At 33.5% G+C, this 70,693-nt stretch overlaps 11 protein-coding genes across 13 annotated transcripts; 2 read left to right on the top strand and 9 right to left on the bottom strand.

Moving 5' to 3' along the window:
* The first annotated feature begins 755 nt into the window (after nt 1–755).
* LOC122604084 (nuclear pore complex protein NUP1) lies at nt 756–7,940 on the top strand. Of its 3 annotated transcripts, XM_043776999.1 has the most exons (8): nt 756–1,062; nt 2,774–2,897; nt 3,098–3,308; nt 3,768–4,058; nt 4,142–4,213; nt 4,306–5,567; nt 5,997–6,334; nt 6,467–7,940. In XM_043776999.1, exons 1-8 carry the CDS (start codon nt 825–827, stop codon nt 7,624–7,626), a joined length of 3,696 nt encoding a protein of 1,231 aa, XP_043632934.1. In that variant the 5' UTR covers nt 756–824; the 3' UTR covers nt 7,627–7,940. The 3 variants fall into 3 exon arrangements, with proteins under 3 accessions (XP_043632934.1, XP_043632929.1, XP_043632922.1); XM_043776994.1 differs by having other exon boundaries at nt 3,783–4,058; nt 5,997–7,940; XM_043776987.1 differs by having other exon boundaries at nt 5,997–7,940.
* Nucleotides 7,941–10,550: 2,610 nt separating this feature from the next.
* On the bottom strand, nt 10,551–14,366 carry LOC122581947 (7-methylguanosine phosphate-specific 5'-nucleotidase A). Its single transcript, XM_043754281.1, has 10 exons — nt 14,239–14,366; nt 13,991–14,150; nt 13,269–13,329; nt 13,040–13,172; nt 12,792–12,915; nt 11,979–12,035; nt 11,785–11,881; nt 11,480–11,687; nt 11,296–11,356; nt 10,551–10,999 (listed from the first exon to the last, which is right to left on the bottom strand). The coding sequence occupies exons 1-10, from the start codon at nt 14,313–14,315 to the stop codon at nt 10,934–10,936; spliced, it is 1,044 nt and encodes a 347-aa protein (XP_043610216.1). The 5' UTR covers nt 14,316–14,366; the 3' UTR covers nt 10,551–10,933.
* Nucleotides 14,367–15,464: 1,098 nt separating this feature from the next.
* Nucleotides 15,465–17,237, bottom strand: LOC122590517 (dnaJ homolog subfamily C member 18-like). The gene is made up of 3 exons (XM_043762717.1): nt 16,961–17,237; nt 15,720–15,925; nt 15,465–15,542 (listed from the first exon to the last, which is right to left on the bottom strand). The coding sequence occupies exons 1-3, from the start codon at nt 17,235–17,237 to the stop codon at nt 15,465–15,467; spliced, it is 561 nt and encodes a 186-aa protein (XP_043618652.1).
* Nucleotides 17,238–19,542: 2,305 nt separating this feature from the next.
* LOC122606667 (exocyst complex component EXO70A1-like) lies at nt 19,543–27,528 on the top strand. The gene is made up of 12 exons (XM_043779510.1): nt 19,543–19,906; nt 22,361–22,456; nt 22,716–22,921; nt 23,197–23,430; nt 23,824–23,962; nt 24,388–24,600; nt 25,621–25,826; nt 25,927–26,127; nt 26,218–26,317; nt 26,401–26,510; nt 26,601–26,747; nt 27,061–27,528. Exons 1-12 carry the CDS (start codon nt 19,739–19,741, stop codon nt 27,176–27,178), a joined length of 1,938 nt encoding a protein of 645 aa, XP_043635445.1. The 5' UTR covers nt 19,543–19,738; the 3' UTR covers nt 27,179–27,528.
* A 10,237-nt stretch (nt 27,529–37,765) lies between these two features.
* On the bottom strand, nt 37,766–38,512 carry LOC122590506 (ATP-dependent DNA helicase pif1-like). The gene has a single exon (XM_043762709.1). It carries the CDS (start codon nt 38,510–38,512, stop codon nt 37,766–37,768), a length of 747 nt encoding a protein of 248 aa, XP_043618644.1.
* A 57-nt stretch (nt 38,513–38,569) lies between these two features.
* Nucleotides 38,570–39,631, bottom strand: LOC122590494. The gene has a single exon (XM_043762699.1). The coding sequence runs from the start codon at nt 39,629–39,631 to the stop codon at nt 38,570–38,572; it is 1,062 nt and encodes a 353-aa protein (XP_043618634.1).
* An 83-nt stretch (nt 39,632–39,714) lies between these two features.
* Nucleotides 39,715–41,812, bottom strand: LOC122590484. Its single transcript, XM_043762689.1, has 4 exons — nt 41,461–41,812; nt 41,326–41,385; nt 40,460–41,236; nt 39,715–40,238 (listed from the first exon to the last, which is right to left on the bottom strand). Exons 1-4 carry the CDS (start codon nt 41,810–41,812, stop codon nt 39,715–39,717), a joined length of 1,713 nt encoding a protein of 570 aa, XP_043618624.1.
* Nucleotides 41,813–47,442: 5,630 nt separating this feature from the next.
* Nucleotides 47,443–50,565, bottom strand: LOC122585437 (protein SMAX1-LIKE 3-like). Its single transcript, XM_043757570.1, has 3 exons — nt 49,349–50,565; nt 49,012–49,201; nt 47,443–48,557 (listed from the first exon to the last, which is right to left on the bottom strand). Exons 1-3 carry the CDS (start codon nt 50,554–50,556, stop codon nt 47,532–47,534), a joined length of 2,424 nt encoding a protein of 807 aa, XP_043613505.1. The 5' UTR covers nt 50,557–50,565; the 3' UTR covers nt 47,443–47,531.
* Nucleotides 50,566–60,477: 9,912 nt separating this feature from the next.
* Nucleotides 60,478–62,582, bottom strand: LOC122590473 (pentatricopeptide repeat-containing protein At5g04780, mitochondrial). Its single transcript, XM_043762679.1, has one exon. It carries the CDS (start codon nt 62,580–62,582, stop codon nt 60,786–60,788), a length of 1,797 nt encoding a protein of 598 aa, XP_043618614.1. The 3' UTR covers nt 60,478–60,785.
* Nucleotides 62,583–64,143: 1,561 nt separating this feature from the next.
* On the bottom strand, nt 64,144–65,126 carry LOC122585929 (germin-like protein 9-3). Its single transcript, XM_043758045.1, has one exon. It carries the CDS (start codon nt 64,892–64,894, stop codon nt 64,277–64,279), a length of 618 nt encoding a protein of 205 aa, XP_043613980.1. The 5' UTR covers nt 64,895–65,126; the 3' UTR covers nt 64,144–64,276.
* A 962-nt stretch (nt 65,127–66,088) lies between these two features.
* On the bottom strand, nt 66,089–67,813 carry LOC122585022 (uncharacterized protein At2g27730, mitochondrial). The gene is made up of 3 exons (XM_043757121.1): nt 67,613–67,813; nt 67,449–67,532; nt 66,089–66,291 (listed from the first exon to the last, which is right to left on the bottom strand). The coding sequence occupies exons 1-3, from the start codon at nt 67,748–67,750 to the stop codon at nt 66,283–66,285; spliced, it is 231 nt and encodes a 76-aa protein (XP_043613056.1). The 5' UTR covers nt 67,751–67,813; the 3' UTR covers nt 66,089–66,282.
* Between the last annotated feature and the right edge of the window lie 2,880 nt (nt 67,814–70,693).

Here is a 70,693-nt window from a genome sequence, read left to right as displayed (position 1 = left end):
TCTTTAATTTCGTAATTATAGGCTAAAATTGTTGTTTGTGTTCGTCTTAAATTTAAATATAACAAACTACAATTTTTTTATTTAACTAAAGTTGAAAAAAAAGGGTTAACAACATTAATTATTTTATGTTTACTTTTTAGGTATTTTAATTTTATTTCGTATTTATTTAATATACTTGAATTCTAATTTTTTAGCTTTGATTAATATATTTCGAGACTACCCGTATTAATATAATATAATAATAGAAAACTTGAGATTTTATATTAATGTGATTTTAATAAATAGTTAACAGTGATTTGAACAGAAAAATAATTAATTTTTGAGCTAATCGGATAGTAAAAGAAAAGAATTAAATCTTGAAAAATGGTTAAAATTTTTTGATTTATATAACGAACTATCGTATTTGCATATTAACACTTTGTTCCTCTCTCTCAACATGAAAGTATATTTTTTTTTTATGATAAATCCTCCTAATAGATCAACCTAATTATCGTCATAATCATATCACATGAAAAAATTAAAAAAGTGATATTATTAGGCTAAAATTTTAAAAGAATCGGTCATTTTCTCATTCTCCAACAACAAATATTTGTCTGCTAAAATAAGTAACACAAAAAACAATATTGAATGGTAATAGATTTTTTTTGTGTTTGTTTTTTTAATGTATCTCTACGATTTCCAATAACTTAAAAAAAATAACCAAAAAAAGTCCATAAGCCTCAAAAAATAAATAAATAAATAAACCCTAAATTTTCCACCTCCTTAGATTTTCCCCCTTCTTTCCTCAACATCAACCTTTTCTCTCTCTTTTTCTCCGGCAGCAAATGGCGACGGCGGGCGACGGAAATCCACCTTATCAATCAACGGGAGCCGGCGGCAAGGTCCGCAAGAATCAATCTCGACGAAACTTCAAAACGACACCGTATGATCGTCCAATTATTAATAATAAAAAAATCCAAAACCCTAGCTTGATAACAAAAATTGTGAATCCAGCTTCTAGACTTATATATGCTGGTGCTAATAAGCTTTTTGGCGCTTTCCGTAACCGCCTTCTTCCTTCAGGTTCAACTTTTTTTAATTCAAATTTGATGAATTTTCGTAATTTATTTGCCACGTCAGCTTGTTTAGGGTTTTATATATTTATTTTCTTAATTGCTGCATTATCTTTTGAAAAAATAGGTTCTTTTTTTGTTTGAATTTGGAAAATTGTTTATTTTACTGAAATTTTGATTTGGTTAGGAGTTAATTATGTATTTATGTATGTACATGTGTACCTATATATTATTATAGGTTGTTCTCTTTAGAAATTAGGCTTGTTTGTTATCGATCCCGAGTATTTCCGAGCCGGATGTGCTAATTACTAATTAATGTTAGTTTAGTTTGTAATGTGGGGAAAAACAGAAACTTTTGGTAAAGGGGAGGTTTATTAGTTTTGTAGTTAAAAGTTGGTCTATAGATATATAGGTGGATTTTCGGGTTTCATTTGGTTAAAGAATTAGTCTTTCGTTGGTTGTTGCCTCATTATGTATGTATTTGATTGATTAGGATGTTCCTTCTTTAAAAAGGTGTTTTTTTTTGTTATAATAGACACCTTTCAGTGAAGACTCGTAAAGCTCTTGGCTCTTGCATTGTTGGATGTACAAATATTACTGTATACTATTTTACAGCTTTAGTCTATCATATCATGTAGGCATGTAGCTTAGATGATTATACAAGATATTTTAGGATGGAACACTAAAGTAGGCAGAAGTTGTGGAATATCTGCTATCAATTATGTTTATGAGATCAATGTTAACGGGAAGTGATGTTGATTGAAGCCAAGTAATTGTGACATTGACATGTGCTAGAGCATACTTCCATTCTAATAGCAAATTATAACATGACACGAAGCTAAGTATGTAAACGTTATTGTATATGTGGGACAGTAGACTTTTCATAGCTACATTTTCCGAGGTGCTTAGAAACTATTTCTGCTGTCGTGGATGAAATAATTTAGTTAAATGGCGCCGTCTTGATGTGATTCCCTGCCTGGCCAAGTTGTTTTAAATAAAGTTCTTGTGTCATATCGATGAAATGTATCTAAAAAAGTTTAATTCTTCGCTAACGGGTCCCAAGGTGCTTTAAAGGATACTGCTGTCCGTGCTGTGGAAGTTTGTACTTTTAAACTTTGAGCTGTGTTACATCAGATATTTTTCATCTTATTAAATTCTTCAAATTTTGTTAGTTAGATAGGGCAAAAGCCTTAAAGTTGGGGTATGTGTGCCTTTGGACATTAGAACATGCAGAGATTGCTTACAGATGCAATAATATGATATTATTGTAAATTAAGAAGGATAATATATGACACTTCTGCTAGCCGTAAACAGAAACAAGCTTGAGTAAAATTTTGAAATTTTTAAATGATCTAGTTTTTGGTCTAACCATTGTGTCAGACTACATTTATCAGTAAATTAAGCATGAATCATTGTCTTCATTCTTCATACTTGCTTATGAATTTAAGCATATTCATTTATATCAGGCCAGGTAAATTATCAGTAGAAAATAATAATTAAGATATTATTGTGTTACCGTAGTTGCACGTCATAGATCTGCATCGGTAAACTATTCTTATACAAGTGATAAGCGGTAATAGAGGATGACTAAATTTTGCTGTAAATGTTTTTGTTTGAGTGGAAGCTATGGTATTTATTATAGATGTCCTTTGTATTAATCACTTCACTTAAATTTTTGCTTTTCACTTTACATAACCATACAAAAGCTTTTATTTGACCAGAGATAAATGAAGAACCCAAGAATGTTCTTCAGGCGTCAGAGAAAAGTGAGAATTCTGCAAGCATTGCTGCTGCCACTGGGATATCAGAACTTGAACAAATGCTGCAACAAAAAACCTTTACTAGGTTGGTCTTTTTTTACTACACCCCTAATAGTTATGGTTTGTATTCTAACTGGTGAGTTCTATCTTTAGTTTATACCACATTGTGGAGCTTGAGGGCTACATTCATATATTAATAATCTGAAAAGTGTCTTGACTAAAAGCTTGCTTTTAAGATAAAATAGTCTGAACCTTTGCCATTGCTCATGTTATATACTGCTACAGAACCGAAATCCAACGGTTGACAGCATTATTGCATTCAAGGACCACTGAGTTACCTTCTGATGATGTCGTTGAAAGAGATGGAGCAAAGCCTCATAGTTCACCGTCTCGTATTCTGAGGCTTGAGGCATCAACAAGCGGCTCACAAAAGAGGCATGTTGACGAGAGAGATAACTTTTATGCTGGTATTTCAACACCAGCTGTTACTTCAAAAGTGAGCAACAATTATAAAACATATTCCGGTTTGTGTTACCAGTTTGTTTCTAATTTTGTTAGAGGTGACAATTTTAACCGTTAAACTTATGAATGAAGTTGTTAGCTTAAAAGTAATGTGTCAAATGGTTTAAAACTGACCCAAAATGTGTTTTTAGTGCATGAAACTTCAGCCATTATTATATACCAAAGTTAGATGGTTATAGAGTTAATTTTTGCTTTATTTTCATATTTGTCACATAGTATCTATAATATGTCCAAATTATGGACGGAAAATATTTCGCTTTGGCCCCAATTATACCATGTTTGGCACATATGAAAATTTGACAGTTTTGACATGGTACACAAAATGCCATACCCATCTGTTTCAGTCTAATTTTAAGCAAACATTATATCAGCACATGTCAGTTTGGTTATGTCAAGCCATCTGTGGTTTTTACTTGTTATACACACATTGTAGTTATACTGTCTTCAGGCTCTTGAAGACGAAATGGCTTCACCTGCTGAGCTGGCAAAAGCTTACATGGGTTCCAGGCCGATAGCATCATCAGCAATGAAACAAGATATGAAGTTCCTTACGGATGCAAGTGGCCTTCCAAAAACACCAATTTCATCATTTGCTTCAAAGACTACTATGAATGGTTTTAAGGGTCTTGAAAATGGTTTTGTGACACCAAGATCTCGAGGGAGATCAGCAATGTACAGCATGGCACGCGCACCATATGCCAGATCTTCAACTTTTACCCTAAAGGTATCCCTGTTTTGCACATAGCCATTGCACTTGCTCCTGGATATTGATGAAGTATACTTTGTATTTTCTTATATAAACTTCAGGGTATTGGGTCAAATTACAGTCATGGTGCAACATTGACTTCTCAGTCTACGTTTGGACAGGAAGGCAAAATGGTATATGTTAGAAATATCATATGTTTTATTTTCAGCTTTGTAGAATATTATGTTATCTAACGTTTGAACCGTGTTTTTACATTCTGCCTCAGGCTATAAAGCGTAGGAGTTCAGTTCTAGATGATGATATAGGATCAGGTGGCCCGCTGCGTAGAACTCGACAGAAAGCTAATCTTTTGTCACGAGATAAAAGAGAACTTGGATACACCCCTTTTCAACAATCAGATACCACAGGTCAAAAGCTGCTATTAATGAGTGGGTCTGAACCAGAAGACTTGCAGAGAGCTAAGCTAAATGGGGACACGTCCATGCATGGCTCCGGATATGCTTTGGTTCCTACGAAGTCCACACAAACAGCCACAAAAATATTGCAGCACCTTGAAAAACCAAGCCCAAAAGAAAATAAATCAGGATCAGCTGAATCACCCACTAAATTGACATTAGATATGCTCCATGGTAAGGCTCTAAGAAGCCTGGAGAAAGTTGAGATACCAAAATCACTTAATTATCCTCATGATAGTGAGAAATCAGAAGCTCCACACCAGGCTAAAATACATACTAGTCGAGAACCAGCCTCGAAAGGCAAAGATAAAATTGAAGAAAATGGATATAGACATGATAGGCGAGAGTCCAGTTTCAAAGGGAAAGAGAAAATTGAAGAAAATGGAACAAGCAAGTTCCCTAGTCCTCGTAGCATATATAATTCCACCAATGGTGAAGTGCCAGTCCCTTTAAAAGATAATGCACCAAATGTTACAAATTCTCATTCACCCTTGAAGGTTCCATCCGAGTCTCCTCAGAAAAAGCGTGCCTTTCAGATGAGTGCACCTGACGATTCGTTCGAGATAGATGATGATGATGAAGTTCATGTTAATGGACCTGTCTCCTTTCCATTGGTTGAAAGTGAAAAACCTGAGACCTCTTTGGTAGCAAACAAGCTTGATGTTGCTGACAGCATCGAGTCTCCAAAACTTACTGAAGCTCCCAAAACTCCTGCATTGCTTGTGAATAATGAATCAGTGTCCGCTGAGGTTCCTAAATTTCCAGAACAGGCTGAGTTGAAAGAGGTGGAAAATGCTACATCTTTAAAAACCAACTTTGGGGTATTCATTGAACCAGGAAGAGGAATGAAGCTCCCTCCCTCACCTCCATCAACTACAAGCACCCAAACAAGTGCGCTTTTACAAACAAACTTGCAAACAGAGAAGGTTGCTTCAGAAAAGAGTTCTAGTCCTAGTCCTTTTTTGTTTGGCACAACTGTAGAGAAGGTATCACCATCCCAGTTATCTGTTAAAGAGCCTACTGTGTTTAAACTCGATGCTACTTCAGATCTAAAGGCACCTGAGTCGAACAGGTTAGAAATTTTATCTTCGATTTTGTGTAACCTATCTCCATAATAAGTTATTGAGGTTGCAAGATAAACGAGGCTTTTTTAAAATGGATCATTTTAGTATCAATTGAAATTATATGTGGGTTAACTGGTTCAAATTGGTCCCTAAGTACATTAATGCTCAATTTATTATAATTGTTATTTTCTAATTGTAAATATGCGAACTCTGAATACGTGAACAATATTGTTACAACATTTCTATCCTTGAATACACATTAAGGGAGTTCTCTTAGTCCCTATTCATTTGAGCTATTACAAGATAAATAATGACATGTATTGAGACATTGGAAAGTAAATTGGTGAAATTTCTGTCTGTGGTACATTGCTATATATGTTGCTAAAACTGAATTAACTTGTTACATGGGGATTCTCATCTCTCTTGTGTTTGTGCAGTGCTATATCTTCAGTTCCAAAGAACGATCATGTGAAATTTTCAGCATCCAACAAGGAAGACAATGGGAACGGGAATGATCAGAATATAGCAAATTCGTTAGGAACATCAGAGTTAAAATCATCCGCTGTTCCTCTAGCTACATCAACAAATAATATTTTCTCATTTGGCAAACCCACCAACACCACATCTACTCCAAACACAACATCTGCTTCAAATGCTCCTGCTTTTCCTTCAATTAATGGTACTTTCTCGTTTGGCAACCCCGCCAACAACGCATCTAACGCTGCCTCTGCTTCAAGTGCTCCTGCTTTGGCTTCTGTTCCCGTTCAAACCGCGGGTACAAATACAAATTCATTTTTTAATAATATTTCTCCCAATGTTGTTTCCGCTAGTACCAGCACTCCAATATCCACCACCACTGCTACTGCTGCCACCACTAATTTTTTCTCGACATCTGCGTCATTGCCAGTTTTCAGTTTTGGGTCTACTGCTACTCCAACTTCAATGGCAGAAACTGGGAATAATAACAATGCTACAAATGATAAGGAACTGAGATCCAATACAAGCAGCTTGCCTTCAACCACTACATCTTTTGCCACCACCACGACCACTGGAAGTGGCTATTTTGGCTTCAGCTCTCCTGCTGTTGCTTCTACCACCACTGCTCCGTCACAGGGGTCTTTTTTTAGTGTCACAAATGGATCTCAGGCAAACACAAGTGCATCTACTGCAGTTACAAAGTCTGGCCCTTTCCATTTTGGCTCTCCCGCTTCTTTTGCTGCCTCAACTCCCGCTTTTGGTGCTTCTGCTACTCCCGCGTTTGGTGCGTCCGCTACTCCTGCTTTTGGAACATCTGCTTCTGCTTTTGGTGCTTCCGCTACTCCTGCTTTTGGTGCGTCCACTCCTGCATTTGGTGCGTCCGCTCCTGCCTTTGGATCATCCGCTCCTGCCTTTGGATCATCCGCTCCTGCCTTTGGTTCATCAGCTAGTTTTGGTTTAATGGCTGCCTCTTCAGAGGGAAAATCTAGTAATACCACTAGTGTTTCGACTACTAGCATTTTTGGTTCTACTTGGCAGGCCCCACCGTCTTCTGGATCTGGCTCTACGTTAGGTTCTTCTCCATCATCTACGGTGTTCTCATTTGGGGCATCGTCGACACCGATGCCTTCTACTACTACTTCACCTATTGTATTTGGCGCATCCAATACGGCAGCTTCATTCATGACAACTGGTGCTACAAACTCATCTTTTTCGGGTCCATCTGTTTTTGGAAACTCGGCTCCTGTTTTTGGAGCTGCCACCCTATCACCAAATAATAATGATCAGATGAGTATGGAAGATAGCATGGCTGAGGATTCTATGCATACTCCTAGTTCTATTTCTCCGTTTGGTCAAGCTCCTGTGAGTGCACCAGGGTTCATGTTTGGTTCTAGCACCCCAACTCCAACACCAACAGCGAATACTTTCCAGTTTGCTGGCCAGCCGAATCAAACACCTCAGATTCCTTTCCAGTCGTCTAGTGTGGAGTTCAATGCTGGAGGCGGAAGTTTTTCATTAGGGTCTGCAGGTGATAAATCTCAACGGAGGATGGTAAGAGTTAAAACCAAGAACAGAAGAAAGGGTCAATAAACATTTGGGAAGTGGTTCTTCCAAACTATAGTTTGTTTCAGAGCTCATCGATATGGCATCTAAGCCAGGTATCGATGTTTTGAGTCGCACATTTTTTGTCTTGTGTTGTTATGGTCAAGTGTTGTTGTAGTTAGAATGTTATTAGATCACAATTTTGGAGCTAAGGGTTGTAGTGTGTGAAATGTTAGAGCCATTTGTTACCGTACTGTACTAGGAATAGATACTTACCATTTCAGGTCATACAACATTGCTGTGGATCTGTGTGTACTCTTTATGTATAAAATGCATAACCAAAGGGTATAAACGTGTCACAATCTTCGTTGTTGCTTTCCCGTTTCATATGAATGTTAATGACTATTTTTGAACTGAGATCTGTTCAATCTAAATAAGCAATGCAACTAGCTAGCGTCTTTGAACATTTCACTCAAGCTTAGAGTTTGTCTCTAGAGTGAAAAATATGCAGCATTGCAGCCGTGTACTTTCAAACCGAATTGACACCACTTGTGTCAAATGTCCATCCAAATAGGGATGGGCACGGTTTGGTCTAAACCGGCTAAACCGTTTAAACCGAAGTAATTGGATGGATTGGTCGGGTTTGAAACCAAAACCTTACACCGTCGGTTTATCTTTTTCATAAACCGCTCTTATAGTCTGGTTCATGGTTTTAGACTTTTATTAAACCGGTTTAACCAAACCGGACCATTTATTTATATTAATGATATGTTTATATATATATAAATATTAATATATTCAATACTATAAATTATAAGTAATATACTATTAACTTGACAAAAGTTTGTAAATATTCAAATTCTTATCTTAAATAGTTTGTAAATATTCAAATTCTTATCTTAAATTTTTCAAAGATACAATCCTAAAGATATTTTTTAGCAATCAATTACCAAGCTAATTAATATGATTTATATATCCCTAATATGATGAATCCCCATCAAGTATATATACACCAATTGTTTGCGTTGTTGAAAATATTAATTTTACTTTTTTCTTTAAAGTTTTTTTTTTATTTATTTTCAACACTTTATATTTCCTTTCAAGTATGTGTGAAACTTTTACAATTTGATATTAGTAGAAGCTTTAGTACTTTTTCTATCAAAAGTATAATAACCGTTTATTCGGACCAAACCAAACCAAACCGGTTAATTGGTTTTGGTTGGTTTGGTTTGACATAACAATTTGGACGGGTTGGTTCAAAAAATTGTTAAACCGTTTACTTTGGTTTGGTTGAGATTTTTGACAAAAACCGACCAAACCGGACCATGCACAACCCTACATCCAAATACAGTAGGTATAAGTAACGCCCTACTTGTCGATCAATATTATAATCACTTGGTAATATGCCATTATCGATGTACAAACGAGGCAAAATAGTCTTATTTATTTATGAATTAGGTATCAAATTTACAAATGATTTGATGTAAAAAAAAACACTACTTTCGTGTTGGAAGTAAGAAAGATCCAAAATCTTATGTCGATCGATCTATAAGCATTACCTAGAACACATGTAAAGGTTAACTTCATGGAAATGTATGCATTTCATAATAGTTGGTTTGCATCATTTACTTTCAATTTTTGTTTGGTCCAGTCATTATACCTTTCTTTTAAGGTTGAATTTTTGGGCATAGGCTAATATACACAACCCAACCACTTTATTGACTTTATAAGGAGTCAACCCAAAACTTGTGGGTAAAAACCAAACATTTAACAGTTGGTATGCGCCTCATTGGCAATTATTATACCTTTAGTTTTGAAAATGCTATGAGGTTTATGTTCAAAGTTATATCATTTATTTTTCTATTCTTAAAAAGAATCTTATTACCCTTTTAATCTTATTTTCCTTTCAATTTTCGAGATACAATAAGTGCATTTATGTGTGTTCTTACCTTTTTAGAATTTATAAAAAGTATAATAATATAAATAAATGTTGAATTTATAAAAGAGTACAATAATCTAAATAAATGTTTTATAAACGTATAGTTGACATTTTAACATTAATAGTTAACATTATAGTAACTCAAATAAAGCATATAATTATAATAAAAAAAAAAACATACATTTTTGAAAAATTACGTTGGCTTTGATGATTTTAACCCAATTATAAAGGTCTTGATTCGGTAGATCCATTTACTAGTTGGCATAATTATTAGTATGACATATACTGGGCATAGTTTAATCTAATGTAATTAGTATGTATAGAATGTTTACTACTTTACTGTGTATTCACCAAAATTTTGAAGACTTCGATTAACAAAATAGGCATATCCACCGATTTAGCATTTAGCATCAAAGTGAACATATATCTCATGTGTAACATACATCTGTAAGAAACTTTTGGTAGACTTCATAAAAAAATTCTTTTAAAGAACACTTCATACTAACATTAGGGTAGTCGCTATGAATAGACGATGCTTCATGGTAGACTTAGCTCCAAAGCACAGAGCCCACACAATAGTGTGAGACTCGTAGTTAGGTGGTTCATGGAGGTCACAACAAATGCATTTCATTTAGAAGGTGATCCTTACACAAAATATTTTGATCATACACACAACAACAAAAAGTTTGCATGACACAATTATACACTATGCGTTAATGGGTCATGAACTAGTGGTTGATAAAGGGCTCCTTATGGTTCACTTTTATCCTCTTCAATTTTGTTATATTTGTTCCATCTCATCACTTCTCTTTCCTAAAATCCGTAAGATTGACCAACTACCTATATTACCATTTTTCTTTCATTTTTCTTTAAGCTATCACTTGAACCACAGAATGCATTGAATAGAAGCTTGTAATGACCAATACCTAGAGGTGGTTGATCCAAAGAATTCTGACAAGTCGTTAAACAATGTAAATACCTATAGTTCTTTTTCGACAAAGAGAGTAACCATAAGTATAAAAAAAAACCATGCTTTTGCAAATCAAGGCAACGGTTGTAGAGAGTATCCTAACTTCATAAGCGCATAGCGATGCGTAAAAGTGAGAAAATTATGGTTTTAGTGGTGCATTTCATAGAGCTACCACTGATTTACAATATTTAAAAACTACAATTTTACCTGATGCCTGATATCAGTTCTTTAAATTTTATAATGCGGTTTCAGCACCATCTTATTTACTACACCAAATAATCAACAGCAGCAGTTTACTGCCAATCTTTTAAAAGAGGGATCCAAAAGATTGCTTGAATGTTGTGTAGCAGGCTTGATGGAGGAGAAAAAAAACCCCATCCCCATCCAGTGAAATCTTTTGTTGGCTGTGCCATAGATAGGTAAAACAGCATATATACTTCGTAAGTTTACTCACTTGCAGAAGTAAAGAGCTCTGATACTAGCTTTACAACCCCTGTCATCGGTGCATCGTCCTGCAAAGATCATCATTTTAATGGTTATGAATTGAAACGCATATAATGGAAGTTATTTGGAATTTTATAAACGTGATTCCAAGCATACCCTTAATGGGAATCTTGAAGTGAAACCAAATCAATGTGTCATCATCTTTGTAATAGATGCATGGATAAATATGTCAATTCAACTAAATCTTTTCAGAAGATGGAATACAAATATACAATTTCCATGGGACATCCGAAGTTGAATAATGGTTGCAAAATTGCAAATATTATGGGATATGATACTCTAGTAATGTAATATAGCCACTCACCAGATAAACAATGTCAAAGCCTTTCTGGTACGTATCTAGAGAGTTCTCAATGTTGTGATTTCTGCACACACACACAAAATATATAAACTACAATCGAGAACTCGCCATTATCGGCTATGCAAAGATTCATAACATATATATGAAGTGTAATGATGTGAAAGTTAAAATGACGTTTATGACTTACAAAAATCCTACAGAAATTCGAGTTTCATAATCTAGACCATCAGACATTCTCAGGTCTCCCATGTGATCACCAAGAAGTAACACATTAGTTCTCTTCTTCACAGAGGCACTGTCTATCATTTGGTCATCAACTTCACCCAAGTGATCATGCAAGGATGCAGCCATATCAAGAGCATGCTCATTCTTATTTAAGCTATGAATCAACTTCCCTGTATATAGATGTAAGATAATGCTTGATGAATTCATGATAAATAATCGATCTAGGCAGCTACGTTTTCACATTGGAGAAACAAATCAAGATTATACCTGTAAAAGATACTAGGTTACCATTCTGGTCAAACTTCATCCGGTTTGATACGATCTTAACATTTTTGAAAGTTCTATGAAGTTTCTGACGCAAAACCTGGATATATATTGGAAGTATTAGCTTTATACAGTAATAGGGACAATATCTGCCATCTAGTATACAAGAACGATAACATGAAAATTGTATAACTTACCTCCTCAATAATATCTGCTAGACCTGCTGAAAATATAAGAACTGGAATATCTCTCTCCTGCAGATATTAAAAAGAAAAGAAGGATAGGGTGAGATTGACTTAACCACTGATAATCGTCAAAGTAGTTATCAACAATGAGCCAAACAGAGTGCTAATGAATGCCAAGGGTAAACAAGGGATAACAAAAGGACATCCTCCCACAGTCCCACTTTGAGTGGTTTGAGTTTAGGTGAAAGAAGACCAACACATAGCTGCCGAGTTTTTTTAGGGGAGAATAGAAGACGAGGGGAGAGAAAAGGAATGGAGAAGGCTCTCCTCCCACTTATGGAAGAAAATAAAAATAAATAAATTAGGAAGAATTCTCCTTCCTCTTTTCTCCTGAAGTGAACTCTGTGCGTTACTAAGTGGGTGTTTGACAATGCGTTTTATATCTGATTATGTGAGATGAAATTATCGAATTCAGATAATCAACGGTAACAAAATGGGCCACAAGAGATATAATTTAGATGTCATTCTGTTGTTTGAAGTCGTGACAAACAACTAATCAGCTGCTTTAAAAATTCTGATGAGTTGAAGACTTATAAGTAAATAAAGCATTAGAATCAGTTTTCTTGAAGCTGCTCTAAAACGAGATATTCAACAATTAACTAATTAAATAATCAGATATTCAGAACTTTCACTATATACAAACATCGTAAACTAACTATATGTGACTTCAAAATGCAATAATCAGATTTGCAATGGTCAACCCCCCCCCCCCCCCCCCCCCCCTTGATGAGCCCTATAAAGAGAAAGATTATGCTAAGAACTAACCTCTAAAAACTCAAAAAGCTCAATGACACCTTCTCTGAAAGCAATCACACCATTGGCTACGGATTTCTTAATTGCATCATATGTAAGACCCCCCTCAATAAGAAGACCATGAGTCTTACCCCACCTACATTTGTTGAAGAAAAAGAAAAGAAGTGATGATTTATATTTATTTCACCATTTAAATGTTCAAATAGAAGTTGAGAATATCAAGGCATTAAAACGTGTATATGGTCAACGTTACAACGTACCACTCTTCCATGAGCTTCGTTTTCTCATCAACTGGAATTTTTGGGTCATATTCTATTGGATGATAGTAGTTAAATAACTCATCTCTCTTGACATTGTACTCATTGTTATCTTGTTGCAAGAGGGCGTGACTGGCTACATGTGTAAACAGACAATAGTTTAATTGCATCAAAAACAAACACTAACAATTATAAATAATCGACAAACTTCAAAAAATAACCATGAACATACACTGTCCTCGACATCCATCAACCCAAAACTTTGTCAGGGTATTATCAAAATCAGCAATAACCTACAGTTTGAACAATAAGACGAATGTAGGACGGATTAATAATCATTAAACAAGAAGCATTGCATTAGCAACTCAATAATAAATTGCTATGTGCCCATTCACATATCACAATCCATTATTCTGATTCTAAAGTCACTTTTTTTTGCCAGTAATCAAATTAATAATTTCCAATTAGAACCATAAGTTTTTTATTTTACATAAAAAAGTACAGAATTTTTCACATTTAATCATCAATAAAATATTACTAATAGTTATCAAAAACAATCAAGGCCATTCGATCAATAAATGGATGGTCCAGAATCCAGATAAATTCTAATCATATGTAACTAAAAATGCAAAGAAAAATCACATATCAACAACATTTCACATATTTTACTCACATTTGATTTAAAACATAATTACATTTCTCAATATTCTTTAGCAGTCTCAGAGGAACCCAAACCTATCAAATTAAGTGGCATATCAATATTTCAAACACCAAAAACTTAAAAAGCAAATATTTTTACTCAAAATTAACCAAAACCATCTATTAGCAACATATATCTATATTTATAAATATCAACCACTCAAACAAAATCAAACTTCCCAGAACTCCAAATACCACATTATGATATTACAAATCTTAAAAATCAAATCTTTACAAAAGGGGTATCAAAAAAACCTGAAATTTCGATGGCCCAGCAAGGCGAATAGCTGCTTTCTTTTGGTTAAGCAATTTAGGATCATTAATGACAACTTTAGAAGAACATGAATAAGACCCATTAACCATTGTTCCCATTTCAGCTGCTTGGTTCATGTTTCTCCCACTACAACTCCAAATCCTAAACATAAATTTTCAAGATTATTAGATACAAGTTTTATGTATGTATATATATATGTGCATTGTATAGATAAGAATGGAGGGAGAACCTGGTATTGAAGTGAGAGAGGTTGAAACGATGAGAAATGCAACGAATCGTATGGAAGCAAAAGCAAGTTAGAGACATAAAAATGGAGTGGTGGTGATGAATGAAGGCTGCAAAGGGAATTTGCCCTAGTGAATAATATGGAATATGCGTTTTCTTTTGATTTTTTAATTAATAAATTAATAAATATAAAATGAATGATAAAAAAAAACAAATAAAAATAATAATAAAACACAGCCACACCCGATTATATTTCGACACAAGTAATGAGGAAAAACTCGATATTTTTGAAATGGAAAATGATAAATCTTCTAAAGTATTAGCATAAAAATCCTTCTATAACTATAAAAATGTGATATGTGGTATCCACTAATTCTCTTTTCTAATTTTGGTTCATGATTTTTACACATGTTATCATTCAATAATTATGAGGATTTTTAGACTATTAATTTAGATGGATTAAGCATTTCTTCTTTTTTATTTTTTATTTTTGTGTTCATTGTCCTTGATTTAGATCAAGTAATGTCTTGGTAATCTAAAATGTGTATTTTATATTGTTTTTTTTATAATTGTATCGTGACTTTCAGCGTTTTGTTAGTCGGTCTTTATTAATATAACAGATTTCTGTTGTTGAAAAAAAAGTAAACCATAATTTTGGGTTCGAATATCACAAAAGAGTTTTTTCAAAAAAGAAATGATTAATCCTCCTAAATTAAAAGTCTAAAAATAACATTTATAAATTTGACATTTATTTATTTTTTAACCACCTGAGCTATGCATCTTGAGTAATAATGAACACACAAAAATTTATTCATTTTAAATGAAGTTAACAAAAAAATTCTATAAATAATTTTCCAAATATATCAATCTCATAATATCTACACAATGCGATTATTATTTATTTTCTTGTTTAAATTTGTTATTCATGGTATTCATTATCTAAAATTGGATTAAGATATATACAATTGTTATACGTGACTCGAAATATGTTCACTACTACCCCTGACTAAGCATTGTGTATCTAGGAAAAAGTCACAGCACGAATGTTAATTGTGTGGCATCTTCCTATAGAGTAATCGTTGTTAATCGTTCCGACCTTAATTATCCCTCATAAACACTTCCGTGACCATTGTTTTTGCAATCATACTTGACAGAATGACAGTTGACACACTAATTTTTTTTTTTAAATAAATTTGGAACAAAAATTTGCGGTCAACCTGAGAAAACCATTTAGAACCCACACCCAAAGTGATTCATTTTAACCCGTTTCTTATTATTATTTTGAGTCCTATAATCATAGCTAATCCCCTATTTAAAGAAGTCACCATGGGCCATCTCATAAACACAATGAAAGAACTATGCATATATGTTGGCTTAGAGACACAAAACTAGCAATAATTAACAAAACTCATGTTATTTTTTCTACAAATTGGTATATTTTTTTCTATAAATTGGGTACTCATGTTATTTTCTTTATATATATACCTTGATGGGATCACCACCTTTATCAGGATGACATAGGATGGCAGCTTTTCGATAGGCTTTTCTTAATTCATCTGGAGTGGCGTCTTTCGTAACACCTAATATCTCGTAATACTTTGTATAATTATTATCATTCTCGCTCTTTTTGAATCCAACCATCTTCTTCTTGTGTCTTCCAAAATCATATGCAGGCACACACTGATTAACACCTACAAATTAATTAAGATATTACTTAATAAATGTGTTACAATATTATTACATTGGGTTGTGATTACAATTAAGTCGATTGTATGTTGCAAACCTAAAGAACCCTCTAGAATCTTTGAAAGCAGTTCCATGACAAACTTATTGACACTATAAAAATAAATTTACGGTTTTGTACGTTATGTATAACATTAATAATATCATCTCTTTGCCGTTTAAAAAATGTCTATACACTTTCTTGTTTCTTCCAAACTCTATACACTTTCAAAAACTTTCTTTCAAACAAAATAATAGATAAAAAAGGCAAAATTAATTAAAAAAAATTTCGACCTCAAGTTAGAACGGGCCAAGCATCACAACCATTTTGTCCCCCCGGCAACCTCAACACCCAATTCTTTCCCAATCGGTGTATGATGACTCACAATGTTACAGCGACACTTTTTTTAACAACAAAAGAATGTAAAATTCGTAAAATAGTATTTGATTCACTACTTTATCGAATCTATGTATTAAATGTTTCTTCAATATGTTATAAATTTTGTATATGTACGGTACTGTATGATAAATTTATCAAAATATATAGTAACAATATCGACTCCTTGATGAAAACAAAGTGGGTTTAAGAGAAAAACAAACAAATTAAACGTCCAAATACACACATTTTACCTACTTGTTGGAGCTAACATTGACATATAAATTATTGTCCACATATAAAAATCATACAGTATAATAAAAGCCTTAAAGTTTTTTTTTCTTTTTTTTTAATGGCAATAAAGTTGTTGTCCCAAAATAAAAATCATATACAGTTTAATAACAGTGTAAAAATTACATTGTGCAACTAATAGCAGGAGCATCAGTTTCTTCTTTTGATGCGATTTCATTCCTCTTCGATTTAATAGATTCTTCTTCTTCTTTTTTGGATCCTTCTTGAGACAAGCGATTTCATCGGTGAATGTGTAGCCCAACCTCCTCAGCCCAAATCGGCTTACTGTTTCATCAGAAAAAGGATCAGTTTTCTATAAGGAATTCGGTGGGGTTACCTGTTTGTCTTTGATTATGTAGCCTTTTTTTCCTTAAGAATAATAAGCTTAAGTTTTCTTTTGAGAATGGGCCGCCCGACATCCTTTCGTTTCCTTTACTTTCTTTCTTTTGGATTTTGAGTTCGTCTTCCAACGGATGACACTTGGGATCTGCTTCGTCTTTGGGGTCCAACTCAACAAGAGTTTTCATAATTTTCTTATGCATATCTTCTAATGCAAAAGGTCTCTGTATATTTTGTTGCTCTTGGTCAATCATTCGATCGCGACCAAGTCCCATCTCGGTAACTGACGAAGGATCGACCCCCGTTCTCAATCTTTTATTAATGAGTTTTTTCTCTTTTTTGAAGTGGTTATGCATCTATATATATGATTAGTTGATTGCATTCCGGTGCACTTAACCCTTTTTTTTAACTATAAGGACCTATATATATATATACAGGTTCAATCTGGACTTTGGCCCAACCGGCCTTCCCTTTTTTCTCCTTTCTTTTCTTCCCTTTTCCTTTTCAAACACAAATTAGTGGACTTTCCATATTATTTTTTGGGGAAGTGAATGTGAGGTTGTCTCACACCCAACTTGGTGAAAAACCCCTCACATCTTTATTTTTTATTTCATAAAAATCAGGGGGCCCATCATTTATTCATTAATATCAAAATATTAATATGTGATAGATTTTTCACCCAATTTAAATGTGTGACAATCCCACACTCGCTTTTCCCTTATTTCTTTTACATAAATAAATAAGTTAGTGATGATATAACCATTTTTCTAAAATTACTTATATGTCAATTCCAAAAATCTTTATTTTCATCTATTAAATTCTTTTAATTTATTTAATCACTTCACTATTATAATAAGACTTCTCACAAAATCTTACATAAGTTACTCATTTAAAAATTTCAAAAGTTTAGTTTATGTTTAAAATATATTGCCATTTAAATGGAATTTTATTAAATCAATAAAATAACCGATGAACGTTCATTTTGTGATTGTTTCCCCTACCATTTGGCCACATTTTAATTTTTAAATGAGTTTATAATTGTAAACTTTTGATACTTAATGGATTCAATGTTAACGCAGATTCACAGAAGATGCGAACGAGAGTGAATAACATCTATCAACTCAATATGAAGGCCAATGAAGTTACAAGACGCAAGAAAAAACGAGGGTCAAACGAAGAATACTTGGAGCTGCAGGAGCAACTAGCGCCACAGGCTACCCTGACCAGCACCGAAGGGTCAAACAGATGCACCCTAGCGTCGCTGGGAGCCCCTTTCTAGCGCCGTTTGGCGGCCTGAAACCATAATCAACTTACAACCTTATAAATAGAAAAATAAACTCTCAAACCCTAAGGATAGCTGATTTTCAGCCACCAGACACCACACTTCAACCCTAGGTCGATTATTGCAACCATATAAGAGGATCTGGAGCTACAAACACCTCTTGATCTTTATTTTCAACCTAGATCTTCATCTTTTTCTTTAGTATTATTGTTGGTAAACAATATCATCCGTTGGAAGAAGAACCCAAATACGTGATGACTCGCTAAGTGGCTCTTTCTATCCAAACTCTTATGAGTCATGATGTCAACTTGGACCAAGTCAATGCAAGTTGCAAATTTATGATAGCTGTAGTATGCCAATACGATTATTTTATTTTGTATGTTATATATGTATTATGATCTTTTTAGCACGATTGTGATGATAAACTGAAAGTTTATGACTCAAAAATAAAAAAATATTGAATATGAAATCTTTCATTATTTTGGTAAATATATTAAGATAATCAACTTCTATTTTGTTTTTTTAATAGACGTCAGATATATGTAAGTATATAATATTATGTAATATATTAAAAGAGTTAAGTCACTGGATGAATAATATACTTTTCTTTATTTACATGGTTGCTCATTGAACAGGATTATCGATATGTATCTCCCATAAACTTTTTAACTTTTTACATGGTTGACCAACTAGTGACTTGATGAACTGTTATAACCGGTTATATATATATATATATATATATTTATTCTTCCAAATATTCATCCGCTAAGTTGAAACAATTATTAGACGAGGAGGATAGAAGAAACAAAATATTAATGAATGAAAGTGAAAAAGAAATAGCTATGGAGCAAGCCGTTAATATGAATTTGTGGAAGAAAAATAAAATAAAATAATATTTAACCTATTATAACAAGTCGTCAAGTCACCAGTTAGTCAAACATTTAAAAGATTAAAAAGTTTATGGGTGATACATACCGATAATTTAATTTAATGGGCAATTATGTAAATGAGAGAAAATACTTTATTCATCCAATGACTTAATGGGACCAAATGAGACTATTGGGATTTGCTCGGTATTTCCCGATATCGATCCCGATTGGTCCCGATCCCACGAACTCATAAAAGTTGGTACATCCCAATTGAAACTCGGGACCACACTTCGATACCGAAATCAAGACGGTATCGAAACAGGATCGGGATTTGAGACTTTCTGCTCATCCCGAAAAATAAAATGTCTCAAATCCAACATTTTTCATAAAAAAAGAAAATAGTAATAAATACCGAATTAGACGTACAAAATTCATTTTCTCTGTACGCGCACACACCCCCACCCTGTCAAACCAAGATCAATCAATTAATCAATCAATCATGATATAGTCAACTAAACCTTCAAACCCATCAAATATTTCATCACTTTTTTTGCTTACAAACTTGAAGAGATATATAGATATAGATATAGATATAGATACATATATAGATATAGATTGAGAGATCATGGGTGTTCCTGTGCGGACGATGGGTGTTGATAATCTGAGCGAAAAAGCAGCAAAAATGAGAGAATCCTTACAAAAAAGTCAGTCCATTACTGAAAATATGGTTTCCATTTTGGGTTCTTTTGACCACCGTCTTTCTGCCCTTGAAACCGCCATGCGACCCACTCAGGTTCTCTGATCTCTTTCATCTAACTGTATTATCTGTTTTTTATTTGGATACCTATGTCGTTATCTATATCTATATCTATATACCCACTTGTCTGATACTTTGTAATTATTAAAAATATTTAAGTGAAATAAATGTATGATTGTGTTTAGAGTACTAATTGCTTTTTGATTGGATATATGGAAGTTATTAGTTTTTTTGTCAGCTGAAATGATGCTTAAGTTGAAGTTTGCCTTTAGATTAGATGCGAAATATAGTAGTATGTAGATCAGTAGATCTTGCTAATGCTAGTAGTTAAGGGTTTGTGTGATGTCCTAATGCATAAATTTCTATATCTGGATATACCGGAAAATGGTTAGACGTTGTTTATGGGGAAAGTTTTAAAAAAGGTATTTTTTGCTCATTTAAATGGCATTGATACGAATTATAAGTGCCATTGTTTTAGTCCCAAAGGTTCCCGGCATTGTTATTTTGAAGGTTGTTTTGGACATTTGCCTTATAGTTGGATGCTTATTATAAATATTTCAGTTATCATGTAGGGAGATGGGGATACTTGGTTATGCATTTGTTCATAACTTACCCTACTGGTATGTATATAAATTTTAGTTTAGGACGCATGCTATACATAGAGCTCGTGAAAACAACAACAGACTTTGATGGCTGCTAAAGTTTTCGATATAATCTTTTTTTATTGGCAGTTTTGTGGTAAATCATACCCCGCGGTTGAAATACAGTTGTAAATAGCAAGTCTGTAGCTAGCCGAGCAAACAAAACCCACTGCCCCTTCCCCTGTACCTGGCTACTTCTTCCTCACCAAATAAATAATAACTATGAAGCCCCCCTGCATGGGATTTAGTGTACCTTAACAAATAATTGCATCACTCTGATAATTATCTTTGGATATTGTCGATATTGCGACATTGACTTTATTAAGATTCTGTACCTTATTTGTCTATTTGTATAGTTGGGAAATCATTAGTATTGATCGACATTGTTATATTGAAGGGTATTTATAGACACTTGAAACCTCCATCAAGGAGGCCTCGTGGTCAGGCGTCCTGATGTCTTCACAAGAGGTCTCAGGTTTGAACCTCCCTAGTTAAACAGCTTGGAGTAGCTAGGGAAAGGGTTTGGAGATGGTCATGGGGATACCCTGTTAGGTTGTGTACATCTGAGTCAAAGACTCGCTCTCCCTAGGTAATCTGAATAGGTAAAACCATAGTCACATAGTTCGGTGAACCACCACGATTTTTGTATTGATTTAAGCAAACCAGTATCGGGTTCGAACGCGATCTCAATCACCTCTGGTTCACGAATTCAAGAAAGAAAATGGCGATCCGAGATAAGCGAATTTAGCGAACACCCAAAAGGGATAGTTCAGTGAATTATTTTGGTCCAAATATGGAATTATATTGGTTTGGTTCGAAAAAGCTGAAGTGTCCATCCATATTCTTAATTGTTCATTCATTTTCTGGAGTAGACATTATATATAATTGCATGCGCCATAATATGCGATATCTAAATAAAGAAACACTATTCTTAAAAACAGAAACAATATTTTCGTATTTTAAACTTTTAATTTTGAAGACTTGTAATCTGATCTTTGAAGTATTAAATCTACTTTGAAATTGGAGTATCTAATACGAATCTATTATCGTATTTTAAAATCGGGTACATCGTACCGGATTTGTGTCGAAATGAACCGAAATGAGTCTACCCATTTCGAACCGAATTTTAAGGACCTAGCGATTGAGAATTCATACCGGAACGAACCGCTACTCAGGTGACTATGGGTAAAACACTAAGACCTCGTCCGTTCATACATTCTATATTAGATACTTCAGTACTGATTGGATGATATAATAAAACATCATTATGGGCCAAATATTGCAATTATCATGTGAATGAAAGAGTAATTGGTTATCCATGATTGCATGTTCTTTTTAGCTTACATTCATTTGGTGTGCGGATATTTCATGTTGGTTAGGAGATATGCTATGTTCAAAGCTCATGAGAATATCAATAGGACTTGCACTAGATCAATGCTAATGGGTCATAGCTGTAGATGACAAACGGTTTATAAGTGTATTCTTTGTTGTATTACTTTGTGTATGTAACATATTCTTCTGCAGATGATATCTTTTTATGTCATAACCACCTGTCCTAATATAGTAAACTTTTTTTTTTCCTTTTTTTTTTGGTTATCCCTCTAATTTCTGCACATTCTTTCTTGGTAACTTTCAAGAGGTTACTTATATATTGTTGACATCACTACAAGCAATGCTTTCAATTTGCCAATTTGGGGTGTATGGTTCCATGATGTTGAAGGGTATTTTAGACTTTTGACTAATAGTCTTACACCTTTACGAGACATGTTTAGGGTCAAACGTTGCCAATTTGCCATTAATTGGTTATGCATTCGCTCTTGACTTGCTCTATCTGTGTATATTTTTTTAGATTAGGACTCATGCTATACGCAGAGCTCATGAAAACATCGACCGGACTTTGAAGGCTGCTGATGTTATATTGGACAGATTTGATCTTTCTCGTGAGGTTGGTTCTTATTTCTACTTACGCTATATGATTTTTATGAGGTTATACTATTTATATCAAATTGAAGTGTTTTTTTTTTTTTTTTTTTCATATTAGAGAATGGAGTGAACAATTGTCCTCTTTTAATGTTTATACTATTTTTACCCCTAAGTTTGAAAAGTAAACATCTAATGTAAGAGATGGATGGTATTTTGCTTTTTTCATTTCTTTTCTGATACTTTATATTGGATAATTGAATATTTATACTGCTTATATGCAGGCGGAAGCTAAAATACTAAAAGGGCCACATGAGGACCTTGAAAGCTATCTTGAGGCAATTGAGCAGCTTAGGAGCAATATTGTTTTCTTTACCAACAATAAAAGCTTTAAAAGTAGCGATGGAGTTATTAACCATGCAACTAATTTACTTTCTAAGGCTATATCTAAGCTTGAACAAGAGTTTAAACAACTCTTATCATCATACAGGTTCGTTTTCTCATGTTAAAGTTTATCTTTTACCTTTCATACAAGATCAAATTGCACAATGCACATATACTGTAGCATCTGTTATCTCAGTTATTATGATGCTCATTTAAATATATGACATACTTGTCTTATTATGAATTTTATCTTTTACCCTTTCATACAAGTTTTCTTCATCATATCACATATTTGGTAGCACATTTTGTTATATCAGTTTAATATGTTCATATATAAATATAATATTTCATAATGGTCTTATATTGGAATTATTCTTTCAGCAAATCTGTGGAGCCTGATCGGCTATATGAATGCCTTCCAAATTCACTACGACCCTCATCTGGATCACCTGATTCAAAGAATCCTACTAATAGTCATGCTGGCCACATCACTGCTGAAACCGCAGTTTTCACTCCTTTAATCCTCATACCACCACGTGTCCTTCCTCTGCTTCATGACTTAGCCCAACATATGGTGCAAGCTGGTCACATTCAGCAGTGCCTTGTTATATACAGGTATAGCTCTAATCATTGTAGAATCTTCTAATATGAGATCTTTGGATAATCAACCAGATGTTTCTATATGAGTGCGATTTCATTTACTTAGAAATGGATCTTATGGTTTATTGATATATTTGAAATGTTTGTATTTATTCCGAAGGTAGCTAAAAGAGGAACTGAACATATGGGTCAAACCGGTTGAAAGATTTTCAAAGACTTTTTTTTTTAATACAGCCTCCTAAATTGTTTTATTCAAGGACCTATGTTATTGTTGTTATGGTATTTTATTTTATTTTGTAATCTTTATTTGCACATTAATAATTGGAATTGTCGGTCAACCAAACATGTCCTGTTTTGTTTCACCCGATGTGACGCAAATGAAGTATCATTGAGTTTTTCGTTGTTTAGGGATACTCGTTCGGTAGTCTTAGAAGAGACCCTTCAGAAATTGGGAGTGGAGAAGCTTAGCAAAGATGATGTCCAGAAGATGCAGTGGGAAGTCTTGGAACTCAAGATAGGGACATGGATTCATTTCATGCGAATTGCAGTAAGTTGATTTAGCTAAAAGTGGTGTGGCTATTTCGATCCAGCTACATAGCAATAAATCGGCTTGGGTTTTGTATAAAGGGGTCACTTATCGAACTAAAGGATTTAAGTAAAGAGAAAACTGGTCAAACTGGTCAAAAGCCATCCAAAGTGTAATTGGTTGAATAAACTCTTTTGAATTTAATAGAAATGAATAGTTTTGTTTTAATAAGATAGTACTTTCAGTCATATTAACACAGATCAGCTTAGCTGTAAGTTCAAAATACTGATAATTGGTGTTTGTGGGTCCGCCCAATCCGACCTTACCAGTTTTGACCTGTTTTCAACCCGCCTGACTGCCCATATTGCCCCCACACTCAAATGGCTACAATAACTACTGCAGCACGTTGCACGCTCTATGTAGCATCTAATCATATGTTGAAACAGGTGAAATTACTATTTACTGCCGAAAGAAAAGTTTGTGATCAGATGTTTGAAGGCATTGAATCTCTTAAAGATCAGTGTTTTGCTGAAGTTACAGCAGGTAGTGTTGCCATGCTACTCAGTTTTGGAGATGCCATAGCCAAAAGCAAGAGATCACCAGAGAAGTTATTTGTGCTTCTGGACATGTATGAGATAATGCGCGAGCTTCACTCTGAGGTATGATTATAATATCCGTCAACGGGTATGTGCTCTTTCTATAATGATATGTGAACTGGATTTACAAGCAACTAACTGTTTGTGGATTACATTATTGAAGCATAATAGCAAATATGGATGAAGGATTTGAACTTTCCATTAGCACTTTTTATGATCTGAAAAGGGGAAGTATTGTTGCCATTTTGTCTCAAATGGCCTTTTTTAATATTCAGAAACCTTTTAAGAATTAAATGATCATTTAAGATATATTTTGTTGTATTGTAGCTACTTGAAGTGGAGATATATACTGTCATTATATTATATTTATTAAAATATGTTCAAATATGATTCATATTATTTGTTATATGAATTGAATCATAAACTGTAAGAATTTGACAACTATGGAAGAAAGATAATGTTTATACATGTATATAGATACTGTGAGATGTCACAAGCGAAAAGCTCTACAAAATGACCAACTTATTTAGTCCTCATAGGAAAGCTTATCTGTTTTCTAAAAAAAGGTGGACTATGCTCATTTGGAAACTACTCTAAACCAGTAGGGAGGGTATTTTGAGAGTGCTGGAGCCAAATGCTACTCTAAACCGACAACCATAGATGTGGTGGAGCCAAAAACTACTCTAAACAAAACACACAAATACACATACATACACACCTACCTAGATATGTATACGTATGCATATGATGTATCTGTGTTACCTTTCATGTCTATGGCGCATGCTGTTTGTACAGCAATGAGATTGATAGTTGAGGGAAGAACTTAATTTGGGATACAGTTTTGTGGTTCTGGCCCAAACAATGATAGTTTGTTTTCTAAATGAGGAAAGCTGGAAATTAACATATAGCCCATGCATGGCTTTGTAATTCACTCGAATCATAAAAAATTTTAAGATGATTGATTTAGACATAGTAGTATTGGCTGTAACGTATCTTTACTTTATTAGTTATTACATAAATTCCAATGATCACATCGCATTCAGTTAATGGTATGACTAGCACTTACATATTGAATATTTGCAGATTGAATTGCTCTTCAGAGGTAAAGCTTGCAAGGACATTAGAGAATCTGCTCTAGGTTTAACAAAGCGACTTGCCCAGACAGCTCAAGAAACATTTGGTGACTTTGAAGAAGCTGTAGAAAAGGATGCAACCAAAACAGCTGTGTCAGATGGAACTGTTCACCCTCTTACAAGCTATGTGATCAACTATGTGAAGTTTTTGTTCGAGTAAGTTAACCAAACTATGTGTTTGCTCCTTATAATGACACTTATCTACTACCCTGTTGTTTAAACTATATAGTGTGTTAAAATGACTTTGTTGACTCAGCTACCAGACTACGCTAAAGCAACTGTTTCAAGAGTTTGAAAACGGGGAGGACTCGAATTCCCAGCTAGCATCTGTAACAATGCGAATTATGCAAGCCCTTCAAATCAATTTAGAAGGAAAATCAAAACAGTACAAAGACCCTGCTTTAACTAACTTGTTTCTAATGAACAATATTCATTATATGGTCAGATCCGTTCGCAGGTTGGATGTTTACATAATTTAGCTATATAAAGCATATCATATTATCCGGTATCTATCTAATATAAAATTTCAATTTTCTTTTTGGCATAGGTCTGAAGCAAAGGACTTGTTGGGGGATGATTGGGTTCAAAGACACAGAAGGGTTGTGCAACAACATGCTAATCAGTACAAGAGGATAGCTTGGGCAAAGGTATAGTTTCTCAAACATTTAAAGAATTTTTATAAGGATAGTTATGTAAAACCCAATAAATTTGAGTTTTGTTCTTTCAATAGATACTGCAATGTCTATCTATTCAAGGGCTCTCTTCGTCTGGAGGTGGTTCAGTTGGGGGTGGTGACGGAGGCAACAGTAGTGGAGCCTCACGAGCACTTGTAAAGGATAGGTTTGTTCTTTCGGTACCACCCATTGAATTATATTTCCGAGAATTTATAGAAAACATCGACAGATATATAATAAAAATGTGCGCCATTAGGTTGAAGATCTTCAATGGACAATTTGAGGAGCTTCATCAAAGACAATCTCAATGGACGGTTCCTGACACAGAGCTTAGAGAGTCTTTGAGGCTTGCAGTAGCTGAAGTCTTGTTGCCAGCTTACAGATCATTTATCAAACGTTTTGGGTACAGTTTCCTTGTATATATTGCTAGCCATGAAATCATGGTTTTTAACATATTTATTTATAAAAGGGTTGATTCTGTTAGTTTTCTCTCTAACCGATCATATGGTTAGTTTTATCCCTAACAGATAAAATGGATAAATTCATGTAAATAGCTATTGATGGAAATGGGCCTGTAGTGCATTTATAATGCCTAAAACCTCCCATATTGTGCTATTAAAGAAATTACTGATTATTGAAATAGTATAATGATTATGGTATACAACAAATATTGTGTTCGGTATATGCCATTATTTGTGTTCTATTTTGAATTACAGGGCACTTGTTGAGAATGGGAAGAATCCTCATAAGTACATCAGGTATACAGCAGAGGATCTTGACCGGATGCTTGGTGAATTTTTTGAGGGTAAGACTTTGAATGAGGCCAGAAGGTAGATTTCATACTACCAGAAAGATAGAACGAAAGATGTCGAGAAGATACTGGCTATACTGGTGTTGAGTTACTCTTTCGCCCGTGTTAGTGTACACTGTAGTCTATCAATAAGAAGAGGGCATATATGTTCGTTTTGTATGTATTTGGGGATTAAGAGGATGAGTAGTGCTAACAAGTGAAAGAAAGAAAAGACACTGGTAAGATGTCGATCAAATTTTCTCTTGGTTGATGTTTTTTATGCTGTTGTGAACCATTCTTTTGTAATTGTGTATAGATTAGTGGATCAAGTTAGATGACTAGATTGTTTCATTGTTTTCTGTTATAATATAACATTCAAGTTTGTTTGCTTTCATTCACTTACTGGTCTAAATATGCTAATGTTGATGTCTCAGAGTTACACCACTTGTTGGTTTGCTCACCTTGGGACCCTTCTTTTTGGACAACGATTCAAAAGTAGAAAACTAAACTGTTTGATCTTCTTTTGGGTAAGTTCTATATATGAATACAAACTTTCAAGGAAAAAAATATGGAAGTAGCATCAAGGCTGATAAATACCCACTTCCGATGACCACATACGAAAAGACAAATGATCTACTGGTCCACAAACTAGGCACTACCTAATACGAGTACTAAAGAACATTTACTCAATAAGAGTTTGATTGAGCCGGTATTTCATGTATCATTGAGGCCAGCTTTTCCGCTTCTCTCATCAACTGTAAAAATGTCAGATCGAACCTAAGAAAGTGGTTTTACCGCAGATAAAGAAGACTATAGTATATAACCAAAGCAAAAAACATACACTACAAAGGTATCACTTTACTCTTTAGGGCATGGGGATTGAGTCTGCGTTGGCTGATGTGCCGTTCAACACCTCCAGTTTTTAAACAAACATTTGTATTACAGATCGAATTTTGTGTATGTATGGAAGAGTAGTTTGAGCTCGTGATGAAACCATAACAAGACGTTGTGTTACAGTGTTGGATGAGTGAAAGTGAAAATGTATCATTAATGACACATTAGAAATCATATGACAAACCCACACCAAAAAATCTTACGATATGTGATTGTATCATCGCTTTCTTAGGACTTGTTGATAGAAATTTGAATTATCTTTAGTTTATGCTAGTGGACATTTTGATGGAGTATATAAAACCCTATATTTAAATAATATTTTGAAATCTTAGAGGAAAATATATTTTGTAAAAATAATCCACACTTATAAAAACTAAAAACTCAAATATTAAGCACACTTGTTGCCTTGTTGGGGACCAAATGGGCCTATTAATCTTGGTCATATGGTTTTAGTTGGGCTTCATTAAGAAGTCAGTTATGGGCTTATGAAAATTAAATTTTGTGGATCTTTTTTAATCCCCTACGAACTAACAATTTCTCAGGTCTTTCTCCATCTAAGTCGATATTAATTTGGGATTATCGTTAGTGTGCATTAAAACTTATTTTGCCTTTACCTTTCGTAATTTGATGATGAATGTTGCAAACGACCAATGTGACACACCAATACTATTTCTCCTTGTATCGAACTAGCATTAAACCCAATATCACACTTCTAACATTGGTACCAAATTGGTATCCATATTTTTGTTGCATCACACTAAGTACTGTCAAATTACAGTAGTCAATACCAAACTCAATTTAGACTCAATTTATGCAGTATATTGTTATTGTTGAGATTTAGGCCCTGAAGCAATTAAGAAGACTCCCTGTATAAATTTTATATATCAAGGAATTAAGAAGACTCCCTGTATAAAATTTATATTTTAAAGGTCTCAAACTTATCCATATCTCACATTTCGATCTTTGAGGCCGGTTGGTTTAACAACTAAGTTAGGAATATATATGGGAAGCACATGAAAGCTAGAAAAAGTAGCTCTCTTTGTTTCTTTCCGTGCCTCTTTTGATCCCCATTTCCCACAAAAACAAAGACCAAATAAATCTAACTTGAGACAAGCATCAAAAACATATCTGAATTTTGATCATCTTTAATGTTAACTTTTGTTTTCTTCTACTTTTTGACTAGTCTTCTATATTACCTAGCTAGCTTTATAAGAACAACCCCACATCAGTCTCTAGCTCTCTTTAAGATAATGGACTCTTGGATCCCTCAATAACATCCCATTCAAGTTATGAGTCTCATAAAACTAAAGATAGATTCATGTTGTCTTATATTTATGTTCTTTTTAGGTAGAAAGTGAAGATTCCATGATAGAAATGATTATTTGGGTTAGAGATCCAAGACAACCTAGCCTCCCTTACTTTCATGCAATTAATATGATTTACATTTAGAAATAAATGAAAAATGTATGAGAGAAAGTACTCGCGCATTGCGGCGGTGAGATGGTGGGGGATAGGTCATAGGAGGTGTGATAAGTTATGGAGTGTGATGGCCAAATGCCTTGGTCGTACGAGCTCCACCTCAGATTTAAAAATTCGTCAAAAGTATATCGAATGACATCTCTAATGAAAGAACATGAAATTTTAAGAACACCCATACAATTTTTATAATTTATCGATATACGGTTTTTGAGATAAAAGATTTTGAATAAATTAGAGAAATAAAATGATTTATAGAGGAGAGAAAAAAAAATGAGTGGTTGAAATTTAAGGAAAAAGAAAAAATGAGTGGTTCAGATTTAAGTATTATAGGTATATTACTATATTAGGTAAAAATATTTAAGTTAGTGAATAAAGAAATAAGTAATTTAGGTAGTTGAAATCATTTTTTAAGATTTTAAAAAAGAACAAAAAGAAAAAAATGCTTTATAGTTAGTATAGATATAAATACATAAATAGTGACAATATTTGAATGAAAGAAAGGGTGCTATTTCTTTTGCTTTTTGGTTGTTCTTTTCTTGTTTAGAAAACTGCAAAAGCTTAAAAATGTTGATGCTTTTCGTTATTACTTGCCATTCTTGTGTATCATGCCACCTTTTTCTTATAGCCTTCCTCTCTTTATTTTGGAAGATGGGAAGATTTGAATGAGACTAATTGAAGAATGGATGACATTTTTCACATTAGGCTTAAAGGAGCCTCTTCTTGGTGTCTTCTTTTCTTTGTTCTTTGTTCTTTTTACCTTTGAACTTTGTTTTTTTCATCCTTTTTACTGTTTATTGTAATTAATGATGACTAGCTATAGGTATATATCATCAAATTTATAATTTCTACTAGTTAATTGGAATATATGTAGTTTCATTTTCTATAACGTGAACACTGTCAAACCTTTGTGGCTAGCCTGCTAACAGAAAATGTAGGTATAGTTTCATTCAAATGCTTTGTAAGCAATGTAACAAAAACTGGTTTACCGGTCAGACTAGTCGGTTTTTGAGGGGTGCCCGGTTTTTTATTGCTTCGAACCAGTTTTTTTTTTTTTTTTTTATAAATGTTTGGATAGTTTTCCGTGTTCAAGCGGCTTTGTGATTTTCAAAATAAAATGGGCGTTGATATATACAGTCCTTATCCATATACGACAAATACATATATACTAATACATATACAGTGATTATTGTAAATGGATAAAAGATGTAAATATATCATTACCTGAATAAAATACTATTATTGTATTTTTTTTTTTAACGGCAGAATATTATGAATAAACAAAATGACATCTAGAAAGGCACTAGACACCAAAACAGTACAAATACAGAATACAACGTCTAGGAATGACGAAACTATTTATAATAATAACAACAACCGAAAAACATACAAGTTAAATATGTAAAAGAGGGTTTTTAAACCAATCATCCCGCGAAATACCAAGCTTCTTAGACCTGCTCGTAACCCACAAACGTGACTGAGAAACAATGGTGTCAAACCGAAAGTCATCCCGGTTATTTCCTGAAGAAAATATTGTATTTATATGCCATGACAACTTAGTTAACAAGTTTTCACAAACGAATTATACGTAGTGACAGAAACTTGGTCGATTAAAGGTTGGTCAATAACAATTCAAAATGCATACCATGTGTATTATTTTGGATCCATACTAGAATAAATTTTATCATCAATATATTCTTCGAACCGAAATAATTTTCATTTGATCTGATGTATATTAATATAGAGGATATGTAAGAAAAAGTACACGTTATGAGTTCAAATCTTGATCACACCTTAAAAAAAAAAAAGTTAACGTTATTTCTTCCAAATATGTGCGTTAAACTAAAAGCGGCTCGTTCTCCTCGTTTATGAAATACATGGTCAAGCAATGTGCCTTCATGTCATGTCATAATATAAAAAATTAGTATGTCAATCATTTTAATTTGTGAAGATAATAATTACCCCAATAATGCCACCCTTTTTGGCCTTTTTGTCTTCTTTATGGAGTCGTTCATCCATAATGGGAGCAGAGCTCGAGGTGGTGTTCTCTTGGTGCACTTCTGATGACAACAACCACCACTAATACAAAAGTTTAACTGCCCAATCATATATAATCACACCCGTAATCAGTTTAATTTGTATATATATTTGAGACTTTGAGTTAATCATGCACCACTAAATTTGGGGCTTTGATGTTGCGTTTTCAAAATAAATATTATGTTTTCAACATAGATTTTACGTTTTTAATTAAGGGTGAAAGACTTGGTATTATTTTGTAATACCAAGTTTCTTCGTATATTTTTATATACATTTTTAAATGTGTATCTCTACATTAAAAAACTGTGAATAATCAATCATTCTGTTGTAGTGATATAAAGAATCCACGCTAAAGAGAAAGTGCTAATTCATATGTGAGTTGTTAATAATTTGTTAATCCTATCCTTAGTCTCTCCACCCATGTTAAGGCTAATCTATTTGAGGAGCTACTCTTGGAAAAGTTTATCGCAAAAGAACTACCTTGTTTTCATGGCTAACTGACAAATGGATTTGTTCGATATAATATATCTTTAAGTTAAATATATATATATATATACTAGGATTTATTCGGCTGTGCAATGCACAGCCCACCAAAAGCTAGTATTACGTAAGTTAACGAAGGTTTATAAAGGTAAAACGATGTTAGTTCTTAAAGCCCATCTTCAGCGTGAAGCTAAAAGTAACATAAATATTGGGACAAGTTACATACAATAGTGATATAAGCTAAATAGAAACATCCTTTACTGAAAAAACATATCATCATCAGAGTTATATACAAGCGTTTTCATCACAAGCATCAAGTTCCATGGTGCTCGAAAGCTACATGGCTTTGTTACAAAGTCTAGATGATGCAACTATATTATGATTACAAGTCTAAGCCTTTAGCCCATAAGAAGGGTCATAGATTGTACAGAAAAGGGAAAGGCTAAGGCTAGCTTCAAAAGATAAAACATCAAAAGGAAAGGGTAAGGCTAGTTTCAAAAGGGAAAACATAAGAAGCTGCTTCGAAAAGTGTCAGTCTTATGTGCAAAAGCTAGTAGCTTCTTGGGCTGGTTTGAGAAGAGAATCTTAGTGGAGTGTTTTCAAAAGGTGATTCTCATATTCCTGTAGGTATGTTCCCAGAAGCTACATATGGATTTAAGTTTTTTTGGTTTTTTTGGTTGGGCTCTCATCCATAGCCTGACCGCCAGTTTCCTTCCTTATAGAGGCACGAGTCGGGATTGTAGTAGCCACTCGAGCACCTATCTCTTTCTTTATGGCAACAAGGGTTGGGGTTGGATCTGTCACACGAAGCTCTAGTTCTTTTTTTTTAAAAGCAAATGTCGAAACCGCATCTTTAATTGGACTTTCATTCTTTGTGAAAACATGGCTACCATGAGGTTGGTTTATAGTAGGTGTTTCAGTGAGAACCTGGTCATCAGAGAATGTAAGTTTTTTTTTCACAAGCTTTGAAATGAGTTCTGAGTCAATTTCTTCAAGGATTAGTTTTGTAGATGGGGTAAATAGTTCTTTTCCCTTTGCTGAAAGTGGGGTACTAACATCTACCATGGTTTCAGAAGCATGCTCCTCTTGTTGCAGGGCTGTGTCAGATGAGCCTGCAACATCTAAAGCAGGGACAGAAGAATGTTCTTCCGTACATTGGGCTGCTATGTTAAGCCGAGGTATCACTTCACCAAGTCTGTAAGCCTTGACAACATTCATTTTCAATTGACTCTGACCATGGAATGTTGTTTCATATGAGCGTATAAAGGCAACAATTGTATGTTTCTCAATTGACATAGCAATGTCACCATGAAGGTCAATACTCTGTAATAAAGATGTACCAGTATTAAAGAATATGAATAAACATTCAAATATCAGTTAGTTTTACGTATCCGTTTAGATACGAACATATGAATTTAAGCAGATGTGTGTTAGAAGAAGATTTAGTTTGTATATGTAAACACAAATATTTCATATACAAGTTTATTAGTTTGCTAAAAGTATATGAATATGAGCACGTGTGTATGTATGTTCGTCAAATGAAGTAGTAAGTTAGGCTTACATTTTCCTCAGCTTCTTTCAGTTCCGTTGCAGTGAATGGCATGAGCTTTTCAGCATCAGGTGTGCATACAAGTGCAGAAAGACTTCCAGTTCCATCATCTATCTCAATTGTAATTCTAGACCTATCCGATGCATTAACAGGACATGGTTATGGGGGACAAAACATTTAAAAATGAGTATCCAAACTTGTAGGATATTAGAAAGAAAAATGGACTTACCGTGCTTGAATATGGGTTTCTATCTTACATGATGGACACGTAACCACCCAAGTAAGATCAGCATCTAGTGCCTTTTGACAATTACCGCAAGCTATATACCATGGGCTTCTTTCTTGCTTTGGAAGTCTGGTTTTCCCCATAACCCAAGCTGTCTTTATCTATTTATTTTTTTTAATATTTGAAAAAAATAAGATTGTATGGTTTAGTTTAGAATATACACCATGTGTTATTAAACAAGTGAGTTCTTTACAATGGTCGCTTACTTTTTTGAAGGAGGAAACCGCTGTAGCAATTGGGATTATAGCATCATGTTTTGGATAAGGAAGGAGTATGTCAGTATTGGTGTAACTTTTAAGGGCAAGGAGTTGTTGAAGTTCTTGTTTGTGGGTGTTGTACCTTACATTAAAACATGTACATATTTAAGAGCATTATTTAAGCGTAATTGCAAGGAGTGATTAAAAAAATTCTGAGTTTCTAATAAGGTACCATTCATGCATCTGTAAGGCATGTGTTATTGGAGGGTTAATCATGAAGCCAGAAGATGATATAGTGGTCAATGAGAGGCCTGTATGCTAATTATTTTAGGTGGTGTTAGAAAACAGGTAGTTGTTATACAGTACTTAAATGCATAGGTATCCATTTACCGTAAAAAGTTGTCACTTTTAGGCGCAATCCAAAGATCATTGGGCCGGTCTCGATTATGCCAGAAAGTGTTTGCCCTTCGTTATCATCAAACGTATTCCATAAAGTCAGTAGCAAAAGCATCTTGCTACATTAAAATAATGGACGGTTAGGTACATAGCATGGAATACCGATGTAAGTGGTTAAGGCATCTTACTCTTCATCGACGATGACAATATCCCTTGTAGTAACATTCGGCGATCCTTGCTCTTTACTGGGAAAGCATTGCAGAACTATACCCCGAACATCTAAATGTAGAACATAAATAGGTTGGAGTGTTGTACTAATTAAGTAGGTAAATAAAATGCAAATTGGGTTAGAAGAAAGAGAAATTACTATGGAGGGTGTCCGTGTCAGCATATTTGTGTAGATCAGTGAACTTCGTAAAGTTAAATTCACAATTCAGTGTCATTGGGATAGGATCAACTAATTCCTCAATAAGAGTTTTGTTGTTCAAAACCCAAGAGCATGGGTATGAGCTGATACGGTATTTTTGATCATTGCTAACAACTGCAGCATTTGAGATATAGTACCTCTTATATTGTGCTAATAGGTTTGCCAAAAGACGTACGTTGTTGCCATATATAAGTGCAGTCAACTTGGTTCCCTACAATTAGTAGCAAATGCTAAACATGTCTGCAACAAGTGAGGCGATTCTTAAGAATATGAGAGAGACATAAGAAAGTTACCTCAGAATCTACCAAGACTAATCTCCTAAACTCATTTTCTGACTGGCTCACTTGCACATGGCCATGTTCCAATACTTGTACAAGCAATGTCCAAGGTTTTTTAGGGTTAAGGTTAATGTCTAGCACATTTGAGATCCGTCTTGTCATTTTTCCTGTATTTGGACATTTACTTATGAGGAGAATTCATAAAATTAACAAATCAAGGAAAGAATAGATAATGTTTGTAAATTGCAAATAGTAATAATAATTCCAACACAGATACTTTATTGTTAAATGAATAAAACCAAGCAACCCTTCTTGAACAATTTAGAGCAACACTAAAGAGAATTTGAGAAAATTGTAACAGATCTATGTTACTTTTACCAACTGATGATAGTGAATAAAATATTTAAAATAGAGATTGCAATAAGGTAACAACAGTAAGGAGAAGGAAAAGGAGAGACCTTTTTTTGTTGTAAATCTGATAGGTGGTTTATTGTTTGAGATGGTTGAATTTGCGTTCTTATGAAGGCAAAAAGTAGAACATATCCCATATAATCAGGGCCATCATCAGTACTTTTAAAGAGATTGTGTACACATAACTTATAGGATTGTGTGGGATTGTTTACATTTGGGTATGGGTAAGGGGGGTTGTGCAGGGTGAGGGGGTATGGGTAAGGGGTTGTTTTGCAGGGCAAGGGGTTCTCCATAGTTGTTAGGAATGTAAAACATTACCAATGTAATATAAAGATCTTAGCAAAAGATCTATGTCATTAAGAGTAATATTGGGAGTGGCTGGATGAAGAAAATTAGTATGTTTTTTTAAAAATAGTATTTTACTATGACACCTCCGTTTGTCAAACATGTTGATAGGTAACACCAAATAAGTTTTAATTTTCTTTTTCACCCTTTTATCTTTATACATATATATATATATACACACAAGTAATAAAGCAAATCAAAATAAATAAGTTGTCGTAACAAACCATGGAATAAGTGCATAACCTTATGCATTATGTTGATCTTTAGACAACATAATTCACTTTAACAATTTTTGTGTTTTAAACTGCATCATTTAATGGGATCACATATCTTGTTAGAGATGTGCAACATGATCATCAAAAGCATACAAATACAAAACATGAGCTGACCTAAAGTGCAACATGTAAAGTAAAATATAAGTAGTTGTTTGGTTCAGTAGTACAGATTGCTAAGTCTGGTAACTTGGAAATCACAAATATATATACCAAATACAATTACGTAACTGGATCTTGGAGCTTGTATGACACGGTGCAGCGCATCTAAACAAAATAAGAGTTTAGTTTCTTGAAGATGTTAAGGTACGTCCAGCTCTGTTAAGTTTGAGAGAGAAAGAAGGCAGCCTTTGCACTTAGGCCCTTGAAACCTGGATGAAAGGTTCTTACGCTAACAAATGGGCAGTCGTTATAGGCTTTTTGAACTGTTGCTCGAAAGTAAATCAGGCACGTTCATGGGTGCCGCAAAAGCTACGCCACAAAGAAAGCGAGTCAATGAAAACAGACTGAAAGAGCAGAAACTGTTATGAACAGATAGTACTCACGTTTATGTAAGGCGCAACAATGACGAACAGGTGCGTTTTCCAAAAGCTATGAAAGTAATACGTGACCAGCATTAAGTGGCAGACCACCTGAGAAGGTGTCCAGACACTTTAGGTTGAATTAGAAATTTACATATAAGATTTACTTTCTAATGGCACACGACAAATAAAATAGCATGGAAGATATATACTTACCAATATCGTCAGTGATTTGGAGAACTTCTTTATACACAATGTTCTTTGTTTCTCTAACGTTGGGAGCATCAAAGAGAGGTGGCCTAATCAGCACTTTTGCATGTTCTGTTGTCCTTGCCCGTGAAAGTGCAACATAAAGTTGCCCGTGAGAAAAGACAGGTTCTTTTAGGTAAATGCCAACAAAATCAAGGGTTTGGCCTTGTGCTTTGTTGATAGTCATTGCAAAGCATAACCTGATTGGGAACTGAATCCTTTTGAACGGAACAGTATAATCCTCATCAGTTGGAGGCTGCAAAGGTATTCTATGTATAAAAACTTCTTTGCCAGCAAAGTCTCCAAAAGCAATCTCAGCATGTATGACGTTGCTTCTCAAATCTCTGCATATTAATCTAGTCCCATTGCATAATCCTTCAGTAGGGTTCAAGTTTCTTAACAGAATGATAGGCGAGTTTGGTTTCAAAAAAAGCCTATGATGTGGCATACCATTTGGTGTAAGCGAAGGCAAAAAGTCCTCATACTGAGTTTGGTCATTTGGATCTATCGTCTCATCAAAGCTTGCATATTCCGTTAGCTCACCTGGGAATTTTTGTATCAAGAGGTCATTAATCTCATCAACAAATATATTTTTGGTTGTTAGTATGGCACGATTTAAAGCACATGAGCCACTAAAGGTCTGAATATTTGGGTAGACAGATTCAATGAGGGCATCTAAGGAGGCGGTTTCTGAATGTCTGTCAATGAGCATGGAGGCAGGAATGTTGATTAGGTCATTTTCATCCGTGGGTTGGGTTCCGTTGCCAATTTTGAGCAGAAACTCGCTGAAAGCAGGGTCTAACAAAGCTCTCATGTTCTCTTCCAAACGTAATATGTGAAGTGATGGCCATAATGGAGATTAGTTAGACATGCATCAATAGTTTCCGCCTTAGTACCCTTGCGCACCACGGGTAGTGTCTGTCTAAAATCTCCACCAAGCACGACAACCTTACCCCCAAAAAGTTCCTTTGAATCCATGAGATCTTGCAAAAGATCATCTAAAGCCTCGATAGCGGTCCTTTTGGCCATTGGGGCCTCATCCCATATGATCAGCTTAGATCCTTTAATTAGAGTTGCCAAAGAACTTTGTTTGCTAACTCTACAAGTTCCTCCTTCGACTAAGTCAAGTGGGATTTTAAATCTTGAATGAGCCGTCCTACCCCCAGGGAGTATTGACGCTGCTATGCCTGAAGTGGCGGTTGCCAGCGCTATATGTGTTTCTGATCTAATCTTTGCTAATAAAGCCCTATACAGATACGTTTTTCCCGTACCACCAGGGCCATCAACAAAGAAAGCACCACCTTCATTTGAATGGACTCTCCCAATTATTATATCGAAGGCTATTTTTTGCTTTTCATTGAGTTTTATTATTGTATCAAGATCTTCCTGCGAGACTATAATACCTTGTTCAGCTCTAATTTCTCTTGTCAAATCTTGAAGGTCAGCATATGAGTATGCTTGTGGTGCCAGATCAAATTCATGAATGTTTCTGCCCATGGACTGTAAAAATCCATTGACCTGTAACAACGCCTGCTTTGTAGCTTCTCTATGTGTCATCTGGTTAAATCTTAATAGGTCTTCCACCATTAAATCTTCATAAGCTAACCACAGGGCTTAAGGGTTGTTGGGGCATGAATAAACCAGAAGGGTGGCAAAAAGGCGTCTGAGTTCATAGGGCAAGTGGAAAGTAGAGGCCTCTTGTAAACATAATTGCTGGCTATTATCATCTACCAAATAGCCACGTAACAAGCATGCTTCCCTAAAAGTGGTGGTCTGATGGCCATTAAACATTTTTAAATCACTGAAGGACTTAGGACAACGGACTTTTGACAATAGTATTCTCAAGTAATACCTTTCACCTTCAGTTGGATGAGCTGCTACTATTCGGCCTACAGAATCCCCTAGGTCCCTATGTTTCCAAAATCTGTCCCCTTGCAGCCAAACAAAATGATCTGGGAACTCAGAGTAGGTCAAGTCCAAGTCTGGGGCCAACTTGTCAGTTCTATTCATAAAAAAAAATTCAGTAAGCATAGTCTTTCTCTGGACTGGATTATTCAACACATTTTTCAGCTTTTCTTTTTTTTTAAAAGTCAATGGCTGATAATTCTCTAAATGCAGCTGCAAATGTATAACAGCAGGTTTTATCTCACTCATTGCGAACCTGTAGAACCTCCATGTTGCTTCTGGAGCCGAAACCCATCTCCCTGACTGATATTGGTCTATTTCATCTATCAGCGTGGAATCATTATTCGATGACACAGCAAAACTTATTCTATCACAACCTTTACATATGTACTTATATATATATTTGACTGCCTTTATTGTCGAGCATATTTCTACGTTGATATGACAATCAAACTTTGCTAGCAAGTAGGGATTGTATGGTATTACCCATCGGTTATCAAGTGTAGCTTTCCTAACTTTGACTGTCACCCCATTTTTTCGCCTCCGGTAGATCGGGTATGCATCAGATGTTTGAGTGGTCTCATTAGAATAAGGCCTCGGGTATGAGTTTTTGCAAGTACCATTCTTTTTCATACAAACATTATCAACGTTCAGTATACCACACGGGCCATGAAGCATGTGCTTGACAACCATTTTATACAAGTGAGGGTTATCCTTCTCATTTGGTATTTCTGCCGACACAATCTCATCATATTCTTCTGGCCTATACATCTTGCAGTGAGGTTTCAATATAATGAGAAAATGTGCGTGTGGAAGACCTTTCTTTTGAAATTCTATAGCATAAGTGTAGGCTGCTACTTCACCGAATATATGTTTCTTAAAGAGGTTTCTTTTAGCAGTTCAAGCCTTGCATGGAAAGCTCTTACCACCAGATCTGCTCGATTCTGTGATTCTTCTTGCGGTATCAAAAGGTCTTTGATTTCTGGCCAATTTGGGTTACATGTCATTGTCAAAAATATATCGGGTTTTCCAAATTTTTGCACTAATGTCATGGCATCTATGTATTTCTGACGCATGTTTCTTGGCCCCCCAATAAAGCTAGATGGAAGGATTATTCGTTGGCCAACCTTTGAACCTTGGGTCTCACCTGCTGCTACTGTATCCACTACTCCTTGCAGATATTCTTTTCTAATTTCTTGTTGTTGTGTTCTGTAAAAGTCTAATCTTTGTGTTTCAAGTTTGACGTAGTTGTCAACTACATACTGTTGGAGGAGTCTACCAAACTGTAAGAGACACGATCTGTCATTCTTCCTAATTTGGAGCTTGTAGCAATAATACTCTCTCATAAAGACATAATCTGCATCATTTTGGGCCAAGACTGGCCAAAAGAAAGAGAGTGTGAATTTACCATTATGGCAGATAGGGTGACCCAAAAACAGTAGACATTAAAGGGTATTTGGCTTACCATCTTGTTCGTTGCACAACAAAGCCTCAACACTTTGAGCATTTTGGGGAGAAATAGGGTTGCAGAACTAACATTTGTTCCGCCTCGCCTTTTTTTTTGTTTCTGGCCTTTTTTAAGGATTCCCTGGTGCCAACCAAGTTCGCCAAACGGGAACATTAAAGGATACTGTAACGGGTCATAACAACCGTAATAATAATGTATTTTTCTAGAATGGTTGTTGTGCGTTTTAACTTCAATGTTCCTATGACCATGGTCCCCATCTTCTCCACCATCTATCCAAAGTGCTGCAACCTGTGAGACTTCTGGTTTATTGTACACTCTTTGATCTTGTGATGGAAGTGTTTTAAGGATTATCTGGTAGTTCTCCAAATGAGGGACGTTTTTAAGTGTTCGAAAGAAACAAGCATAAGGGTTTTGCAGAAGCACTTCCATGCATATGCCAATTGCTGGTTCAGATAGCCTTTCACAAGATGCTAGACGATTTTGCATTTCATGTTCAGTGTCATGGAAATAAAGCTGGAGGTTTTTGGCACCATCGTCACTGGGATGCAAATCATTTATGAAATGGTAAACTTGACCTTGCACCCTAAATGTGTAAATGCCCTTGTTCCTCTTGGCAAGGGTGGTATCTGACTTTACGCCCAAAGAAGTAAAAGCAAATAGGTTGTTATATGTCCTAATGCATGTTCTAAATGCCTTTGCTTCTTCTGATGGTGATGTCAAAAGTTGCTTCAGGATGGCTGGGAGTTTGTTGTTAGCCAAAACAACACGACCATTTGAGCAACAAAAATTCTTCGTTTCAGAGTAAAATTTAGCCGCACCACAGTGTGCACAATCTTTCATTCTAGGCAACGATTCACTCATTAAAGGAATGAATTGCAACAGGTTTCTTCCGGTTTTCGGGGTGCGGCCTGCCACCATGTAGTAAAAGCGACACCCATTCAGATGGTGAATAGAAAGGGAAAAAAATTTTGCATGGAGGGGAAATTCCCAAACAAACCTTTCCTCTTTGTTCTTGGGGTTTTTGGCCTATTACTGGTAGATGTTGATGCTTGTGTATCTGTTAGGCATATAGATCGTCATTACCAAGTAGCGATTAATGAGCGTGCCAAGGTTTACATAATATCTAACAAACCTTTTGTGCGAGTTAAGATAATTGGAGACTCATGAAAAGGGCTAACATGGCGTGAAGAACCATTGGTTGCAGCCAATGTATCAGATTCCTTGGGAGGTGTTTTATTTCTTTGGTTTGCCCTTTTTGTTTTCCATCTCAAGATAGACTGTCTCCTATAATTGCTCGTATTCATGAGTTTCATATCATGGGTCATTATAGGTGCTATAAATGCAAATTTCGGGAGAGCCCGAGTTTGCACGTCCTCCCCGTGGTTAACATGACTATTGCATTGAAATAGGCTATCATTAAAAGCTTGGTCAAACATGTTATTGCGAACCTGGTCAGGTTGAGTTTGTTTTCTTTTTCGTTTCATATTTAGTCTGGTAAATTGGGGGTTTAAAACGACAATTTCCTTGGAAAGAAAAACAAGTAAAAGGCAAATATATAGGTTGAACGATAGTCGATTCTAACAGGATTGTCACAGTAACGTATAAAGCACTAAAGTATATAGGGAAAAAAACGTACCTTAGAGCATGAAAAGCGAGGCGTTAAGTTAACTAAATCTCATATCCATTTGAAAGCCAGCTCATTAATCCTACATTTTTTGAAAAAAGCAACGAAAAAGAGGTTTCATGTATAAGATTGATGTTAGTTGGAATTTAGAGAAAGTTATTGTGTGCAAGTATATATATGACGGACTGATGGATTATAGGTTGTTAATTTGCTTGTCTCCTACTGCCCTTGTTTTCATTTCTTTAAGAGTCTCTTACCATTTTAGCTCATTTGGCCAATTTCCAGGAGTTCATATTAGAAAACACATCAAGAGGAAACCTCAAACATATGTAACAAAGTAGTAACTTAATTCTGATACACCTAACCTGAATATTGACTTCTATCTAAGTACAGATTGTATTATAACAAAGCAAGATATAATTTAACAAAACAAATTTCAAATGTCAATTGATCAATCAACTAATAAAATATCTCAACAACCTAAACTATACTTAACCCATAATTAATATTTAAAAAAAAAAAAAAGAGAAACAAACCTGAAACCACCCGATTGAGCATGGGCAATGATTATTATTATTGTATTCATCAGAAACGGAGGAAAAAGAGGTGTCACCACCAGTTGAGGCAAACGACCCGGAGCCCCCATGACTATCTAATACCCGGTACGACATCGGCGTGGGGGAGTCCGACGCATGAGGCAACAGATGACCACCCCGACCAAATCCAAAACCCGAAAACCCGGATGTTTACCCAAAACTTCTAACAAATGAACGTGGGGCTGAAACGCATCATCTAAGTTACTTGTATTATTATTATTGATCTCTGTTGCTGGTTTATTTTTATGCCCATCAAGTAGTTTTTTTATTATTATTTGTTTTTTAAAAAAAGGGAAGACAAAAAGATGATATATGAAGGAGGGTTGTCAAGGTTTATAATTGGAGGTAGATATATTTTCTATTCATGAAAGAGAAAGGTTAAGTAAGAATGAAGGGAATGAAAGAGAAGAGAAAAAGAAGTAGCAGGTAAAAGGGAAAAACGTATGCAAGTGGGGAAAACAGTGCCTTATCATTTGAGGCTACGTGACAATTTTTTCAAGAAGGTTAAAGTAAATAAAGGGTTCTTTATATAATATAGGTAGATATATATATATTAAAAGAGTAGTTATTCTAACATTTTAAAACCTCTTTCAATTTAAAGCTATTTTTAAAAATTGACACTTAAGTTTTTATCCCATGTGTCATTTTTATAATTTTTTATAATAATTATCTTATTTAAACATATTTAATGAATTCCAAAAATTCTATATATGGCAAAGATATTTTAATAAATTCTCATCAAATATAAATATTAATAAACTATTTTGGGGTTTATGGAATTTTTTATGGTCATTGTTTGATTTTGACAAAAAATATATATATTATTTAGATTTTTACATGTATAGTCAACTTAATCAGGTTCAATAAAATTATTAACATGTAAGTTTGTTTGTTATTCACACATATAAATTATACTCGATAATTTATAAATAAATTTTTTATCATTAAACCAATTCTTTTTATTATCCGTGTCAAAATTATATTCAAAAAATAAATTTAATAACCGCACATCGTGCCGGTAAAACACTTAGTATATATATATATATATCTATATATATATAATTCTCTATCTCAATTTGATGATGTGACATATCTCAGAGCTCGCCACATCATCTTTTTCCTACGTGGCGATCTTACGTCGTTAGTCTCTTAAACGTTGACACGTAAGCTAACACCTATACATACTTGACAAATCATCATCATAGCTTTTATTAATTATGAATAAATAGCATATTAAAAAGTCATAAGCATGATTAGAACTCACAACCTCAAGTTTTTTTATGTGAAACATAAACCACTTGATTTAATGAGATTTTTGTTTATATCTTGAAAAACATGATAGATATTCGGTCTAAAATCCCACAAAAAATTATTAAAAATATTATTTATATAATTAGATGACACTTAACATATATATAAAAGAGATATATGGTAATAGTTTCTTACCTAAAATATATATTAATGACATATTCCAAATTTATAAAAAAGTTTCCATATTTTAAAGATCTTTTTAATTCTTATTAAAAAGTAATAATGATTCTTAATTTTTTTTAATATAATATCTTTTGAGATGTAAATTTTTTTAATTTATATTTAATTTTTATTTTCCAACATAAATATATTGCAAAAATATAAATTTTAGATTACTTGGAACATACAAAAATGTTGTCTTCATTTAAGTTGAATTTATGTTTTTATATACTCTATGTTTAATTCTTTGAGAGTGGACGTAATACGTAAGGAGGCAAGGTAGTGATCGACCGGTGACCGGTTGGAACACCACCCGCCCTGTAGGTACCAAAGGGGTGGGTAGCAAAGTGGTGATGGTGGTGTAAATCTGGTTTCTTTCTCACCCTCTCACCTTTTTAGTTTTATCTTTTTCTTTGTTTTTTATCACTCTCAACCTCACTCAGTATGTATATTATGTATGTTAATATGAAAAGAGAGTAAATACGTACAAAAATATAAAAAACAAAGGTGAAACTTATTTCTCATTCAATGACTGAATAAGCCTTAAATAGGCAAAACTACATCTCATGTGATCCTAAAAATAATGAAATAAACTACCAACTTTACCTAAGGAATTGGTCATGGGTATGACCCATAATGTCCATATTCTCAATTGCATATAATTCGGTCAACCCCATGACTTTATACCATTTATTTGAAGCAACACTAAAACCAATTCAAATACTAACTTAAATAAAACCAACTCAAACTATATAATATGACTGAGTCAAGATTAATTTCTACATAGACGGTGAGAGAATGGTGAAATATTCATTGCTTATGGAAGGGGTGATGGAGGATGAAAAAAAGTGAAGATTTATCTTGAGGTTTATAATTTTTCCTTCTAATAATGTTTATTACTTTGTCATTTGATATTTTACTTCATTACATAAAAAAATATCTTCGTTCTTCGATGACAGTTTTTTTTTTTATATTGGACATTTGTTGAACTATTTGATAGAAATTTATGTTATCTCGTGCAACGCACGGGGCTAAACCTAGTATATATATATCTTTAAGTTATATATATATATATATGGGGGAAGGGAATATGAGGCTGTTAGGCACCTAAGTTGGGTGAAAAATCCCTCACATACCTTTTTTTAAAAGGTAAAAATCATGGGGGCCATGTATTTATTTAAAATATTAAAATATTAATATGTGAGGGATTTTTCATCCAAGTTGGGTGCATAACAGCCTCATATTCACTTTTCTATATATATATATATAAAGGTTTAGTGTAATGCGATGTGATTGTGATTGTGATTGATGTGGTTGGTTTAATTAGCTATATCTAATTAAGTAATTAGTGGTGTGCAAGAGGTATGTATTATTAAATTTTTCATGGCATATCCTGCTCAAATTCTTTCTAATCTATAAAGTATGATCCGATCATCCCTATCCCTTTTAAAATTATTTAACCTGTCACAATGGTCTCTTATTGGACTTGTAATTCCAGATATTTAATTAATTGGACTTGTCACAATGCTGTCTATTGTTTCTTATTCGTTCTTGTGGATCGTTAGTCGGAATAGGACGCTTTGTTAATTTGGCTGAGCTTGTGGCTGCTTAGTCTTGTTTTCTTGGCTTTTTGGTTGTTGTGTGTGCCCGAAACTTAATTGTGCGTGTGGGATTGCATTGTGACAGGTTAAAATTCTTTCTAATCGATAACTCAGCGTTCGTTGATGATGTTTTTTCTTGTGTCTCGGATAACAATATTTGGCACAAGGTTTTTTTCAACCCTTTTACAATCTTTGTAGTTAGTGGTTCGAGTTTGATCTACATAATGTATATACATAGTGGTTATCTAGATCGATATTAGTAATTGTATCTTTGTACCTCTAGCATCTTGCTAGCTAGTTGTGTTATTTTTGTTATCATTACATTGTTATAAAATAAAAAATAAAAAAAAAACTAAATATTTAATTGTTGATTTGAGATTTTAGTTAGTTACTCGAGTTCACGTTAAAGATTAATAATTTTGGATCACAAGCTGAGTTCAAAAAGTAAATCGAGTACTGCTCGATTATCCTAGTTGACCTATCGAGCTTAAAAAAATAATATCTAGATCGATTCGTTTGAAAACTTGTTTACTTATGTTGAGTGAAATGAGCTAGTCCAGCTTAACGAGTCCAACGAGCCAACTTAAAGTGGGGATAAAGGCATGGGAGTGTAACCAACTATGACCAAAAGGTTATGTAATGTATCCATCTACTCGACTTGCTATCTAGTGTAACCAACTTTGTTTTTTGGGTTATGCTATGTATGCAACTTGCTACAATAGGTTTCCATCCGGTTGTATGTATGGATGTATCTGTATCTGTATCTATTATCTTGCAAAATGATACATATTTACATGAATCCACCAATTCGTAATCACCAATCACCCACATGTCTTCGGGAATTCATAACTAGAAAAGCCACTTCTAGCCGGACAAACCTCACACCGGAAACCATTCTCACCACCGGATCTACTACCCATATGTACGTCATCATCAACAACAAATCTATCACCACCACGACTACCCATCATGATATAGAGATTAGATTTAGAGATGTTGAAATCCCAAAAATTTGTAGATCTTGATATCGGAATGGTGGCGGTGACATCGCCAGTTGTGATGATGTTGAATTCATTGGAATTATTTGAGGCCGGAATTTGCTGCTCTCGGAATTTGCTTGTGTTGCCAAAATCTGTTGCTGCTGTGTCTAATATTAGTGACCAAACTGATTGAATTGACAATTCATTACGAGTTCAAAGGTAAAATAATAATTCATTACGAGCTCCAATTACATGATATATCAACAAAATTAAACCCAAAAGACATTCAATCAGGGAAGCACCAATGACTACAATCTTAGGATCGTTCGACAACAATATGTTATTCAACAACTTGTACATCATATATCAGAGCATAAGATGTTCATGTTTGATGATGACGGCTGAATCTGGAAAAGAAGTGGCAATTTTTTTTAATAAAAAAGGAATAAAATTGAAAGTGGTAACCTGCAACTTGTTTCTTAGGCGGTTGCTTACATTACATAACCAAAAAAAACAAAGTTGGTTACACTAGATAACAAGTCGAGTAGATGGATACATTACATAGCCTTCTAGTCATATACTTAAATTGAGTTTGATGCGCTTATAGATCAGCTAAAGCTCGTATACTTAACAATTAATTTACTCAAGCATTAAAAAATTAGATTTAAAAAAACTGAAAACTAACCTGATAATAAATGTGTATGTGAACAAGTAGGAAAAATCTAGTAATGCAAGCAACTGTTGATTATCATACATTTAGAACAACATCTTCATCTACATTATCTGAAGGTCAACTAATTAAGATTATCTCAAACTTTGTGTCATGCTACCCACACCCATACATGAAGTATAAGGAAATTAATTAAAATCAGATGGAAAATTGGGAAATAGAAAAATCAACCATTAACATGGTTGTTTCCTTCACATATATATCAGATATTAAAAATGACATGCTTATCCACTGAACTCAAGATATCAATATCCCTGGCATCAATGTTCAAGTCCAACAAGGGCGCCGGTTCGCTCTTCCTGTGTTTCTGCCACATAGGAGAGCATGATGTGAAGTTTTCACAACTAAGAATGACAATGGCATCCTTGAGATCAACTAATCTGCCACAAGACTGTGTGATTTTTCCGCTTTCGATTGCTTTATAGATTCCCATTTGGGATTGATATTCAACTTGGTCCAAATCTTCTATGAAGAAAACACGACTAGCATTTTCCTCAACCGCGTCTGCAAATCTGTCTATATAACTCTGACCATTTTCATTTCTTGCTCTTTTGTTACTAATCAACTCTTGATCATCTTCCGTCAAGTTGGACTTTGGTTCTTCATAACAACTCGGACTAATTTGAAGGAAGTTGTTCTTTGAGCCAAACACGACTGTGGCTAGCTCTTTTGAAATCATCTCTTTTCCTTGGTTGTCGGCACCTAAGAAAAATAACCACGTATCTTCTTTTCCTTTCCTTCCGCTTAATCCAGCTCTACATCGAAGGATAGTACTAACAATTTCCGGGACAATCTCTTTTTGCCTAGGAACTCTTTTTTCCAATGCCTTTGTTAAAATATTTATGTTCTCGGAGCTAATCTCTGTGAAGTTGTTCAAGAACCGTTCATCGTTATCATCATTTGCCTCGCTACAAGAAGCTGAATTTGGACTAGAATTTGGGTTGGATAGAAGGTCTGGTTTTACGGCCACTGGTTGGTTTACATGTCCCTCATCAAAACCATCATCATCATCACTATTGACTTCAAATGTGAAAAACTGGTGCTCTTTTGGGACTTTGTTGGAATCGGGTATTATGGGCCAATTCTGATGGTGCTCATGCAAGGTTGTCGAAGACACGGAGGAAGGAGAGGGAAGTTGGAATGCTTTGTCAAGAAAATGAGGTTGTTTGTGAAGCGAACTGCAAATTGTGTTCCATTTTTTGCAAAGGCTTCCAACTCTATCTCGTTCCTGTAACACGGAGACATTGTTTAAACTAACGAATGTATGAAGCCAGTAAAGCTAGCAGACATGGTTATTTCCCACCTCCACTTTTTGTAGTTAACGCATGCATATTTTTTTAAATATTAATATTTCTGTCCCAATATAAATGTCATAGTTTGACTTCTTGAGTCTTTCATTCTTAACTTTGACCATAAATATATTCATCCGTGTTATATAAGACTTGATGAAAATTATATCAATGGAAAAAACATGTAAAAATAAATTCATTCATATATTTTACATCAAGTATTATTAATCACAAACAAAAATATTGATAGTCAACTTTGATGTGAAACTACCCCATTTAAATCCAAAACAGAATATTTTAGTCAGTTCTTTTAATTCAGCCTTTCATGGAGTTTCTTGATTTCACGAGAGAAAGAAGTATAAGAAATTTATCTGACAGAACAAGAGAACTAACCTGTTCATTAGTAGTTTGCATTGATTTCTTTCCTTTGTATTGTTGGAGCCATAATGGCAAAGTAGAGGTTGTAGCAGCAGCAATGGACTCGTTGTTTAAATAGTTGGTTATGCTTTTAGCTTCTGTTTTGAAATTTTCCGAACACTCACCGCAGCAAGTGAGTAGTTTCTGGTGAATCGGCGAATCTTGTCTGTAATAACAAAACCAACTTCAAAATCTAGTTTCTATCATGCATAAGCCAACTTTTTTACTTTATGAAAAGTGAAACTAAAACAATGCAAATATGGTAACAAATCAAGGACTAATTAAGTTTAGCCAATTAACTTTGATTAATTACCTATCAAGATTGAGGGTGAGGTCCAAGCCACCAACAGGAGTTGTATAAGGGAAAAGATCCCATAGAGTTTCGAGAGAAGGATGACCGGTTTTGCAACTCATATAAGTTTGAGAGTTCGCTATCCCCATTAGCCATAACTTCCTACTATCTCCAAACCCAAACATCAGCCTGCTAAGCTCCATGATCATGTGCTCCATTGGAGAATAATAGCAAGTTTTCAATCTTTTATCGCTGTATTTCGCCCAATAATCAGACACCCACTTGAGATCACCAAGATATAAGATCACTCCTCGGTCCACATGGCTTTTCAGTAGCCAAGCAAGCTCCTTTATCTTATTTTCAATCTCTTCTCTCGAAAGATGACTTAATGAGTGTAAAGAAAGACTTATAAACTGCACGAATCTTAAATTGCCCGGAAAAACCATGTTGTTTCCTCTCTCAAACTTGTCCATAACTCCTCTAACTATATCATCAGCACTAACCAAACATTCCCTTATGACAACAATGTTTTTTCTTTTCGTTTCCATCATTGTATCTATGACGCTCATCACATCTTCATCGCGTATTCTGAGGGACAGTTTTGATTTATTAGTACTATCTTGGCTAACATGAAATTCTTGTAATATGGGCTTAATATTTTCTTTGGCTTGGTAAGAATTGGCAAGAGGCCTATGAGAAGATATCTCAACAGAAACACTTTGCTCAAAACTTTTTTTGATTTGGGTGCTAGAAAATCCGGCTTCCCTCATGACTCGACTCACACTAGGATCGTCTAGGATGGAAATAATCAACTGTTCTACCTCCACTTTGAGAGCTAAAACAGGTTGATGTACTTGGTTTTCAATAGAACCACGACGTTGGTGAGCTAGAGCACGCTTGAAAGCCACTACCAAAGCGTTTGAAAGAGAAGGATGGTGAGACTGATGATTTGTACTGCTTAACATGATTGGGCTAGATTGATAAGTAGGAAGACGATTGAGGGAAACGTTGAAACAAAGCTCAAGAGCCTTGCATTGTAAAGGGTGTGTGTTGATTTCGAGGCAAGCCTTTCGAAGAAGACCAGTTGGGGATGTGAGCATGGCACTTGCTACATGAAGAGGTGTGACTTGGGCATGGCCTCTCCTTCTAGCTAGACCAAGAGCTTGTTTAACAACTGTTGCGGATTCGGGGGTTAGTGTGTGTTGTACTGTGTATCCTTCAGGCCTCATGTTAGTATACTGTGGTTTTGAAATATAGATATGATCAAGATAATGCTTGTATAGTTGTATATATATAAGGTGCTTTTCTTGTTGTTTAAATAATATTTGATGTATGGAAACTTAAACTGGAATCCATGTCATGATAAAACAGTCTCTTACTCAATCATATGGAAAAAAGCCATAAAGGTGTAAAAGTAAACAATATATATAGATCAGATCATCTATGGAACTTGTACTGCTTTGACCGATTATTGGAGTATCACCTTCTCTTACTTTTGTGTAAGGAAAATAATTTTTTTTTTTTTTTTTAACGACATTCTATCCTACTCCTAGATCCATTTGAATTAATATACGCCTAGCATGATACCCGCGGAATGCGACAACGGTCATGGCGGTGAGGGTGTGGTAGTTGGGGCGACTGTTGGTGGTGGAGACGACGTCGAGTGGTGTAGATAATTGATGTAAACGGTTAGTAAAGAAATGTATGGAGATAAAAAGTTAATAGCGTTGTAATTTAATCTTTAAAGAAAATTTTTAAGATAAAAAGTTGATAGCGTAATTATTGATGTAAAAGTAATTGTTTTATATATCATGTTAGATAATACACGTATCATATGATACAATACATACTACAACATACATAATTACAAACTAGTTAACAAACTGACTAGAAAATTAAAAAATACAAACTATTTAATGTTGTCCATTCCACGAACACTAAAAATACAAACTAGTTTGAACAACATCCATCCATCCATCGAAGAAACTTTAGGATTTTGGTGCAGCGACATTGTCATGCCGATAGATGGAATATATCATCATCCCAATTCCTTTTTAAAAAGAAAACAGTAAGTACTACACGTGTAAATAAATTCAATGAATTGTGTTTCCAACACATATATAAATAAGTTCACAAAATTTGTTCCGAGTTGATCAGATGATGCCAAATGGTCAATGTTTTCACCATCGTTCAATCAGAATACAAATTGCGGTATGCTAAAATATAGGATTAAACGGCGAAGAAAAGAATAAACTAATCGGAAAATAGAAGAAGGAGATCGGTTTGAGGCGGAGAAAGGAATTGAAGCAGGAGATTGGAGAACGATGCGATGGGTGAGGATTGATGCAAAGCGAACGGGGGTTTTGTTATCGACAAGGAAATTACGGTACTACCCTCTAACAAAACAAACTGGGCGCGCGTTTTATATTTTTAAAGACTTATCTGAGCCATCGAAAATTTGTGATCGGACGACCAGGAAGTGGTCCTTTGAAACTTTCTTAATCCTTGGTCTCAATTTATTTTTTACCGCTAGTTGTATTGCTATCTATAATAACTTATCATATTTATATAAGGGTTGGGTATTGTAAAATGTGTATTAAAGTAAAATAAATAAGATAAGATTTTATCTTAGATCATGATTAAATTAATGCACGAAGATTCACGAAACAATTGTAAAGAGAAACATATTGTTTTATTTATTTTACTTTAATACTTGTTTTATTTTTACCTTGAACCTATTGTTTTATATATAGTTTGACTTTTAGTTTAAATAGTTAATTAGGATTGTATTGTTAGTTATTTTCAATGGTTTAGATAAGATGTAAAAGGTTAATTTTTTCTCTAGACTCTACACATAATAATAATAATAATTTATAATATAATTAAAAGATGAGGCTAGAGGTATTCTTGGCCCCCTAATCCTCCTCCTTTAACCTAATACTATCTCTTTATTAATCCTCTATTTTTTAATATTTATTTAATAAGTGACCCACCTTTAGTTAAAAAGTCTTATAAAAAAATATTTAAACAAATTCCATGATTTTTTATTGTACGTGTTAGGCATGGGGTGTAATTGTATCCATAATTTTATTTTTATTGATCATTAAGTAACTCTATATAGACAAATTTGAAATCATTATTATTATTATTATTATTATTATTATTATTATTATTATACCACCTAGAAAAACCTTCAAATATTCTAAACTAAAAAAGAAACCTACGGCATAAAAAAACAACTTACGATCGACTATCAAAAAGGTTTTTATTTATATATTTTGTTCATATTTAATCTTTATTATTATTATTTAACATTGAATACTTATGTATTGTTATTATTATCTCTTTTAGTTTAGTTTGTTGTCTATTATAGGTTCATTATGACTTCTTCTTCAACAAAAAAAAATAAGACCACATTAGTTTATCTTAAAGATCTTAAGCCAACAAATGTTAACCATCATCTACGATTCCGTGTTGTGCATGTATAGAATGTTTCAGAGTGAACAACCCGAAGAAAATCAAAACGTTCGAGATGGTTTTTTTTTTTATGAATTGGTATGTATTAGTCAAAAATTGTTATTTGTGTTTGTAATAAGTTTAGATATAACAAACTGCAAATATTTTATTTAACGAAAGTTGGGAAGAAAAAAAAAAGATAAACTGAAATCAATATTTATATGGAGTTAATTTTCATATGTTTATTTTTTAGCTTTTGTATTGAATAAGTTGTGATATTTGCATGATTAATATATTTTGAGACTTATTAGACGGGACTAAGCACTAATATATATAAATTTAAATACCACGTTACAAACACATGTAAGTCATGAACAATCAATTAAACTGATAACGGTAAATATCATCAGTATATTATAAAACTTAATAAATTACTATATCAATCCATCTTATATTACTGTTCATATTAATGAATATAGATATATATTAAATAACATTAAAATAACTTGTTAGAGATAAAGTGTATTTATTATTAATAATAAAATAAATAGCCATAATTATATTTTCCATAATGAAAGAAAAAATAAATGGATTCCACCTCTCTTAGGATACACCTGTATTAAGATTTTGTATTAAAATGCATTAAATAGTTGTACACGTATATAAAATTTATGCAGTAGATTTTTGGTATGAAATGTACAAATTTTTTATTTACGTTAAACGCAGTCTTTTAAAATTTTCAAAAGATTATTACGATGATTTTTAAAATCGATATATCATTTTCCTATTATATTAGGAGAATAAAGATAACATTTGTTTATACACATTCAAGAGTCTTGGTAAAATTTCTCAATAAAATCATAGTTTTCAAATGTGCGTAAAACTTAGATATATCATGAAGAAATTATATTAAGAAAAAATATCATAAACAAATAATTGGATTTATAATTGAAGTTTATTTCATTTAATTTTCTATAACCATTTAAACCTTGATAATAACATTTTAGCTTCTTTCTTTAAAAGCAACTAATAAATTATTATATTTATTATTATTATAATTAGAAGATATTTGATGATCGGTATTTAGGAGGAGGATTTGAGGCTATAAAACAGCATAGTTGGATCAGTGGTAAACGCCCTTATCTCTGGAAACAGAGGTCATGGGTTCGATCCTCATTCCATGCAAAGGTTGGAGGGCCTTTTCTACCATTTAGGTAAAACTGGAAGCAACTTCTTTACTTAGGTAGAGGTAAGGTCTGCCTATATCTTAACCTCCCCCATTCACCGTCGAGGTATTGGGGCTCAAAACCCACGAAAGACGGCACTGAGCAGTTACTTACTTACTATTTGAGGCTATAAGGTTTTGATACAAAATCAAGTGTGAGCAAAATATTTGTTGAAATGGAGATTTGAGTTTTTTTTGAAAATAATTAAATTTTCCAATGAATTTATAGATAGGTATGTAGAAAATCAATGTCATTAAACCCAAATTAACTGTGTGATAAAAATAATTAAAAAAAGATGCATTTATCATCAACAATAAGTTAAATTAATAATGACACAATATATATATATGTGTGATAAAAATAATTAAAAAAAGATGCATTTATCATCAACAATAAGTTAAATTAATAATGACACAATATATATATATATATATATATATAAATGGGGATGAGAATATAAGGTTGTTAGGTACTTAAGTTTAGATGTCAGACACTCACATATTAATTTTTTAAACCATAAAAATCATGAAGCCCATGCATTTATTAATTAAACAATAAATAATAAAATATTAGTATGTCAGGGGTTTCACACTTAAGCTTAGGTGTCAGACAACCTTATATTCCATTTTCCCTATATATATATATATATATATATATAGGGAGCCTTATTTTGAAAAATCATTTTTTTTGTGAGAACCTTGAGAAGTGTTAAATTATGTATTGAATCACATGTGTTTTTTTTTTATTTATTCACATGTGAAACGTTATAAAATACATGTTGTAGAAGAAAGTTTTTTTTAAAACTTTTTATATAGCCATTTGTTAATATGTGAACGAAAATACGAACATATTCATTCACAAGTTCACAAAAGGCTATTTTGAAGGGTTTTTTTTAAAGTTTCTTCTACGACATACTTTTTTATATCATTTCACATGTGAATGAACAAAAAAAACATGTGAACAAATATATTATTTAAGAGTTCTCATAGTTCTTAAAAAAAAATTGGTTCACAAAATAAGAAAAACTCTCTCTCTCTATATATATATAATATATATATATATATGTGCATCAATATATATATACTTGTGTTTCATGAATCTTTATACATCAACTTTATCATGATCTAAGGGTCAATATTTTGTTCTATTTATTTTACTTTAATACTTGTTTTATAATAACCAACCATATATATATATATCCATTTAGCTTTTCTTTAATAAAGCAACAATATATGATTATTTTTTGTCAAAAATATTTTAACATATGTGAGAGGCACATATATTTAATTTTTTTAACAACAAATATTAGTACAAATATTAGTTGTTAGTAGTTTGTTATCCTCAAATTAATAATTAAATGTTATTTTAATTCAAAACGTTTTCTTTTATAACCATTTAGACCAATGGCCCATAGCTAACTGCTAACACATATATATTTCATGAACAGTCTTAAGTATGTATATGATGCTATAAATACAAAGAGAACTATATCCAAAAAAATATTTTCTTTAAACAACTTACAGACAAATTAAATCGCGATAACGTTGGATAGTAGAAGATTTTGAAGTAAGTTCCTTTATTTTGTGCTTATTATTTTCTTTGTTACCATGTTAATGCAATAGAACACCTTAAATTCTAACTCAGATCATTATCCTCATGTCAGAAATCAGGGTGAACAATGTTGGTTTCTTATGTTTTTTCTTTTGTAAATAAACAAAAAGTATTTGCATGAAGGATTTCACATTTGAATAAAGGATTTTGCTATTCGTATTCCTTAGCATGTGCGGTAATAGTAGGGGGCAGATTGTGCTAATGCCCCTGAAAATTTAAAAAATTATTATTATTGATTTTTAATTTTTTTATAACCTTTCGGATATTTTTTTAGTTACTAACTGCTATGTATAACATTTTCATGTTGTTTATCGATCTGTAATAGCAAACTCCTTAAATGAATAGTGAATACCTCGGTTACGACTTACAACAAGAAAAAAAAATAAAGAAAGAATGATCTAACATTCATTGAATTATATTTTTGTGTTAACGAATGATTTTGTAAAATGATGTTGAGTTCCGATTTCATAAACATAGAACTTTATCAGCCATTAACGTTATTTATATTTCGATTTTGATATTTCTGATGTATTTATATATATTTCTTTTAACGTATGTGATATTACTGTATCAAACAGTTGTACTATACAACTATATAATGCAAATATTGTTGTGGGTGGATAAAATAGTTATCCGTTTATAAGCAAATACAAGTGACGGAACCGATGTTGACCTATTTTTAATAAAATGATAATCTTAATATCTATTCTTTTTCCTTCGTATTATATTAGTTAGTTTATTATGTGGTTATATAAAAATATTTTACTAAGTGCCTCCGAGACATTTTAATTATATGATAATCTTTTTTCACTTCTTACAAATTTGCTAACACTAATTATAATGTAATTAATGAAGTTCAAGTTTTCTAAATAATAAGGAAAATATACTTAATCTATACTATATTATAAAAAGAATAACCTCATGTTGAAAGTTACATGGAAGAAAATGTCTAAAATACCCTTAATGATATATTACACTATTAGTCCTTAATCTTTTAAAATATCTTAATTAACTCTTTATATTAAAGACTTTTACATCAATTATCTATATCACTCGCCGCCTCTACCACCAATAGTCGCACCCACTAACACCGTCGCCGCCACGAATACCGCCGCATAGCGCAGGTACCGTGCTAGTACTCATTAATTCAATTCAACGGTAACTATTTTTTTTATACAAATTATAAATTAAAAACAAAAAAAAACTAATTGAATGAGAACCCCTAATCTCATGTACCATTTGGTACCTACTAATCTCCCAGCCAAGCTATTTTAGTAATTTTTATGAAATAACCAATGTCTCAAAGACATTAGTTAGCAATTCCATATCGATTAAAAGACTAGCGAATTTACCCGGGTACCCGGACGTTTTAATTAAATCTATAAAACTATAAAATATGCATGTAATTTTGTTATTAATTATAAATCGATATGAAGATGATGAATTAAAAAACATAATAATTATAAAAAAATTTAATAACATAATAATTATAAAAAAAAATAATTCTTTGTTTGTAATAAAAGATTAGTAACTTTAAATAAGTATTTAGTGAGCTATTTTTAATTAAAAATATCATAAATTATTTATGACATCATAATTAAAATAAAGACCTTTTAAAAAAAATGTAGACTTGCCACATCACAATTTTTTTTAAAATACTTTTAAAAGACAATTGTCTTTTATTTAGTATAGAGATATGCATGCAGGACAATGATAAATGTATCTACTAGATATGCCTAAATGTATGCTCAATTCGCTCAATTCATTTAAGTTTTGACACATGAATTTTACATTTTTTTTTATTTTATAATCTTAAATCTCTTATTAAGTATACCTTTAGGCCTATATATTAGGCACATTCTTAACTAGTTTGAATAATGTGATTCAATGTGAAAGTATATTTAGTGAGGTTTGTTATATCGATCTGTTTTTCTTCACATCTTTTTTGTGATCAACCTCATCTTTTGCATGTTTTAATTCAGTAAATGACAAATCGTCATATTCTGTATTACGTTTATCTTGGATAGAGATTAGAGTGAGTAGAATGCATTTCTTATTCCTAATAATAACTATAATTATACTAGACGAATACCCACGCAATACGGTGGTGTAAACGGCGACGTGTCGGTGGTGACGGTGGCGACTTGTAATGGGCTAGTGGCAACAACATCGAGTAAAATAGATAATTGATATAAAATAGTTCATGTGATTTAAGGAGTTAATAAAGGTAATTTAGTAGATAAAAAATGTATGCTATAAATGTTTTAAGAGATTAAGAGATTCCAAAAATAGGATACCTAGTTTGTTTATAATTAGTTATAAATTATAGATATAGATAAAGGAAAATGATAATGACAGCCCTAAGGGTTGTCATTAACAGCTTATTACATGCATAAAAAGTAGTACTTTATATATCAATAACCGCCCCCTTGAATTTTCGCAAGACACAGTACAAATTTTAATGTATCAAATTAACTAATACTGACAGCCCTTAGGGCTGTCATTAACAAAACTCATAGATAAATAATCAAGCAACTGCAATTACAAACATATTAAAAGAGTTTTAAATTTTAAGTTAACAAAAACATTTATAATTTTTGAATAATTATGTTATCTTTATTTTCATTAACATTTACGAGTATATTACCCGCATAATGTGGCGGCATTGACAGTGACAGTGTTGTGGTGTCATCCACAGATGATGACGGCGGCGACGACCGTTGGTGGCGGCAACGTCAAGTGCTGTAGGTATTTGATATAAAAATATTTGATTTAAAAGAGTAGTAGTTATATTTTTTTTAAAAAATAATAGAATGATTGTGTAAATTAATTCATTAAGGGTAAAATGGTAATTTCGCATGTCTAAAAAATCTTAACTTTTCAACATAGGGATATAATTTTTGTATAGTAATATATATGAAGCTAAGTTGCATTTTTATTCCCGTGATAGTAGCTTAGTGGCTGTGAACACAGTGCCGGATTAAGGTATTTGAGGGCCTTAAATGAGATCAAATTTAGAGGCCTAGTTCAGTAACATATTAATTAAAGTAAACAAAAAAGCAGAAAAAGAAAAAACGGGTAGCTCGATTTATATTATTGAACTTTAATATAAAAAAATTTGTAGAGGTTGATGCAAAACCCAATAAGAGTGTTATTTTAATACAAATTGTATAACGATACTTGGCCCAAAGTCCAAATACTAAGCCTACTATACAAAAACTTGAAGCCTTAGATTTTTGAGAGCCTAAAACGATTGTTTAGCCCTTTTAACCATAGAGTCGGCTATGCAGTATGGGGAGGTTAAGAGTTCAAATTACATCTCTTGTCCTTTCATTTGTAGTGTTACATGTTTTATCTTCTTTCATGTTACGTGTTTAAACATTCTCTTGAGATGAATTGCAACAAGTGTTTTTGCGATTTTGATATTTAGTAATCACTTCTTATACATGATTCTAGTACGTCCTCAAGCACGTACGTACCAAAGCTTCATTTAACGTTTTTAAGTGAAAGTTGTCGTCCCGTGATCATATGCTACTGTTAGTTTAACTATATATATATGGTATGTTCGTCCTCAGATATACACCCAAGCTAGCAAAGATACACATAATGCAGAAACCAAATGGCTTTCCCGAAAATGATGCATCCCTCACTGAGTTATGTGATATGTTAAGGTATGACCTGAATACGCAGCCATTTAATGGAAGCCCCGAGCTTCACCCTGCAGATCTCCATTCTGCTGACAATAATCTAGATGTTCCGGCAAATAATACCAGATTTTCAGCAAAGAAACGCAAGTTTAACGAGGTACCTTTCAGTCTTTCACTATATATTGCTATTAACTCTTATAATATCTTTGGTAGTTGATATTACCTACGAATTCAGAAATGAATATCCCATGGCCAATATGCTAGTCAATGAATAAACTTTCACAAAATATTTCGTGGTTAATAATAATATTTGTGCTAGCTTTCGGATTCTCATTAACCTCTTAGTAGATGGGAAACTAGTAACAAATGTTACATTAGTTGGAACTGAGGTTATATAGTAACGACTAACGACCTTTAGACGCTGGTATTTTAAGCACATATACAGAATATATAGATCATTCGAGTCTTAAGCATTTTGCAGTCTTCTGAAAGAACCGGATTTTTTTGACACATGAATAACCTATTAATTTTTTTTGTAGGAAAGGGTCTCCGTGAACAGATTCACAAACAACCACCTTATCAATTTCGATCAACCAAGTTTTGGGGGAAATTATTCGAATCATGTGTTGCCTTCGAGTCTGTCTAAGCAGGAGAACATAACAAAGAATGGAAAATACAAACAAGTTTCTTTGCCACCGTCAAGACAGGAATCAAACCACAGCTATACTCCTAAATCTGTACTTGATGATGGACCAGAGTTTATCCTAATGAGTTGTCTAAACTGCTACCTACATGTCATGGTGTGTGATCCTAACCCAAAGTGTCCCAAATGTCATAAGGGGGAATATTTGCTTGATATGTACCGACACCGTGGAATATAGTGAAGAAACCAAGAATTAGGTAGCCTGGGTGCTATTTTGGCTAGCGCTATCTGCGCATGTTATCACCAAGAATCGTACTTCTTTCATACTAGGTGATTGAATTTTTTCTGTTTCATGTTGTAATTTTGAAGTTGTTTCCTTGGAATTTTCTTTCTGATTTCTTCAGTGGACTAAATTGTTGTTTCTGGACAGATTTTTTTTTTCCTTCTGCTATGCAGAAAGACCAAAAAACTTCATTTATAACGTTTTCAGTGTCCTGCTTTCTATTTGATTGTCTAAAACTCTAAATCATTGAATCATTAACTTTATGATTATCATTTCAGCACCAAACCTGAAATACAAAAAACAGAATTTTCCCATTGTGAAGCAGATGGACAGGTCCATTTAAAACCCTTTTGTGTATCTTGTATTACATCAAATATCATGAAATATTACCATATATTATTAGTTATGCACCCGGCCTGGTGTGTGATTCTTGAAGGCATAAGTCTCTTTGAGTTGCAAATTTCATCTTCACATCCCATCAATTATTTACATCAGTGCTTCCCAGCCACTTGCTATGACGATTCTGTTGTCTTGCATTCTAAATTACTTGATTAGTACCATAATATATAACATTTATATAAACCAAACTCGATTACCAAAACTCTGCGCACGAACAAAACCCATTCCTAAAATGATGAAATCGATTTGTATCACGTACCACAATCTCCCTTCCTGTTATCTTAGATGCAAGCTTCATAAAAACGTGACAATCCCCACAGATTCTGAGATTCTTCATAATTCTTATAGGAACAGAAGAAGGTAAGCACATTAATCCAAACACAAGCGCAAGTCTCTCACTGTGGTGCCTTAAAAGTTCCTCTTTCTGATTATCTTCAACATTATGCAAGTCATGTTGAGTCTCACATCTATAACCAAGTTTTCTCATTTCTTCCAATAGGTCCTCCAATCTTGAATAAATTTCGCCGATTCTATCATGGTTTCCATCTCCGACCATAAACGCATGAACCTTGTCTTTGATTTGAATCCAACTCTGACCCCTCTCTTTTTTTACTTCTGTTTCCTTAAGAAGCTTTCTTGCCTGTATTACATCGTCCCACTGTCTATTTGCAGCATAAATATTTGAAAGCAAAATATGGTTTCCTGCATTATCGGGTTCAATCTCAAACAGATGTTTAGCAGCAATCTCGGCCAATTCAACATTTCCATGGACTCTGCATGAGCTTAAAAGTGATCCCCATATAGACGCAGTTGCCACAAACGGCATTTTATCTATCATGCTCTTAGCTTCATCAATCAGACCTGTTCGACCAAGAACATCAACCATGCAAGAGTAGTGGAAAACATTAGGTGATATATTATGTTCTTTTACCATCATATCAAAGTATTTCTTCCCTTCTTTAACCAATCCCATATGGCCACAAGCAGACAATACAGAGACATACGTAACCTCGTTTGGTTGTAATCCAATCTGCTGCATTTTCTCAAACAACATCATTGCTTCCATGGACCGACCATGTCTTGAAAACCCAGAAATCATTGCATTCAGTAAAACAACGTCTTTATCTTCTGCAAACGAGAACACTAGATAAGCTTCGTTAATGCTTCCACATTTGGAATACATATCTACAAGAGAAGAACACACAAAGAAGTTAAGAGTAAATCCCGTCTTAAACAACACCGCATGTGCCTGAATTCCTTCAATTTTAGAACCGATAGCAGCACAAGCAGCAAGAACCGAAGAGATAATAAACTGAGTAAATTCAACTCCCGTAACCTGTATTTTCCTAAAAATCAACAATGCTTCCTCGTAAAGCTCATTCTTCACATACCCTGCCACCATCGTACTCCAAGTCACGACACTCCTTTCAGGCATATACTCAAAAACCCGAATCGCATCCTCCAACAAACTACATTTCGCATAAACATCAAGCAACGCAGTACCCACAAACATATTCCCAAGCATCGACGTCTTAACTGCAAAAGCATGCAACTGCCTGCACTCAAACACTGCAAATTCGGCAGCACAAGCACACAAAACACCCGAAAGCGTAAACTCACTAAACTCCGTTCCGTCTCTTTGCATATGAACAAAAAGATCAAGAGCTTCCCTTTCATTTCCATTCTGGGTATACGCCCCGATCATGGTATTCCAAGAAACTAAACTTCGTTCAGGCGTTTCATCAAACACTTTACGTGCATAGTCAAGAAACCCGCATTTTGAGTACATGTTTATCAGTATGTTTGAAGTTAAAGTGTCGTCAGCCAATGCATACTGAATTATACAGCCATGACAAGCCATTCCTTTCTTAGGAAGCTTTTCTTTTGCACAATTTTGTAATATTTGGTGTAAAATGGGTAAATGGATCGGGTAAGTGGGCACCCATGTTTGAATGGTTCTAGTGAATATACGTACAGATTTCATGTGCATCTCTTGTCTTGTAACATTTGAGGTTTGTTTTATTAGGCCTCTCCTTATAGGAGAGTCCTCCATAGAACAATGGATCAATTCATTCAACAAGATCCGTTCGGATCAGACCAAGATGAATGCCGGGCATCCATCCAATGCATTCTTTTCGATCTTGTACCCAGGAGCGGTACACTGAACACCAACCCAATCTCGACGAAAAAAAGAAAGAATTGCGTCCTACGAGCCAAAAACGGAAGACGTTGTTGGCAGCGAGAGTCCTGGAAGCTGCATCCCTCACTTCAGTCCTCGTGAGGACTCTTGAAGACGATCGTTGTGGGGCCAAGGGAGCGTACGAGCGAGTAAAAAAAAAAAAACCTTTTTTTTTTTAAATTTTGTTTCCAACGGCTACTTTAAGTTTTTTTATTTTTTTTTATCTATTTAAACCTTATCATTTTACAACAATCAATCAACAACAAAACACCATATCAACTCATTTCTCCAAACCATTCAACTTCAAAATGCCAAAACAAGTGTGGACTACATCAGAAGATCTTTTGTTATGCAGGTGTTGGATACAAGAGGTGAAAATGTTAACCCAAGAACCGAAATAAGTGTCTGGACCAACATAACTGAAAACTTCAACGCACGCACCAATGATGGTCCACGGAACGTTTCTCAACTATGTTAATCAAAGATGATGAAGATGAAGAATAATTTTAATGATTATGTATTTCGTGTTTTTTTTTCCTAGTATTATGTTTTATTAATTTTGTATTGTCTTTTATTTTTAAATAATGTAATTTGTGTGTTACTAATAAAATGTGTTTCTTTATTATATTTGAATGGTGTTTTGTTAATTAAATAAATGAAAAAAGAAATGATGATATGGCGAAGAAGTTCTGAAGAAGCTGTCTTATAGGCAGGGAGAGTCCTGGAGGGAGTCCTGAAGGGAGTCTTGCTGATGTGGCAGTCAGGACTCTCCAGGACTCTAGTCCTTATAAGGAGAGGCCTTACAGGAACAATGAATGGTTGGTATCGCCACTTTGGCTGATACTTTGTTAATGAAGTTTACTTTTCATAAAAAAAAAAATAATAATAAATGGTTAACAGAAATGAAAATTAAATATAAAATAAAACGAGAGCAAGTATCCGCGCGTTGCGGCGGTGAGATGATGGGGTGATAGGTTATAGAGTGTGATAGCCAAATGCCTTAGTCGTACGGGCTCCGCCCTCGGATTTAAAAATTCGTCGAAAGTATATCGAATGACATCTCTAATGAAAGAGCATGAAATTTTAAGAACACCCATATAATTTTTATAATTTAACGATGTACGGTTTTTGAGATAAAATATTTTGAATGAATTGGATGAATAAATGATTTATGGAGGAGAAAGAAAACAAATGATTGGTTAAGATTTGATGAGAGAGAAAAGGTGTTAGGTAAATATAGAATTGAAATATGAGCATTTTGGAAAAGTAAATGTTGAAACTTAAAATATAAACAGGGGAAATCTGCTTTATAATATAGTATAGATATAGATAAAATTTCTCAACTAAAAGTCTAATCTAAAACAATACATCGAACTAAAAGTAATAACATTTAAAAACATTATTCTTAGTAGCGATGATAAATAGTCCATTGTTTTGACATTCTAACATTACAACAAAAAAGATACTTTATATATAAACTTTTTAACACAAATCATAACCCCGTCTCAAGCTCCAACCTTACCAGAAAGCCCAGCCTTGATTTTCTGAATGGTGACAACATCCGTCTTAAAAGACTTAGCCAACATTTCATCATCAATCCTAGTGTTAAATACCGAATTTGGAACCGACACAGTTCCTGCGCTAGCACTGCCAAATGCAGACGCGGCCAACGCTACATTATAGGGATCACCGTTATACTGGAAATGAATAAGCCCCTTTGGGAACACAAATATGTCACCTGTTTGTAGGGTCTGAGTGAAAAGTTTATTGGTGGTATCGACGAACCCAACTTCTAAATATCCGTCTAGAAGTAACAGAAGTTCAGACGCTCGTGGGTGTGTGTGGGGAGGGTTGACTGAACCGGGAGGGAAATCAAGAATGGCATAAGACACACTTTGACCATTTAGAGCTGGGAATTCGGCCATGCTTGCTTTTAGAACCTTGAAATCTTTAGAATCCAGGGACCCAACTAGCGCCCGCATACCTGTGTATGTGAAAAAGTTACCATCCACAGTTGTGTTGCTTGAAGGTACTATGAAGTCTGAGAGAATATCAGGATCGCCAGCCATTGATCCATGGAGAGTTGCAAGTATGAGGGCTGCTATAAAGAACTTGGTGTTCATGGTTGTTAAAAAGATAAAATGAAAACGATGAGCCTTTGCTTTAGGATACTACTACTAAATGCCAATTTATAGGCATGTAAAGACTGATGGGAACTACAATGATCTTGTTTGGGATATACAATGTTGGTGAACCCCTTGTCTGTAGTAACACATTTGCAAACTGCAGGTTTAAGCTTGCCGGCCATCCTTGTTATTTAACGTTCTTATTAAACCATGTGTATTATCACCATCTGTAATGAACCTTAGATTTGATAACTGACTCGTCATGCTCGTTCCATCAGAAGATCATAAGCATAGTTGGTTAATTTAGTTTCAACCAACGCTATTGAAGATCAATATACGAGATTGAGCATTACACAACTAGGTGACATTTCGATTTGCCAGCCTATACTTTATGACTTGGGTTCTATATCAGTATACTGTAAAGATTGGTTAGCTACTAAAACTGTGCATCACCGAGAGATTAGCCAACCTAACTAACAGAAAGTAGCATTTTACTATCTAGGTTACAGTCGTTAACTAAACCACAATGTAGTTGACTAGTTTCAGTAAGTTGACTAAGCCGCAGTGTAGTTTCATTATGTTGACAAGACATATCCTTGAGCAAGAACCTAGATATAAAAACGGTAACCAGTTTTTTGGTATTCCGATTAACAGCTAACCATTCAAAATTACTTGCCTAGGTTTCGATTAACAAAATAGACGAGGAAAGCAAATAAATTTCGCCTCTTTGTGTTTCAATTAAGACACGATATGGCAATTCCGAAATATTTATAGAGCTAGCGAAAATTTAGCTATAAAAGATGTCAAATGGGTTCAATGGGTCAAAGGCCACACACATGCACGTATTCAGATGTTAACATTTAACAATGTTCTTAATCACTTAATTTCAAAGAAATTATATTATTTTGTACAGCCATATATTCCACACCTTAAGTTTGTTAAACAAATCAAACTATATTAGGTAACCAGACCCGAGCCATATTGACATGCTAAAAGTTATCTTTTTTAACCTGAACCCGTTTTGAGGCATTACTCAACCCAACCGTTTTGGCACCCGAATGCATCTAGCTGAAAGAGAGAACGGGAAAGAGACTCCATGACAACTAGTAGAACACAGCAAAACTCGGACGAAAACTAGTCAACATAAAAACAGAAAGAAAAAGGCACCCCACCAATGTGATGCAAAAACTGTTTATAAGAAGACAACAACAGCAGCTTTATAACCGAAATATTCAGAAGTTTCATCACACTCTATACAGAGTCATAGCACATTAAAAGCTTTTTAAAATGACATACATTTATTTCTGCGAACTAGTTGCAAGTAACAGCTTCATCAAAATCAAGAGCAACGCCAAACCGTGTCAGCCATCTGTCAACATTTCTTCTTAAGGTTTCTGGAAGATCAGTTAACGGTAAAGTTCGTGTTAGATGATGTATATATAGTACCAATGGAAGTCGATATCGGAAAGAGATAAAATAATTATGAAAGAACAGACAATGTTGTATCTTAGTCAATGTAGCCGCACGCATTATTAAAATATCAGAATTTGTAAGCCAAGTCTGAATTAACCCTTCATTCAACGTACCATATTTCTCAATGACTACAAACATGAAATAGCCATATACAAAACAGTATGTTTTATCTTATACAACATGAATAAAATGTTGGTTACAACATCACAAAGACCATCAACAACATCAAAGGATATAGTACTAACACTTTTGTACCAAGACTAACATACTATCAGTTGCATAATGTCAAACATACACACAAGAACTCATACCTCTACCAAAAAACTCTTTTCTTATTATATTGATCCGAGTCCATGTACTTAAGTTCTAAGGCAACATGCATACAAAGGTATCCAACTAAATACCTAATGCTATTGTATGTATCAGACTTCAAAATTTACCTTATAAAATTATACTGTACTAGAATCTCAATCTATTCGATCATATGTATCCAGTGACTTCAAAATTTGCAAGAATTTTGCTGAAAATATGACATGGCAGCCATATAAGCCGCCACGACATGAAAAGCTCAGATAGATTACAATAACAATAATTGACATTCACAGTTTGGACATTCAAAGCCAAACATATATATATATGTCCTGTACAGCCGTAGATACATTTTCATGTAGTTTGCCCCAATTCCTAAAACATAAAACTAAGTTAATAATACCGAAAATCAGTTTTGTCAATGTTGCAGTCACAACATTTCTATAAAGCAGTCTATATACAATTGACGAATCATTCAACTCAGACAGCTAACTATCTCTATCTCTACTTCTCTACTACATTATAAAGCATTTGTTATCTCCAATTTTTTCAACTAATAAGTAGTTGATAACCCCGAATTCCCCTTTCTTTTGTTAACTAATTTAAACATTCACCTTTAGATACCTATAATACCCTTAATGAAATTATTTAAAAGATACATCAACCTTAAGATACCTATACACACACACACACACACACACACGAATTTATACACAGTAATTAAAAATCAAAGGTAAATAGTAAATAAAAATAATGATAAATAGTAAACCTTGTTTTCAGGAGCTTTGTCTTTTTCCGCTTTCTCTTTGGCCTCCTTCAACTTCTGTTTCTCCAGCTTCTCTTTCTCCATTTTCTTCATCATCAAATCAAAATTTTAACAGATATATGGATACAGAAATATGTATGTATATGTTATGAAATTGGGAATTTAACCTTGATGTAGATATTTTCAGCAGCACGTTCTTCTTCGCTTAAGATACGACCTTGATCACTGAATAAACGAAAGGAGGATGACGATCGAGCTTCAATTGACCGAAGTGATCGTGAAATCATGCCGGATCTCATTGCCATTTTTTTTTTCTAGTGAAAGTCAACGTGGCACTAGTGTCCAGTGTGTATATAAAGAAGGCGAGGATATGTTCTGAATTTTCTAGTGAATTGTTGCCACGTGTAGATTCATGAAGACTTGAAAAATATTTGATCATGTTTTGGGCTTTCTCTTTTCAAAGGCCCAATGCATTATTTGTTTTAATTAGTCCAATACATTTTGAATTTTATTCCAAGCTTTAACACCAAAATTAACATGAATACTGATAAGGACCGGCAAGGACATTATGACCGCTTATCCATTTGTGAGTTTTGACTTATGCGAATATATATATATATATATATATATTATATATATATTAAAACAGTAAGAATCCTAGCTGTTTAAGTCATCCTCCCTAATTCAAAGCTATCTTTAAACATTGCCACATAGAATCATCCTATGTGGTATCTCTATATTTATTTGACAATATATATACCCAAATATTATAATAATGAAATCAAATCTTAAATATATTTTGAAATTTTAGTAAATATTTTATTATGTACGTGACATTAAATTTTTAAAATTAATAAAATTGGTTTTTTCTTAAAAAAAGACATTAGTTTTGATATAATATATTGTTTAGTTTTATATATTTACCTCATTCCAAATCAAAGTTTATGATCGACACGATCCTTATATGCAAATTGATAAATAAAAAGTTTTTAAATGGTTTCTCATTACTTTTATTAATCTTCCTACTCTTCATCACTATGCAAGTTATGTGATTTAATTTGTTAGTTTTTAAATGTTTCATAATATGTTGTTATTTTTTTCTTTTTTTAATTGATTAGGACGATCATTCTGGATTAGACTAACTTTAAGGTTCCAATGTCACAAAAGATTTAAATCATAACAAATGGTGTTTTTATGATTTGAGATATTATGACAGAATAAAATGTCCGTTGATCATCCTTTCTTCTAATAAAATTATTTCTACAGCACGGCCAACAAGTTTTATAAAAGTTTTGATATTGATATGTACTTTAAGGTTCCAATGTCACAAAAGATTTAAATCATAACAAATGGTGTTTTTATGATTTGAGATACTATGACAGAATAAAATGTCTGTTGATCATCCTTTCTTCTAATAAAATTATTTCTACAGCACGACCAATAAGTTTTATAAAAGTTTTGATATTGATATGTAGTACTTTTTTTTAGTTTTCATTCTAAGTTTATCAATTTTCATTACCTATTATCGCATGGACGTTTTTATTTTTTGGTATATATGCTTAGTCGACCTTTAGTATGTTAACAAAATATTTTAAATCAACACTAATCGAGCAATAACTTATAATAATACGCGCATCGCGCGGGGTAAAAGACCTATCTATATAAATATTAAAACAGTAGTTATCCTAGCATTTAAAAGCCTTATACAATTTAAAGCTATTTTTAAAAATTGCCATATAGGTCTTTATCCTATGTGGCATCTCTATATTTTTTTATAATATATAAATCTACAAAATTATATTATCTAAAACTATTAAATAAAATAAAAATAAAATCTATATATAAACAAAATCTTTAAAAAATAAAAGTAAAAATCACATTCTATATCCGTATGAATTTAAAATCTATTTTTAAATTGGAAAATATTTGGTTTTCAAATTATTTACCTCTTAATTTTACTATCCAATATAACCAATATTATATATCACATCGTAATATAGTTTTTTATCCTTTTCGTGGTGGTGATTTTACGTTTTATAAAAGCTATTATCAATTACAGGTGAATTCAACGTAATTTGAATCATATGTTTGTTCTTTGTAATCTAATTATAATTTGAATTTGGTTTCTAACTATATTTAATTAAAGCTTTTCAACTTTTACGAATTTTATTATTTGATGACGTAAGTTTCATGAAACTATTTTCTTTGAAAGAGTGTGATGAAATTCTAATAAGTCACATATTATTTTGCAAAAAATAAGAGATCGTTATGATTTTACATTACATTTAACTTCATTTTATGTTCATTAGTATTGCATGAAGTATAATATGTGATAGTTAATATGAATATTTAATAATGTATGTTTTTATATAAATGATTTTCATAAATAATAAGAGTTATATTTTGAATTTATCTATTTCAATAAATGTAAAAATTTTCATTTAATGATAATATAGATTTTATGTACATGCCTAAATAATGTATAGTTGTTAAAAGTAATTATAACTATTCATATAACTAAAACAACATTTTTAAATATCTGCACATCGTGCGGGTAAAAGACCCAGTATATATATAAAAGACTATCAGAAAGTGCTCGGGTGGCGCTCTCTGAGCCCGCCATGTCAGCTTTTTCCGATGTGGCGTTACCAGAGCGATTCAAATAACACGTCAGCAGCCACATCAACATTTTACGAGCTGATGTGTATGGGACTACATAGGCTGATAAGCCATAAATTAGCCTTTATATTAAAAATAAAATAGATGTTTGTTTCGAACCTGAAACCTTATGTTCACTAGCTCCGCACATTTACTAGTTGAACGAAGGTGGTTTTGTTTAGGTTTCTCAATCTCACTACTGATAAACTATCATTCAGATGGCTTTTTTTCAAAAAACAACAACATCCTATGAACCCTTTACCAACTTTTCCTATTTTCATTTTTCATCGCCTTTCAAATGTTTAATCCCCGAAAATCCTTTCCCATTTTCTCTCATTATTTCTTTTTAATTTTCATCTTTACAAATTACCTCAAATCTCTAAACTTTAAGGATTTAGGGTTTTAAAATAATGGCTAAATCCCTATATATCTCATATCTTTTTTATATATAAAGCTAAAATCCTTGCCTAAATAATAGCTAAAAGAAATCTGATTTGGCATAGCTATAATTTTTTCATTCATTAATTTATTTTTAAAAAATCTATTTATGATGTCATAGATATACTTATCATTAATAAAATTGAATTAAT

Source organism: Erigeron canadensis, chromosome 1, assembly GCF_010389155.1.
Source record: "Erigeron canadensis isolate Cc75 chromosome 1, C_canadensis_v1, whole genome shotgun sequence".
Lineage (NCBI taxonomy): Eukaryota > Viridiplantae > Streptophyta > Magnoliopsida > Asterales > Asteraceae > Erigeron > Erigeron canadensis.
This window is presented reverse-complemented; position numbering and strand designations above follow the sequence as displayed.

Bases quoted from the DNA above. Each gene is read 5' to 3' on its own strand.
- LOC122590506 (XM_043762709.1), bottom strand. From the start codon at position 38,512: ATGACACATAGAGAAGCTACAAAGCAGGCGTTGTTACAGGTCAATGGA.
- LOC122590494 (XM_043762699.1), bottom strand. From the start codon at position 39,631: ATGTATAGGCCAGAAGAATATGATGAGATTGTGTCGGCAGAAATACCA.
- LOC122590517 (XM_043762717.1), bottom strand. From the start codon at position 17,237: ATGGGACTTGGTCGCGATCGAATGATTGACCAAGAGCAACAAAATATA. The intron at 15,926-16,960 runs GTAACCCCACCG...ATTAATTTGTAG, and splicing joins ACATAATCAAAGACAAACAG to GTGTTAATCAGTGTGTGCCT. The intron at 15,543-15,719 runs GTATATATATAA...TTCTTTAAATAG, and splicing joins AAGGTGGTGATCCCATCAAG to GGGATTAGCTATGATTATAG.
- LOC122590484 (XM_043762689.1), bottom strand. From the start codon at position 41,812: ATGAAACGAAAAAGAAAACAAACTCAACCTGACCAGGTTCGCAATAAC. The intron at 41,237-41,325 runs GTTTGTTTGGGA...ACATGGTGGCAG, and splicing joins CCCAAGAACAAAGAGGAAAG to GCCGCACCCCGAAAACCGGA. The intron at 40,239-40,459 runs GTTGGCACCAGG...TCTTTTGGCCAG, and splicing joins GTTCCCGTTTGGCGAACTTG to TCTTGGCCCAAAATGATGCA.
- LOC122604084 (XM_043776987.1), top strand. From the start codon at position 825: ATGGCGACGGCGGGCGACGGAAATCCACCTTATCAATCAACGGGAGCC. The intron at 4,059-4,141 runs GTATCCCTGTTT...TATAAACTTCAG, and splicing joins CTTCAACTTTTACCCTAAAG to GGTATTGGGTCAAATTACAG. The intron at 5,568-5,996 runs GTTAGAAATTTT...GTGTTTGTGCAG, and splicing joins AAGGCACCTGAGTCGAACAG to TGCTATATCTTCAGTTCCAA.
- LOC122585437 (XM_043757570.1), bottom strand. From the start codon at position 50,556: ATGAGGCCTGAAGGATACACAGTACAACACACACTAACCCCCGAATCC. The intron at 49,202-49,348 runs GTAATTAATCAA...TTGTTATTACAG, and splicing joins CTCACCCTCAATCTTGATAG to ACAAGATTCGCCGATTCACC. The intron at 48,558-49,011 runs GTTAGTTCTCTT...TCCGTGTTACAG, and splicing joins TGCAAACTACTAATGAACAG to GAACGAGATAGAGTTGGAAG.
- LOC122585022 (XM_043757121.1), bottom strand. From the start codon at position 67,750: ATGGCAATGAGATCCGGCATGATTTCACGATCACTTCGGTCAATTGAA. The intron at 67,533-67,612 runs GTTAAATTCCCA...TTGATGATGAAG, and splicing joins CTGAAAATATCTACATCAAG to AAAATGGAGAAAGAGAAGCT.
- LOC122590473 (XM_043762679.1), bottom strand. From the start codon at position 62,582: ATGCACATGAAATCTGTACGTATATTCACTAGAACCATTCAAACATGG.
- LOC122581947 (XM_043754281.1), bottom strand. From the start codon at position 14,315: ATGTCTCTAACTTGCTTTTGCTTCCATACGATTCGTTGCATTTCTCAT. The intron at 12,036-12,791 runs GTTAGTTCTTAG...TAATATCTGCAG, and splicing joins AGCTTTTTGAGTTTTTAGAG to GAGAGAGATATTCCAGTTCT. The intron at 11,000-11,295 runs GTGAGTGGCTAT...TGATCTTTGCAG, and splicing joins GCTTTGACATTGTTTATCTG to GACGATGCACCGATGACAGG.
- LOC122606667 (XM_043779510.1), top strand. From the start codon at position 19,739: ATGGGTGTTCCTGTGCGGACGATGGGTGTTGATAATCTGAGCGAAAAA. The intron at 23,431-23,823 runs GTATAGCTCTAA...TTCGTTGTTTAG, and splicing joins CAGTGCCTTGTTATATACAG to GGATACTCGTTCGGTAGTCT. The intron at 26,128-26,217 runs GTTGGATGTTTA...TTTTTGGCATAG, and splicing joins ATGGTCAGATCCGTTCGCAG to GTCTGAAGCAAAGGACTTGT.
- LOC122585929 (XM_043758045.1), bottom strand. From the start codon at position 64,894: ATGAACACCAAGTTCTTTATAGCAGCCCTCATACTTGCAACTCTCCAT.